Here is a 71,421-nt window from a genome sequence, read left to right as displayed (position 1 = left end):
AGTGGGCGGGGGGTTGGGGTGACTGGGTGACCAGCACTGAGGGGGGCACTTGATGGGATGAGCACTAGGTGATATGCTATATGTTGGCAAATTGAACTCCAATAAAAATATATATAATTTAAAAATTAAAAAAAAAACAAAAGGAAAAATAGGAATCTCTAAGTTTCAGGAAGAAATACTGAACAAACAAAATTGGTAAATATAGAGATAAACTCTTATAAACCATTATAGTAATATCTAGTTTGGGGAATGGTTTTCAAAGAATTGTGAAGTCTCAACCCCTAGATGGGAGATGAAGTAAGAGAAGTTAAAATATCGTAAGAAATTTTAATCCTTTAGGTAAAATAATGTTGATTATCTCTAGATTTCAAGCATAAATACCGAAAGGGAATATCAAAAGAATAGAAATGGAGTGTGTAAAGAGCTTTTAAAGCTTAATAAGTCCAAAAGAAAGGCAAAAACAGAACAGTAATCAGGCCGAAATTAAAAATCAATTAAATGAGATGCAATCCAAACTGGAGGTCCTAACAATGAGGGTGAACGAGGTAGAAGAAAGAGTGAGTGACATAGAAGACAAGTTGATGGCAAGGAAGGAAGCTGAAGAAAAAAGAGAAAAACAATTAAAAGATCATGAGGAAAGGTTAAGGGAAATAAATGACAGCCTCAGAAGGAAAAATCTACGTTTAATTGGGGTTCCAGAGGACACCAAAAGGGACAGAGGACCAAAAAGTGTATTTGAACAAATCATAGCTGAGAACTTCCCTAACTTGGGAAGGGAAACAGGCATTCAGATCCAGGAGATAGAGAGGTCCCCCCCTAAAATCAATAAAAACCATTCAATACCCCAACATTTAATAGTGAAACTTGCAAATTCCAAAGATAAAGAGAAGATCCTTAAAGCAGCAAGAGACAAGAGATCCCTAACCTTTATGGGGAGAAGTATTAGGTTAACAGCAGACCTCTCCACAGAGACCTGGCAGCCAGAAAGGGGGCTGGCAGCATATATTCAGGGTCCTAAATGAGAAGAACATGCAGCCAAGAATACTTTATTCAGAAAGACTGTCATTCAGAATAGAAGGAGAGATAAAGAGCTTCCAAGATAGGTAGAAACTGAAAGAATATGTGACCACCAAACAGACTCTGCAAGAAATATTAAGGGGGACTCTGTAAAAGAAAGAGGAAGTCCAAGGAAACAGCCCACAAAAACAGGGACTGAATAGGCATCATGATGACACTAAACTCATATCTTTCAATAGTAACTCTGAATGTGAATGGGCTTAATGATCCCATCAAAAGACACAGGGTTTCAGACTGGATAAAAAAGCAAGACCCATCTATTTTCTGTCTACAAGAGACTCATTTTAGCCCTAAGGACTCCTAAAGCCTGAAAATAAAAGGTTGGAGAACCATTTACCATTCAAATGGTCCTCAAAATAAAGCAGGGTAGCCGTCCTCATATCAGATAAATTAAAGTTTATCCCAAAGACTGTAATAAGAGACGAAGAGGGACACTATACCATGCTTAAAGGATCTATCCAACAAGAGGACTAACATCATTTATACCCCTAATGTGGGAGCTGCCAAGTATATCAATCAATTAATAACCAAAGTTAAGACACATTTAGATAATAATACACTAATACTGGGAGACTTCAACATGGTGCTTTCTGTAAATGACAGATCTTCTAAGCACAACATCTCCAAAGAAACAAGAGCTTTAACTGATACACTGGACCAGATGGATTTCACAGATATTTACAGAACTTTACATCCAAACGCAACTGAATACACATTCTTCTCAAATACACATGGAACTTTCTCCAGAATAGACCACATACTGGGTCACAAATCAGGTCTTAACCTATACCAAAAGATTGGGTTGTCCCCTGCATATTTTCAGACCATAATGCTTTGAAACTAAAACTAAATCACAAGAAGACATTTGGAAGAAATTCAAACACATGGAGGTTAAAGACCATCCTGCTAAAAGATGAAAGGGTCAACCAGGAAATTAGAGAAGAATTAAAAAGATTCATGGAAACTAATGAAAAGTAAGATACAACTGTTCAAAATCTTTGGGATACAGGAAAGGCACTCCTAAGAGGAAAATACATCGCAATACAAGCATCCCTCAAAAAATTGGAAAAGATTCAAATACACAAGCTAACCTCACACCTAAAGGAACTGGAGAAAGAACAACAAATAAAACCTACACCAAGCAGAAGAAGAAAGATAATAAAGATCCGAGCAGAACTCAATGAAACAGAGACCAGAACTGTAGAACACATCAACTGAAACAGGAATTGGTTCTTTGAAAGAATTAATAAGATAGATAAACCATTAGCCAGCCTTATTAAAAACAAAAGAGAAAAGACTCAAATTAATAAAATCACGAATAAAAAAGGAGAGATCACCATCAATATCAAGGAAATACAAACAATTTTAAAAACATATTATGAGCAGCTATATGCCATTAAATTAGGCAATCTAGAAGAAATGGACGCATTTCTGGAAAACCACAAACTACCAAAACTGGAACAGGAAGAAATAGAAACCCTGAACAGGTCAATAACCAGGGAGGAAATTGATGCAGTCATCAAAAACCTCCCAAGACACAAAAGTCCAGGGCCAGATGGCTTCCCTGGGGAATTCTATCAATCTTTTAAAGAAGAAACAATACCTATTCTACAAAAGCTGTTCTGAAAGATAGAGATGGAATACTTCCAAACTCGTTCTATGAGGTCAGCACCACCTTATTTCCAAAACCAGACAAAGATCCCACCAAAAAGGAGAATTATAGACCAATGTCCCTGATGAACACAGATTCAAAAATTCTCAACAAGATACTAGCCAATAGGATCCAACAATACATTAAGAAGATTATTCACCATGACCAAGTGGGATTTATCCCCAGTACGCAAGGCTGGTTCAACATTCATAAAGCAATCAGTGTGATAGATCATATCAATAAGAGAAAAAACAAGAACCATATGATCCTCTCAATAGATGCAGAGAAAGCATTTGACAAAATACAGCAGCCATTCCTGATCAAAACTCTTCAGAGTGTAGGTGTAGGGATAGAGGGGACATTCCTCAGCATCTTAAAAGCCATCTATGAAAAGCCCACAGCAAATATCATTCTCAATGGGGAAACACTGGGAGCCTTTCCCCTAAAATCAGGAACATGACAGGGATGTCCACTCTCACCACTGCTATTCAACATAGTACTAGAAGTCCTAGCCTCAGCAATCAGACAACAAAAAGAAATAAAAGGCATTCAAATTGGCAAAGAAGAAGCCAAACTCTCCCTTTTTGCAGATGACATGATACTGTACATAGAAAACCCAAAAGACTCCACCCCAAGATTGCTAGAACTCATACAGCAATTTGCGAGTGTGGCAGGATACAAAATCAATGGCATCTCTATACACTAACAATGAGACTGAAGAAAGAGAAATTAAGGAGTTAATCCCATTTACAGTTGCACCCAAAAGCGTAAGATACCTAGGAATAAACCTAACCAAAGAGGTAAAGGATCTATACCCTAAAAACTACAGAACACTTCTGAAAGAAATTGAGGAAGACACAAAGACAGGGAAAAATATTCCATGCTCATGGACTGGAAGAATTAATATTGTGAAAATGCCAATGCTACCCAGGGCAATTTACACATTCAATGCAATCCCTATCAAAATACCATGGACTTTCTTCAGAGAGTTGGAACAAATCATCTTAAGATTTGTGTGGAATCAGAAAAGACCCCAAATAGCCAGGGAAATATTAAAAAAAGAAAACCAGAGCCAGGGAGCATCATAATGCCAGATTTCAGGTTGTACTACAAAGCTGTGGTCATCAAGACAGTGTGGTACTGGCACAAAACAGACACATAGATCAATGCAACAGAATAGAGAATCCAGAAATGGGCCCTCAACTCTATGGTCAATTAATATTCGACAAAGCAGGAAAGACTATCCACTGGGAAAAGGACAGTCTCTTCAATAAATGGTGCTGAGAAAACTGGACAGCCACATGCAGAAGAATGAAACTACACCATTCTCTTACACCAAACGCAAAGATAAACTCAAAATGGATGAAAGATCTAAATGTGAGACAAGAATCCATCAAAATCCTAGAGGAGAACACAGGCAACACCCTTTTTGAACTTGGCCACAGCAACTTCTTGCAAGATAGATCTATGAAGGCAAGGGACACAAAAGCAAAAATCAACTATTGGGATTTAATCAAGATAAAAAGACTTCCGCACAGCAAAGGATACAATCAACAAAACTAAAAGACAACCTACAGAATGGGAGAAGATATTTGCAAATGACCTATCAGATAAAGGGCTAGTATCCAAGATCTATAAAGAAGTTATTAAACTCAACAGCAAAGAAACAAACAATCCAATCATGAAATGGGCAAGAGACATGAAGAGAAATCTCACAGAGCAAGACATACACGTGGCCAACCAGCACATGAGAAAATGCTCCCCATCACTTGCCATCAGGGAAATACAAATCAAAACCACAATGAGATACCACCTCACACCAGTGAGAATGGTACAAATTAACAAGACGGGAAACCACAAATGTTGGAGAGGATGCGGAGAAAAGGCAACCCTCCTGCACTGTTGGTGGGAATGTGAAATGGTGCAGCCACTCTGGAAAACTGTGTGGAGGTTCCTCAAAGAGTTAAAAATAGACCTGCCCTACGACCCAGCAATGCACTGTTGGGGATTAATTAAAGATACAGATGCAGTGAAACGCAGGGACACCTGCACCCCAATGTTTCTAGCAGCAATGTCCACAGTAGCCAAACTGTGGAAGGAGCCTCAGTGTCCATCGAAACATGAACGAATAAAGGAGATGTGGTCTATGTATAAAATGGAATATTCCTCAGCCATTAGAAACGACAAATAACCACCATTTGCTTTGACGTGGATGGAACTGGAGGGTATTAAGCTGAGTGAAATAAGTCAATCGGAGAAGGACAAACATTATATGGTCTCATTCATTTGGGGAATATAAAAATAGTGAAAGGGAAAAAAGAGGAAAGGAGAGAAAATGAGTGGAAATATCAGTGAGGGTGACAAAACATGAGACTCCTAACTCTGGGAAATGAACAAGGGGTAGTGGAAAGGGAGGTGGGTGGGGGTTTGGGGTGACTGGGTGACGGGCACTGAGGGGGGCACTTGAGGGGCTGAGCACTGGGGTGATATTCTATATGTTGGCAAATTGAATTCCAATTTTAAAAAAAAAGCTCAGTAAGTCTAAGAGAAAGGGAAAAACAGAACACCAGGATAAATATAAATTATAATATATTAATATTTAAATGTTATATCAAATATATAAACATAACAATAAATATTAAAATTGTCACAATTTCTTAACCCAGATTTTTAATAAAAGACTTACCTAAATCCTATACACACAACAGTAATAATGTACCACGGAACTGTACATTTAAAAATGCTTAAAATGGTAAATTTCACATTATGAGTGATTACAAAAAGTATTTTTAATTATAAAGCTTTCAAAGAAATAGGACAATGCAATCCACAATGAGGAAAAAAAGACATACAATTAAAGCCAACTAAAAACTGACACAAATGAAAGATATGGTGGGCAAGGACACTAAAAATCATTATAATATTACTATTATCTCTATATTCTAAAGGTTCATTCAACATATGGAAAGCATTAGCTAGGCCCAAATCAGATTTCTTTTTTTTTCTTTTTTTAATTCAGAGACAGAGAGAGAGAGAGAGAGAGAGAGAGAGAGAGAGGCAGAGACACAGGCAGAGGGAGAAGCAGGCTCCATGCAGGTAGCCCCACGCAGGACTCGATCCCCGGTCTCCAGGATCACATCCTGGGCTGAAGGCAGGCGCTAAACCGCTGCGCCACCGGGGCTGCCCCCAAATCAGATTTCTAAAGATGAAAACTACAATATGTGAGGTGAAAAATAGACTGAATAAAATTAATAGCAGATCACACATTGCAAAAGAAAAAATATTGACTAGATAATAAAAGTTATGCAAAAATAAATAGAAAAAGTTACATTAATATGAATAGAGTATCGGTGAGCTCTGGGCCAATTTCAAGAAGCCTGATTACATATATATATATATTTGGAGAAGCCAGATTACATATATAAATTTGAAATAATCAAAGGCCAGAAGAGAGAAAAAGAGACAAAAAAAATTTTGGAGGTAATAATAACAAAACAAAGATGCTTTTATATATTCTGAAATAAAGCGTAACCATGAATAGATGCATATTACAAGGGATATCTTTGAAACTACCAGAAGTTGGGACGCCTGAGTGGCTCAGCAGTTGAGCATCTGCCTTCTGCTCAGGGCATGATCCCGGAGTCCCAGGATCAAGTCCCCCATCCGGCTCCCTGCATGGAGCCTGCTTCTCCCTCTGCCTATGTCTCTGCCTCTCTCTCTCTCTCTCTCTCTCTCTGTGTGTGTGTGTGTGTGTCTCTCTCATGAATAAATAAAATCTTAAGAAAAAGAAAGAAAGAAGAAAGAAGAAAGAAAGAAAGAAAGAAAGAAAGAAAGAAAGAAAGAAAGAAAGGAAGGAAGGAAGGAAGGAAGGAAGGAAGGAAGGAAGGAAGGAAGGAGGGAAGGAGGGAAGGAGGGAAGGAGGGAAGGAAAGAAGGAAACTGCCGGTAGTAAAAGAAAGAGAAAAAGAAAAAAGAAAAAAAAAGAGGAAAAAGATTAGCCAATCTAGCAAAGCAGAATAAAAGAAAAAGGTAAAACAGGGCACAGAGAGTAAACACAGAAAACAAAACAGATAAATTAAGATTGTAAAAATATGACCAAATAAGTAAGTAACCACACAATAAATCCACAATAAATGTGGATGGTTTCAATTCTCTTATTAAAAGTTAATTCTGGGCAGCCCGGGTGCCACCTTCAGCCCGGGGCCTGATCCTGGAGACCCTAGATCAAGTCCCCTGTCGGGCTCCTTGCATGGAGCCTGCTTCTCCCTCTGCCTGTGTCTCTGCCTGTGTGTGTGTGTGTGTGTGTCTCATGAAAACATAAATAAAATCTTTTTTAAAAAAAAGTTAATTCTCAGAGTTCGTAAAAATCAGCTCTATCTTATTTACTAACGATCTGGAGTTTCTTTATACAATGTATACCTAAAATAAAGTGTCACAGAGAAGTTGAAGAGAGACCGATGATGACATACCAGGCAAATACTAACCAGTGAAAGGATGCACTGGGCAGCCAAGGAGGTAAGGGGTTCAGCTTTCCCATCAGTAGAGAATTTACCATCCAAATGCAAGGAGTGCAATCAGCTCATGGTCTCCAGTTGTTAAGGCCTTCAGGATCCATTTCAGCTTTGGAGTTGAGGCCATACTCTTTCCAGCTAATGACTAAGCATGAAGGGGTATTACAGTTTTGCCACTTCTGCTCATGAAAAATTCTTCTCGGAAGCCATCTTCACTCCAGGGTTTCTCACTGATTTGGCCAAGAGTTAGTTCTATATCCTGATCTGAGGCCCTTGTGTCCTGCTTCCTCCCCTTTCCTTTCACAGGTTTCTTTCAGATCAGTGTCACGGTCTGAAGGCTTCCCTGCCCTATTCTACTTTCTGCCCCTTCAATCTTTTACATGTATAACCCCTCTTTCCCAATTAACCTTTACTGCTCCTAACTCATCTCAGCCTCTTCTTCCTGGAGGAACAAACTGACATACCTGTTTTTGTTTCTAGATTTTTCTGATTCAGCAGACCTAAAGCGGATTTGAGCAATCTATATAATTTTGTATTTACCCATATGAATCTCATGTTCAGCCACATTTAGCAGCCCTATAATGGAACCTTTGTTTCCTGTACATCATAGTTTAGCATTTATAAACTATCTTGATGTGTTTATTTACATGGCTGTTTTGACATATATCATCAAGTTAAGATGTAAATACAATTTTGCTTTTTTTGTTTCTCAGTAAAATTAAACAGATTCCTTTTAACCCAGTTAACTGTGAGCCTCATCCTATCCAGGGATGCATGAAGAATTAAGAAAAGGTCAAGGACAGCATTTGACATCTATTATGTGCACTGCTTAGTAATATTTATATGGGGAAACTTCATGGACTGTTTTTGGGGCATAGCCAAATGGTGTCAAAATGCTTTGGTCAAAATCATGTGACAAATGTCATTCAGTTAGTTTTACCTCCAAAAGAAACCAAGAATCTTTTTAAGAATAAAGCCTACTGTAGCCAAAACATCTGGAGGGAAGATGACAGTGATGTAAGAGCTGTCTTAAATGCTTCACATGGCATAATTGAAGAATGAATGGATTTTGGTTTTTTGTTTTGTTTTGTTTTGTTTTTGACATTTCACCAAAGAAGACATTTTACTTACTTATACGGTAATGAAATACAGGAAAAGATACTTAATATTATTAGTCATTAGGGAAAGGCAAATTAAAGCCATAATGAATATCAGTTCATGTCCAGTAGAATGACTATAACAAAAAAGACAATACAAACACTCGTGAGGATACAGAGAAACTGGAATATTCATACATTGCAAGTCGGTGTATAAAATGGTAGAGCCACTTTGGAAAATAACTTGGCAGTTTTAGAGTTAAACACAAACTTACTATATAACCTTGCAATTTCACTCTGAAGAATCTACCCAAGAGAAGTGAAATGTCCATGCACATGAATGTTCAAAGAGATGCACATGAAAGTTCACAGCATCATTATTCTTAATAGCCAGAAATTGGTACAATGCATATTTCAATCATCTGGTGAATGGACAAACAAAATGTGGTATATCAATATGATGAAACGTTATTCAGCCATTAAAAAGAATGGAATATTGATATGCTTGTGTTAGTTAATTTTAGGGATGCCCAGGGAGCTGGTAAAACATTATTTCTGGATGTGTCAGTGAGAGAATGAATGGATTTTGATTTAATTTTCTCCATGATGAAAATTTTTAATGTTTTTCCTGCTCTGAAGAAGCAGACTAATTTTTTTTCATAAATTTTCATAAATAAAATACATTTTTCATAATACTAAAAACAATTAGTACACACATTCTTGATACTGTATTCCACAGAAAAATTGGGGGAAGGTCATGTCATCCCTTCACTATTCTCTTACCAGGTAGATCATATTTTATGAAGCCCAAGTTCTTCATAATGCATACTTATCTGTTTATAAAGTCAGTGATCATCTGTTATTTGCTAAATACATCACAAAAATGTACATCATAAAAATACACAATTTCAATTTATCACATCTGCAAAACTATTAGATATTAGATATCAGTATCTCTATAGAGATATAATGAGTTCAGAAAGCTAATTCCTCACACGTGTTTCCTCTCTCTTATTACCACTCTTTCTCGTAAACATAACAGAAAATCATAAATCTGGTTTTATTAAATAGTGCAATTCTTCTTATAATCTTACATCACATTAGTTAATTGGTTGATTAAAAACAAGAAGTGACAAATTGCAGAAAATAAAATAACAGTATACAGAAAGGCACATTCAAACACAGTTAATGGGGATCAAAATTGATACAATTTGAAATATTAGTCAAAATTAAAATGCACAAGCCTTTTGACCAGGTGATTCCATTCACAGAAATCTTTTTATAAATACACTGAAATAACAAGATATATCCACAAGAAACATTATATGTGGGATTGTTTGTAATAGCAAACAAATTATCTAAATGTCTATAAATATGGTTAACTAATTATTATATAACCATACAATGGAAATTTCTGTAATTATTAATGAAAAAAACATAATTTAGCATTTGTGCTTGTGTTGATATAGACCCTCGAAGACTTATCATATTACTGGCTTTATGTAAGTACAGGACACTATCATGGTATGTTCCCATTTGTGTCTTGACAAGCATATGGGTATATATAAATAGACTTAAAAATGCACACACATACCTTGGGTGGATAGATACATGTATATAAAATTTTCTGGAAGAATACATAAAAAATGTTGATGACTGTTCCTTCTGCAGAGTTCTTTCTTGAGGAAACTCATTTTTCATTATCTACTATACCGAACAATTTGAATATTTTATCATGAGCATTTGCTTTCTTTGTACTAATATCAATTTTTCAATATGTAGCTAATAGCAGCTAACATTCTAAGTTTTTAAATGCATAAGGGTATGAGTTCCAGCTCTTTATTTTTTTTTAAGATTTTATTTATTCATGAGGGACAACAGAGAGGCAGAGACATAAGCAGATAGAGAAGCAAGCTCTCTGAAGGAAGCCTAATGCAAGACTTGATCCCAGGACTGCAGGATCAGGAGCTGATCCAAAGGCAGACGCTCAACCATTGAGACACCCAGGGACTCTGAGTTCAAACCCTTTAAAATGTCTTTGTCTTCTCAGAATCTTTTAGAAGCTAATTTCAAAACAGTTTTCCATGCTAGAACTCTAAGAGAATCAAAATAGTAGCTGTGCTGTATCTTCATTCATTTGTCCTGCTGTTAGATTCCAGTAACTTATGAATTATGGAGACATAGTCCATCAACTTCATTTTGAAACTCTGGAGATCTCTTCACATTGCTCACAGTATCATAGAGTTGATTGTTCTTCTCTGTGCTGGTGTAGGGCTGTATTTCATCCTAAGAAAGAACTCAAAGTCAAAATCAATTCAAAAAGCCAGAAGTCATCAGCTATCTGTCTTGCTCTAGCAGGTACCCACAGGTTTAGTATCTACCAAGAGTGCTTATATTTGTATATGTGCTTAAATGGACATAACAGAAAGACTTTTTTCTATTATTTTGTAAAAAAAAAAATGTATTGCTTATTTAAGTCTCAGTGTGAGATGGTAAAGTTTGCTTGATAGTAGAAACAGAAAAGAATAAAGTAATAGGAGAGATTTTTCAAAGGAGAGGGTCAAAGACTTCATAAGCTACTGGTTATAAGAGATTATGAAGCAAGAGAAGATTTAAGTTCAAGTAAGAGGAGAATAATGATGGTATGGAGAAAGGGAAGTCAAAAATTGGAGATGGTTTCATAGGGGAGGAAAGACCAGTTCAGTTTCTCCAAACATTACAGCCCAAATTTGGCAAATATTATGTGTTTGTAGGATACAGTTCCTGAAATGAAAATATTGTTCAGAATATAAATAGTCCATAGTAAATAATTGACAAAATAAGTATACCTATTGGCATTATGAAATTAGAATTTTTACTTTTTAACTAAAAACTAATATTAATCCAAATTGTAATTACATGGTTATATTTTGACTTTGTGGCTTAAAGATGGTAAAACTTCTTTTTAATGTCTTACCTTCTCAACAACTGAAGTGGCTTTTTTTTAATTAGCATTTTTTTGCAAAAATAAATATAAGCTGGAGTGAACGTAGAAAACATTATCATTTAATTAAAAATGGGAAAACAAAACCACTACTGACAAGTGTGGTTTATTTTTGATAGAAGCCAAAATAAATCAGAAATCACTACCAGAAATAAGACTGCTACTTATAGTTAATATACCCAAACAAGTTAATTCTGGTTTGGAGGAAAGTAGAATTATGCAGCAGAATCCTGATATATGAAATAAATATGGCAATCTTTTTTGGTACACACAATGAATTATTGTAATTCTTTTCTCTAATACAGAAAAACATACACTTTCTCTCCCAAGATCTTGTCCTAAATGCCCTATATCCCTATGCTCGCATGCCCAAGTAACCAAGCAAATGTCTCTTGTCATTTAGAGTATTTCAAAACTAAGACCTTAAGGACACCCTTCTTGATTACGGGAGAATTGGTGTTAACATATTAATTTTACCCCATCATTCCATATATCTGACCCCTTCTAGCCCAATAAAACTGAAGAAGAAAAAGCATCAGTTAATACCTGCAGCCACAGATTTTGAACAGCAAAACGGAACCTATGATGATGAATAAAATCAAAGTAGAGAGGATGATATATACAGTATTCCAATTTAGTAGTGATTTGTGACCTGTAAATATAGACACAAAAATATATGCTTTAATTGTGGCACATCCAGACGATGGAACATTATTTAGCACTAAAAAGAAATGAGCTATCAAGCCATAAAAAGACATGGAGGAAATTTAAATGCATATTACTCAGTGAAAGAAACCAATTTAACAATGCTACATCCTGTATGATTCCAAGTATATGACATTCTGGAAAAGGCAAAACTATGGAGACAATGAAAAGATCAGGGGTTGGTTACTGGAGGCTAAGGTGGAGGGAGGGAGGAGTAGCTGGAGCAGAGAGGACCTTTAGGACAGTGAAACCACTCTCTATGAAACTACCATGGTGGATATGTGCCACTTCTACACTTGCTAAAACGCATAGGCTAAACACCTAGAGTGGACCCTAATTAAGCTATGTTTTATGAGTGATAATGTTGTGTTAATGTAGGCTCACCAGTTCTCATAAATGTATCAGGGTGTTAGAGATGGACAGAGAGGGGAGACTGTGCATGTGTTGGGGCAGGGGTTATATGAAAACTCTGTAATTTCTACTCAATTTTGCTGAGAACCTAAAACTGCTCTAAAAACTACAGTCTATTTAAAATATATAACTACAAAATAAAATACTTTTCAACAATGTCTCAGAGTTCATGAAATTCTGTGATTTTATTTTAAACAGTTCTGACTCATTAACAGTTCAAATAATTAATAAAATAAAATGTTCTTCACAGTTCTGATGCTAGCAAGACATCATCCTCAATCTAGATTTTTATGGCTTTAAGGATCCATGAATGGTGAATTCATATAGAGGGATGTGAAGACTAGATTTCTCAGTTGCAGTAATAGCAAGGTGTTTCCCGTCTCCAGCATTCAGAAATAAATGGGGAGTAATTGGAAAAGGAGGAAAAGAAGGTAATTGGAAAAACTGCCTAATCCTTTATCTTTTTAGTTTTTATTTATTTATTCGAGAGAGACACACAGAGAGAGGCAGAGACACAGGCAGAGGGAGAAGCAGGCTCCCTGAGGGGAGCCCGATGCGGGACTTGATCCCAGGACCCCGGGATCACAACCTGAGCCAAAGGCAGACACTCAACCAGTGGCCATCCAGGTGCCCCAAAACAACCTAATCCTGAAGTCACCTTTCTTCTGGACCTCAGAACTGACATAAATGCATGGCAGCAACTTCCAACAATTTTTATTAACTCTGGCAGCAAGATGAAGCTCAGTGTGACAAGAGAAGTCAACAAAGGGATTACCCAGTCCCAGAGGCAATCCCTTTATGACTTCGCTCTTGCTGTACCCTGAATGGGGCTGAGGGCAGCAGAGTGAGGTGAGTGGAGGCTAAACAGGTTGACGTCCTGCCCCTCCACCTTCTTTCAATGGTTTGTTTTCAAACATTGCATTTCACTGCCTTTTGTTTGAAAAAGAAAAAAAAATGTTATAGTTAAAATCAACAGCCTTGTTTCGAAACCCTCTCTTGCAAAAGAACGCATCCTCTTTCATTGGTACTGTAGCCACAGAGGCTGAGGATCCATCTGCAAGGTGACAGGAAAGAAACCTGATGACTGGCTGGCAGTGGATGAGACAGTCCTTTCAATTCTGAGAATTCATAAACATGACATCATATCGCAATAGCAGGGGTCGATTGCCTGCATACACAGGGCACAATTATTCTCCTCAGTAAATACTCCTAAAATCTCTTTTAAAGTCACTTTAACAATGGATATTGGAACATGGTGGTTTTAAGATAATGGGCTTTTCTCTTCCCTCTTCTTAAACTTACTAAATTATCAGGAGGAAAAATTTATAAATATAGACTGTTTAAGTGAACATGGATGAAGATGAGATGAATAATGTCACTTTGTTTTCAGGTGAAAAATGTACAGAAGAAGATAAATAATTTAGGGTGGAATAATTAAGAATCTTAGTGTCCATAGAATACCAAGAAGATTCTAGAATAGGAAAGGCTAAATCTAATTAAAGGGGGCAAGTGTGTGGGGGGTGAGGTGTGAGCTAAAATTTGGAAGCTTCTTTGAAGGTCTGTACTGAGAAGAGACAGGCTGCCAAGTCCACTCCCTCCCTGTGCAGCCAGGCCACCATACCTCCCTCAAACAGCAGAAAACAGGAAGTTTGGCCCCAGAAAAGATGACCTGAAGAGATTCAGAGTCAAGGATCCAGACATAGTGGAAGGTGGAGAGGGAGTACCAGGCTGAAGAGAGGTATTAAAGAAAAATCTGAGTTCTACAGTCTCTCTCTCTCTCTCTTACTTTTTCTCCAAGGAACCCTAATACACCCATCTTGGGAGATTGAAGCAGAAGCAAGGAAAGATAGAATGATTCTCCTCACCTGGCTCACATCTCTAACTCCTTAGTCCCTGAGACCAACATGCATCTTTCCCTTGGATTCTATACAGTTTCTAACAATCAAAACAATCCTAATCTACTTCAAATTCAGGTTCTGTAAACTTCTATATTGAACTAATTTTTGGAAAACAACAATTTTTTTTGAAGAGTTTTCCATTTTTATGTGGGGTACTACAGTTCCCTACAACTGCTGTATTGTCTACTTCTTCTTCAGTTCTGGTAATATCGGATCTATACATTTAGGTGCTCCAAAGTTGGATGCATAAATATTTACAATTGTTATATCCTCTTGATGATATGGCTTCCCTATCTAACCAAATTAAGAGTGAGTTTCTTAGTTTTGCCTGCTTTAACAAAAATACCATAGACAGACTTAAATATCAAACATTTTTTCTCACAGTTTCCACAGCTGTACAGTCTGGGAAGTCTAAGATCAAAGCCACAAGCAGAGGGGATCCCTGGGTGGCGCAGCGGTTTAGCGCCTGCCTTTGGCCCAGGGCGCGATCCTGGAGACCCGGGATCGAATCCCACGTCGGGCTCCCGGTGCATGGAGCCTGCTTCTGTCTCTGCCTCTCCTCTCTCTCTCTCTCTCTCTCTCTCTCTCTCTGTGACTATCATAAATAAATAAAAATTTAAAAAAAAAAAGCACAAGCAGATATTGTGTCTGGTGAACTTTCTGGCTTGTAGACAGCTGCCTTCTCACTGTATTCTGATTTGGGAGGGCTAGATGGAGAGAGAGAGAGAAAGAGAGAGAGAGAGAATGAGAGGGAGCGAGGGAGAAAGCTCTCTTGGGTTTCTTCATATAAGGGTACTAATCCAAGAGCTTCACCCTCATTTCAAAATTCCCTTCCATGGCCTCTATCAAATACCATCACAGTGGAGATTAAGTTCTAACATTGGAGGGCACATTCAGTCTATAGCAGTGAGTAAAAACTTAGGTTAGTTGCTGTACCGGAAAATGATAATCCTTCACTCAAAGTAGTTCTCAAACTCAAAGCACGTAATTATGACTTCACATTACAGAATTACAAAATACAGGAGAAGAAAATGCAACCACGGAATGAGATGATGCACTTTTTATTGGTTGCCTTCTCTTATTCCTAAAGAGAAGAATAAGATTCAGAACTTCAGAGTTTGGAAATTTAAATGTAGAGTATAAGACATGTGTGGAAAATGTTAAAGAAATAAAAGCATAATTTAAAAAAAGAAGAAGAAATATATGGTTTCAACACCTGCTTCTTCCCCCTCCAAAAAAAGCTATGTACATTAGAAGTACACAACAAGTCACATTACTCATTGATTCTCTACTTACCTAACCTGGAAAATGATAGATAATAACACAAATGTGGGAGCCTGGATGGCTCAGCAGTTGAGCGCCTGCCTTCATGCCCAGAGCGTGATCCTGGGGTTCCAGGATCGAGCCCCAGGATCAAGTCCCACATCAGGCTCCCTGCATGGAGCCTGCTTCTCTCTCTGCCTATGTCTCTGTCTTTCTCTCCCTATGTCTCTCATGAATAAATAAATAAAATATTTTTTAAAAAAGATAATAACACAAGTGTACATGAAAGGAGAAAGGCAATAGAATTGCAGAAAGTCCTTTATAACATCTTCTTCCAATATAAGGTAGTTTTATCTTCTTTAAAAATCTGTTGTTTATTGTAGTCGCCTTCATGAATTATCTGAGCTACATCATCTGGATAAGTTGCTGCAGTTTCTACATCAGCACTTGCTGCCTCACCTTATACTTTTATGTTATAGAGATGGCTTCTTTCCTTAAACCTCATTAATCAACCTCTTCTAGCTTCCAACTTTTCTTCTGCAGTTTCCTTATCTCTCTCAGTCTCTGTGGAATTGGAAAAATAAGGCCTTGCTCTGGATTAGTCTTTGGTTTAAAGAAATGTTGTAGCCGGTTTGATCTTCTGTCCAGACCACTCAAGCTTTCTCCATAAAGGAAATAAGGCTGTTTCACTTTCTTTTCATTATTGTGTTCATTAGAATAACACCTTTAATTTCCTTCAATCTTTTTCCTTCACATTTACAGCTTGGTCACTGCTTGGCACAAGAGGACTAGCTGTTGATCAATCTCAGCTTTCAATATGCCTTCCTCCGTAAGCTTAATCCTTTCTCACTTCTATTTTAAAGTGAGAAATATGTTACTCCTCCTTTTACTTGAACATTTAGAGGTCACCGTGAGATTATTAATTATCCTATTTCAATATTGTTGTGTCTAGGGAAGAAAGAGGCCTGAGGACAAGGAGAGAGACATGGGGGAATGGCCAGTTGGCGGGAGAACTAGAACACACACACATACATGCCACTTGGGCATGATTAGTGACACCACAAAACAATTACAATAGTCATATCAAAGATCATTGACCACAGATCAACACAACAAATAAAAAGTAGTAACAAAGTTTCAAATTTGCAATAATTACCAAAATGAGACACAGAGAGACAAAGTGTGTAAATGCTGTTGGAAAAATGGTGCTATCAGCACCTTACTCCATACAGGGTTTGCCACAAACCTTCGGTTTGTAAAAACCACAATATCTGCAAAGTGCAATAAAGTGAAACACAATAAAACGAGATATGCCCGTATATCTAATAAGAGTTTCAAAATACATGAGGCAAAATTGACAGGTTTAAATAAAAAACACTGTAACAGAAATGAGGAATGTCTTTGGTGAGCTTGTTAATATTAGATGGGATATGACTGAGCAAAGAAGCCCTAAACTAGAGAATATACCAGTGGAAGATTGAAAAGCAAAGAGAATACTTAAAAATAAAAAGAACATGATATCCAAGGACTGTGGGACTACTATAAAAATATGTAAAACACATGTAATGGAAAAATCAGAAGAAGAAGAAAGAGAAAAAGGAACAGAAGAATTATCTGAAATAATGACTGAGAATTTCACCACAAGTTACTATCAGATACCAAATCAAAGTTCTTGGAAGCTTGGAGACCACCAAATACTCAAAATGCCAAACAACACCAACAAAAACCCCAAAACATAAAACAAACCAAAATAGTATAAAATGTTCTGGTGTGACCTTAAAATCATTGAGTTTGAATAATTTTTTATTTATATACTCTTATGTTCTCTGGTTCACATTTTATGATACAAATTTTACCCATTAATTTTTTGCCTCTATTTTAAAATTTTAAAACACTAAGTAGAAATTTAAGGTTTCCTTCTTAATCCGCGTGCTAGAAATATTAGAAATATCAAAGGTGAAATATCAAAAGAGAAATATTAGAAATATCAAACAGCAAATAAGAAATCATGGAGACAATAAAATTACAAACCAAAAAACTGGAGGAAACACTACATTTTGTCTAGTCACACAATTTCAGTTTCACTCCATTCCAGGGCCCCCAGTATTATGCTGCACTAAGCTAGACAACTAGTCAGTGCACCACTGACATAAGATAAATAAAAGGTTTGCTGAACAATATACAATGTACCACTGCTACTAGGACAAATTAGGTTTCTCTTTAGACATGGGAGTGTAGCGATGTATGTTTTGGCAGAGACTAAAGAGTAATTAAGATTTTGGACTTAGCAAACAGTGAGGGGCAGGGTTTTGTATCAGAAACTCATGGGCTATTTATGGCCATTATAGGTAGTCCAGAGATCCCAGGAGGTATGAGAAGAGGTGCTGAAGCTTGTACAGTGAACGAGTCTCTGTTAGCGCTAGTGGGACGGCCTATTGATTTTAATTGGGTAGGTTGTAGAGCTTTTTGGGGATGGGAGTTCATCTGTAGATAGCAGCATCAGGGAGATTAGTAAAATTAAATGAGAAATATGTTGCCTCCAGAATCCTAAAGGGATTAAAAGATGTTGGACTTGTATGTCCTAATGAGTATGTTCAACAAAACTCCTTGGATGGGAATATTATTAATGTAATGTCATCCTTGCATTTATGGGGGAAAGTGGAAACACTTATTATAATCCTGCCTGCAAAGCATGTATGTGGTGGCAGGGCTCCTGAGGTGTCCATGAGTACCCCAGTCCCTAGGTGTCTGGGGTTGGTCCTGGGGCCATTTCTGCAGGTGCATGGTGGACCAGGGTGGGAGTCCTAATAAGGAAGTGATTGAGAGATGGGCCTAATCAAGTGCTTAAGAAAGGGTACTGACTGGCCACAAAAGTAAATAAAAATGGCATTAAAAACTCTGTTGGAGCACCTGGGTGGCTCAGTGGTTGAGCATCTGCCTTCAGCTCGGGTCATGATCCTGGCATCCTGGGATCTAGTCACACATAGGCTCCCCACAGGGACCCTGCTTCTCCCTCTGCCTATGTCTCTGCCTCTCTCTGTGTGTCTTTCATGAATAAATAAATATAATCTTAAAAAAAAAAAAGGAAAAACTTGGTCAAATAAATCTCAAAAAGAAACAACCATGCTGACACCATGATTTTGGACTTCTAGACTTCAGAACTGACACTTATTTCTGTTAATTCAGCCACTTTGTTTGTGGTACTTTGTTAAGGCAGCCTTAGAAAACTAATACATTTCCAAACCAGTAGTGCCATTTTTTCCCTACCATTGCAGAGAGCTAGTTACACAAAACATCACCACTTCTACCAAGACAATTTGCCACATCTTGTATCTCAACTGAGTTCAACCACAATTCAAGTGGTCCACAGCCCTTGTGTTTAACAACTAACATATTGGACACCATCATTCTAGGGCATTATTTGTTTTTTATGGTCATTACGATGCTCTAAAATTTTCTTATAAATTATTTCTTAAAGGAACAAATATACTTAGTCCTTTCTCAGAATGTGAATATATTGCTAAAAAGTTATTCTTAACTATTCTTCAACATACAATTTTAAATGGTAGAGATACAGTTTATAATACAGTCACCAAAATCAAAATTTACATAAATTTTTAATTCCTCTAGAATTATTTACTCAAACTTTGTAGAACTTAAATGAGTTGATACATGACTTTGGAAACAATATAGAAAGAAGAAGGAGGAGGAGGAGGAGGAGGAGAAAAAGAAGAAAGGAAAAAAGAAAATTCCATTCTCTTTAAGTTTCCTTAAAGTTTCTCTCTCTCTCTTTTTTCTTTTTCTCTTCCATGCTACAGGTAACTAAAAAGCATTGATCAATCACTTTTACAACCAATTCTCTTAGTCCATTAGGGCTATTGTAGGAAAATACCACAAAATTAGTACCAGGAGGGATTTCGTGAGGCTTCTCTCTTTCTGGCTAACAGAGAGCTGTCTTCTCATTATGGTTTCAGATGGCTTTCTTCTGTGTATGTGGTTGAGCAAGCAATACCTCTGGTATCTTTTCTTCTTCCTGTAGGAATAACAGTTAATTAGATTAGGGTCCCATTCTTATGACCTCATTAAAGGCCCTAGTTCTTAATACAGTCACATTGGGGATAGGACTTCAACATATCTATTGACATAACACAAATTTGTGAAAAAAAAATCTCTCAAAAAAAAAAAAGCAATAAAGGAAATTTCTTCATTTGGTAAAGAGCATCTATAAAAACCTACAGCTCACATTATAAATAATTGTGGAAGACTGAATGTTTTCCCCCTCAACGAGTAAGTGAGGCAAGGATACCTACTCTCACAACTCTTACTCAATACAGTGTTGAAAGTTCTAGCCAGTGCAATAAGGTAAGAAAACTAAATATAAGGAATACAGATGAGAAAGAAAAAAAGAAAACTGAAGATGGCATGAGAGAACTATTTTGTATCTTGATCAATGTCAGTATCCTTGTTGTTATTTTACTGTAGTTTTTGCAAAATGTTACTATTAGATAAAACTGATTAAAGGTACACAGGATCTCTAGGTTGTTTCTTAACAAATTCTTGTGAATCTGCAACCATCGCAAAATAAAAAATTTAATTTAAAAATTAAATTTTTAAAAATATTTTATTTATTTATTCATGAGCAACAGAGAGAGAGAGGCAGAGACATAGGCAGAGGGAGAAGCAGGCTCCCTGTGGGGATCCCAATGCAGGACTCCACCTGAGGACCCCAGGATCACAACCTGAGCCAAAGACAGATGCTTAACTACTGAGCCACCCAGGTGTACCTAAAGATTAAAATTAAAAGAAAATTTCATTTCCTTATTTGTAGATGTGCCTAAACATAACTGAAGTGCACTCTTTTTATTGTGTCAAATATGCACAACAAATTTCACCATTTTACCCTATTTAAAGTGTACAATTCAGTGGCATTTGGTACATTCACAATGTAAAGAAACCGTCATCACTGCCAAGTTCCAGAGGATATTCATCATCCCAAAAGGAAACTCTGTAGTCATAAGCACTCATCCCACAGCCACTGGAAATCACTAATCTTTCTGTCTCCATGCATTTGCCTATTCTAGATATTTTAGATAAATGGAAAGATAATGTACTTGGCAATTTGTGTCTGGCTTCTTTCATGTAACATAATGTTTTCAAGGTTTATCCATGTTGTGGTATGTATCAGTACTCGTTTTGAGTAATAAATTTTGTTTTGTATTTTGGATACTTGAATCTTAACAGATATATCATTTGCAATTATTTTTTCACATTCTATAAGTTGTTTTCCATTCTTGATACACAAAACTGTGTACCCAAAAGTTGTTAATTTTGACAAACTCTAATTTCTCTATATGTTATCTTTGGATGGTTGTGCTCTTGATGCCAATCTAGAAATCATTGCCAAATCTAAAAGTAGTGAAGATGTTTGCCTTCTAAGAGTTTGATTATTTTACCAATCACACTTAGGACTTAGATCTATTTGGGGTTAGTTTTTGAATATGATGTCAGCTGATGATCTATTTTTTCACTTCTTGGAGAGACTATTCTTACTCCCACTGAATGATCTTGATACTTCCACTGAAAATTAATGGGCCATAAAAGTGTGGTTTTATTTTTGGACTCCAAGTCCCTTTCCATTCATTGGTCTTCATGTCTGTGTCTTGGTCAGTACCAACCTGTTTGGTTATTATTGCTTTGTAGGAAGTTTTAAAATTGGAAATATTAGTTCTCAAACTTTATACTTATTTTTCAATATTGTTTTGATTATTTGAGTCTTCAAATTCCACATGAATTTGAGGATTTCCCATTTTTGCCCCTAAAAAGGCCATTGGGATTTTGACAGGAATTGCATTGAATATGTATATCTCTGTGAAGAGTATTGTCATTTTATCAATACTATCTTTAATCCATGAATATATCTTTCCATTTATTGATATCTTTTTTATAGTCTTTAAGCAATGTTTTATATTTTTTAATGTATGTCTTGTAACTATTTGGCTACATGGAACAGTTTTCTTAATTTCCTTGTCAGATTGTTCATTGCTAATGTATAGAAATACAACACATTGCTGCATGCTGACTTTAATTTTGTATCCTGTAACTTTGCTGAATTTATTAGTCCTAATTATGTTGGGTTTGTGGGGTTGGTAGTATGCTTAGAGTTTTCTATAAAAAAAGATGATGTCATATGTGAATACATAGTTCTGGGTCTTCTTCTGCAATTTGGATACCTTTCATTTCTTTTCCTTATGTATTTTCCCTGGCTAGAACTTCTGGTACAATGTTGAATAGAAGTAGCAAAAGTGGGTATTTTTGTCTTATTCATAATCTTAAGGGGAAAGCTTACAGGTTTTCAGTAGTGAATATGATGGTTATTGATTTTTTATTTCCTCTCTCTTAGAACTTATTTTGCTACACCTTATGAGTTTTGGTATATTGTATTTCCTTTTTCACTTACTTCAAGATATTTTTTTTTATTTCCCTCTTGATTTCTTCTTTTAACCATTAGTGGTTCTGGAGTTTGCTGTTTAATTGCCAGATATTTGTGAGTTTTCCAAATTTCCTCTTGTTATCAATTTCTTGTTTCATACCATGGTATTTGGAAAAGCTTTTTGTTATAATAAAACTTCTAAATTTGATAAGACTTGTTTTTGCTTTAACTTTGTGATCCATCCTGGGCACATTCTGTACACTCAGAAAGAATATGTACTCTGCTTCTGCTAGATGAAATGTTCTGAATGTCTGTAAGGTCCATTTAGTCTACATTATACTTCAGGTATAATGTTTCCTTTAATTTCCTAAGTGGGGTATTGAAGTCTCTTATAATTATCATATTGCTGTATTTCAGATCTGTTACTATTGGCTTAATATATTTAGATTTTCCAATACTGGGGACATTATATTTATAAATGTTATATTCTCTTGAGGAACTGACCCCATTATCATGATATAATGACCATCTTTGTCTCTTGTTAAATTTTAACTTAAAATCTATTTTGTTTGATATTAGCATGGTTACCCCTGCTGTCCTTTGTTTTCTATTTGTGTGAAATGCCTTTTCCCATCCCATCACATCCAACCTGTGTGCATCCTGAAAGCTGAAGTAAGTCTCATAGGCAGCACTGTGTTGGATTTTGTTTTTTATTCATTCAGCCACTCTTTGTCTTTAGATTGGAGAACTTGATCCATTTACATTTAAAGTAATTATGGAAAAGTCAGGACTTAATACTGTACTTTCATTGCTGGCTGTTTTGTAGATCCTTTGTACCATTCTTCTTTTCTTGCAGTATTGCTTTGTGATTTAATGACTTTCTGTATTGGTATGCTTTGATTCCTGTCTCTTTATGTTTCATGGATCTGCTAGAGGTTTCCCCTTTGTAGTTATCATGAGGATTATATAAAACACCTTATAGTAGTCTATTTTAAACTGATAACAACATAACTTCATTTACATAAAAACTCTACCCTTTTACTGCTTCCCAAACATTTTATGTTTTTTTTGTTTTGTTTTTAATTTTTATTTATTTATGATAGTCACACAGAGAGAGAGAGAGAGGCAGAGACACAGGCAGAGGGAGAAGCAGGCTCCATGCACCGGGAGCCCGACATGGGATTCGATCCAGAGTCTCCCGGATCGCGCCCTGGGCCAAAGGCAGGCGCCAAACCGCTGCGCCACCCAGGGGTCCCCGTTTTATGTTTTTGATGTAAAAACTTACATATTTTTATATTGCATATCCACTTACCTATTGTTATGTAACATACAGTTATTTTTAATACTTTTTTTCTGTTCATCTCTGTATTACAATTAAGTGATTTATATACCAGCATTACAGTGTTAGAATAGTCTGAATTTGACTATATACTAATCATTGCCAATGTGTTTTATACTTTTACATATCTTCATATTACCAATAACTGATTGCTAAAAAATTAGACCTAATTTAGAAAATAGATCTAGGGATCCCTGGGTGGCGCAGCGGTTTGGCGCCTGCCTTTGGCCTAGGGCGTGATCCTGGAGACCCGGGATCGAGTCCCACGGCGGGCTCCCGGTGCATGGAGCCTGCTTCTCCCTCTGCCTGGGTCTCTGCCTCTGTGTGTGTGTGTGTGACTATCATGAATAAATAAATAAAATCTTTAAAAAAAAAAGAAAATAGATCTAATGTAGGATCTTATTTTAGTTCTATTTAGGACTCCTATTTCTGGAAATATTGATCATGTGTACTCTGAAAAAAATCTACAGTAAAAATACCATAAATGAGTGCTGAAGTATGAATAAATTTTTAATGCTTAACAGAGCTTAAAGTAATAAAAGACAAATTCTGGAATCAAAAGTGAAACGCAGCAAATATGAACTGGAAAGATTTATTTAACCCAAAAACTATCAAGAGTGGTATTAGGAATCTACATGCTAGATTTTTTTTTTTAAGATTTTATTTATTTGCTCACAGCAGACACACAGAGAGAGGCAGAGACACAGGCAGAAGGAGAATCAGGCTCCATGCAGGGAGTCCGACATGGGACTCGATCCCAGGCCTCCAGGATCACACCCTGGGCTGAAGGCAGAGCTAACATGCTGCCTTCAGACTGCCCAACATGCTAGATTTTTTTAAAAATAAATTTTTATTTACTTATGATAGTCAGAGAGAGAGAGAGGCAGAGACACAGCCAGAGGGAGAAGCAGGCTCCACGCACCGGGAGCCGGACGTGGGATTCCATCCCAGGTCTCCAGGATTGTGCCCTGGGCCAAAGGCAGGCGCCAAACCACTGCGCCACCCAGGGATCCCAAACACACTAGATTTTTAAGGGCCATGTAGGGAATAGAAAAACATTGTACCCAGACAAAGCAGAAAGTAAAAATGGAGATTCCCTTTCCCCAAATAAAGTCAAGATAAATTTTAAATAGTTATTATTTAAAAAGAAAGAAGAAATTACTTCTCATACTCTTACCTCTTATTTTTATAAGAACAATGAAAAAAAATTCTACCATGAATGTGTTACCACACTGCCCTCACATAGGTCTAGTTGCTACATTTATATTGCTTGTGTTATCTAAGAAACTCTTATCTCAGAAATTAAAATATAGTGTCCCCATCTTAGTAACAATCTCAGGAACAGCAAATCCACTTTGGAAGAAACCTCTGCCCCAAGAGTCCAGATTCCACATGATGCCCACAGATATCAATTACTTAAATATAAGTTCACAATCCAAAGTTACAATAACAAAAAGAACACAGAGTCAAATATCCATAGAAGAAAATGACAAATTAAAAAAAAAGTAAACAGACCTATGAAAAGATGTATTATAACATTCAAATAAATTAAAGAATACACAGTTAATGTATACAGAATAGTTATTTTAACATGTTTATAAAAATTAAAAATGATATCCAAGCCAAAGAAGAGATTTAAAGAAACTGAATAGAACCTACAGAATGAAATTTAATATTGTTAAAAGTTAAAATACCATAAACAGATCAAATAGACTAAACACAAGTGAGTAAAATTTGCAATCTCTAAGTGAAATCTGAAAAAAATCACAGAAAATACTACACAGAGAGACAAAGATGTAGAAAATATGAAACATATGTTGAGTCATAGAAGTTAGAAAAGACTTCATTAGATTTCCAGGAGAAGAAAATAGATAAAAATGATGAAATGTTAAAAGAGGTAATAACTAATACCTTTCTAGTATTGAATTAAAAAAAAAAAAAAACAGGGGGCACCATGGGTGGCTCAGTCACTTAAACAGCTGCCTTCTGTTCAGGTCATGATCCCAGGTTCCTGGGATGGAGCCCAGCATCAGTCTCCTTGCTCGGCAGGGAGTCTGTTTCTTCCTTTCCTCCCTCTTGCTCTCTCTGTGCTCTCTCTTGCTCTCTCTTTTTCTCAAATAAATAAAATCTTTTAAAAAAGAAAAACCCAGAATCCTCAAATTCAGGATACATTGCAAATTCTGAACCAGAGTAATAAAAAGAAATCCATTTTTAGATGCACAAGAGTGAAACTACAAAACTGATGACAGATGAACTTAAAAGCAATCAGGAAGAAAAGACAGATTACTTACTTGCCAGGGAATAACACTTGCACTGGCAGTAGAATTCTTAACAACAATGATGAAGGCCAAAATAAATGGAATATTTTCAAAGTGCTGAAGGAAAATAACTGTTTAGAATTACTTATCTAGAAAAATGTATTTTTCGCAAATGAGGAGAAAATAAAGACCTTTCCCTAGACAAACACAAACAGAGCTTATTACCAATAAATACAGACCCTCACTATATAAGCTCTTGAATAAAACTTGAAAATAAGGAATGGAAGAAGAAAGTAATCTCTAAAAGGAAAGTCTGTTTCCAGAAGAAATACTGAACCAAAAAAAAATTGGTAAAAATAGGGATAAAGTCTTATGAAGCATTATAGTAATACTTAGTTTTGGAGAATGGTTGTTTAAAAATTGTAAAATTTCAAAATTAGCGTAACTCTCAGCTGGAAGATTAAGCAATTGGAGTAAAACTGTCCTAGGCTGCTTTAATTCCTTAGGTAAATAATATTTATTAAATCTAGATTTGAAGCATATATATATATATATATATATATATATATATATATATATATAATCTTGAAAGAATAGAAATGGGGTGTGCAATTTCTAGTACAATAAAAATAGAACTTTTAAAGCATTGTAATGTCTAAGACAAAGGGGGGAGAAGACAAGCACAGAAAAATCAGGAAAAATATAAAGTATAATATACTAATATTTAAATATATCAAATATAAGCATAACAATAAATGTTAAAATAATCATAATTTTGAACCCAGTTATTGATATATAATAAAAGACCCACCTAAATCTTATACATAACAACAGTGAGAATGTTAATACCACTGAATTACACACTTAAAAATGGTTAAAATTATCCATTTTATGTTATATATGTTAATAATTTTTTAATTATGAGGCAAAGAAGCAGGAAAATACAATTCACAATGAGGAAAAAGGACATTCAGTTAAAACCAATACAAACTGACAGAGGAAAGATACAGCCGACAGAGCACTAAAAGTTATTACAATATTACTGTTGTTGATGTGTACAAAAGTTAATCGAGACACAGAAGGCATTACCTAAGACCCAAATCAAATTTCTAAAGATGTACATTATTAAGTACAAAGTGAAAAATATACTGAATAGAATTAACTGCAGATTGCATGTTGCAAGAAAATAATTATTGACTTTGATAATAGAAAATATGCAAAAAAGAAGCACAGAGAAAAGAGAATATTAACATTAAGAGAGTTTATGTTGGCAAATTGAACTCCAATAAAATATATACAAAATAAATAAATAAATGAGAGTATCCATGAGCTATGGGTCAATTTCAAGAGACTTGATCACATATATAAATTTGGAGTAACCAAAAGACAGAGAGAGAAAAAGAGACAGAAAAAAATTTTTGAGGAAATAATAACAAAATAAATCTTTGTAGTTTGATAAAAAGTACAAACCTACAGATGCAAGAAGTTTAAAGAATCCCAGCCACAAAAAAATATGAAGAAAACTATACCAAAGCACAATGTAATCAAATTGCTCAAGACAGTGGTAATAAAAATCTTAAAAGTAACCAGAGAAAAAAGACACACTGGAAGAATATTAAGAATGATCATAGATTTCTCATAGGAATCAACACAAGTGAAGAGAAAATGGAGCAACATTTTTAGTATACTAAAAGTAAAAAAATCCATCATCTAGAATGCCATATGCAGAAAATATAACTTTAAAAAAGGGAGGCAAAATAGACTAGGGGAGGGATAGAAAAACTGAATAAATTTACCATTTTATGAAATGTTCAAGAGAATCCCCAGGTAGAAGGAAAATCATACCAGATAGAAATATGGATCTATACAAAGGAATGAAGATACAGGATGTGGTAACCAGAGAACAAATATATAAGATTCTCTTCAGTATTTAAACATCTTTAAAAGATAACCATTTAATAAAATACTTATATCTTTTTAACATTAAATATTTAAAAATAAAATATTTAAATATAGAATTAGGATAAAAAAGTATTTTTAAACTGTTTAAATCACAAACTGAGGTTAGTTACATTAGGTTAGGTTTGTTTACTGTGTAACATAGCATTAATACCATGGGAAGTTACAGCATGATACAATAACACAAATGCCAGGAGAGAAGAAAGGAAGTATACTACTGCAAGATATTTATACTATATGTGAGACACTATAATACTATTTGAATATAGAATATAATCAGTTGAAGGTATATACTATACATCTTATAACAATCGTAAAAATAACATCAACAAAATAGTTATAGCTACTAAGGATGTAACATAGTATCATAAAAATTACTGAATTTCTAAAAGTAAGAGAGAAAAAAGGGAAAAATTACAAGAAATAAAAAATGAAGAAAAGTAGAAAACAAATAGAAAATTCATAGATTTCAACCTAAGCATATCAAATGCAAATGGTCTAAATCTGCCAGTTAAAAACAAAGATGGTCATGGGGCACCTGGGTGCTTCAGTTGGTTAAGTGGCTGACTCTTTATTTCAGCTCAGGTCATGATCACAGGGTCCTAGGATGGAGCCTCCACTGTGAGCCACACATCAGATTCCACACTGAGTGGGTAGTCTCCTTGAGGATTCTCTCTCTACCTCTCTCGCTGCCCCTCCCCCTGCTCATGTGTGCTCTCTCTCCAAAGACAAAAAATAAATCTTCAAAACACCCAAACATGGTCAGATTGGATTTTTTAAAAGCATATATTGCATATAAGAAACATACTTTAAATGTAAAACCCGGGGATCCCTGGGTGGCTCAGTGGTTTTGCGCCTGCCTTTGGCCTAGGGTGCGATCCTGGAGTCCCACTTCGGGTTCCCGGCATGGAGCCTGCTTCTTCGTCCTCCTGTGTCTCTGCCTCTCTCTCTCTCTCTATGTCTATCATAAATAAATAAATAAATAAATAAATAAATAACCAAATAGTTTAACAGGAACACAATGGGAAAAATACATGATATGAACACTAATTGAAAGAAATCTGGAGGGAGGTAAGTGGGAGGATAATGTAACTGAGTGACAGGCACTAAGGAGGGCACTTGATGGGATGAGCACTAGGTGTTATATTGTATGTTGACAAATTTAATTTAAATAAAATATGTTTAAAACAAAAAGAAATCTGGAAAGACTATATGAATATCAGACATGGTAAATTTTAGAGAAGAATTATTGTCAGAGATAAAGAACTTTATTTCATAATGATAAAGAAGTGAATTCATAAAGAATATATAACATTCCTAAAGGTTGTGCCCTTTATATAAGCTTCAAAATTTGTGAAGCAAAAACTGATAGAACTACAAGGAAAAAGGGACAAATTGACAATCATAATCAGAGATTTTACATAAAAGATCTGAACAACACTCTCAACCAACTCCACCTCGTTGATATTTATAGAATACTAAAGAACAACAGAATATTAATTTTCAAGTACACATGGAACATTTACCAACTTGGTCCTCCATCAGAGTCACATATCATGTGTCAATAAATTTAAAAGATCTCAACTCATACAAAATATGTTCTCTTACCACAAAGGAGTGAAATTAGAAATCAGAGGAGTGGAGGCAAGATGGTGGAGGAGTAGGGTCCTCAACTATTTTGGTCCCACCAACTTACCTAGATAACTTTCAAAACATTCTGAACACCTACGAATTCGACCTGAGATGTAAAGAGAGAACAGCTGGAATGCTACAGAGAGAAAAGTTTTCACTTCTAACAAGGTAGGAAGGCAAAAAAAAAAAAAAAAAATTAAAAAAAAAAATCAAGTCGGGGAGAGGAACCTTGACAAGCCCGGGCGAAAGCCTCCAGGGCAGGAAAGCCCAGCCTTGGGCAAAGGGAAACTTTAAAAATCCACACCTGAGTTTTTCCTGACGGAAAAGTGCTTAGTAGGGAAATAGGGCAGAATCAGAGGAAGGGCAGTGAAACATCAAGATTCCTGGAATCACCATAAAAAGAGGGGCACCCAGGAGAAAGCTCACCGCAAGCCAGGGTCCAACCTCAGTAAAGGGGTGACGCGTGCAGCCCTCCGGGGCATTTGGGAGAAGCCAGCCAGTTCTGGGTCCAGCTCCAGAGTTCCCTTTACCCTAGAGCCCCACAATGGATGGATGCGGCTGTCATGTGTTCCCTTTGGAAAAGGAGAGCCCCGGGAGCGTGGGTCCAGTGGCACAGGCCCCTGGACCCAAGGGCACCAAAGAAGACAAAGCTGGGGATCCTCCATTCCCCCCTGGGAACAAGCAGAAGCAGGGAGGGCAAAGGACAGTGAGGACTCTCCTACTGCTGGGCACCCCACAAACTCAACAGATCAGTGCACCCAAGCCTGTGCCCAGGAGCATCTAGGCCAGTGTAGACTGGCAGACTACAGTCAGTTATTCGCAGGGAGCTGACTCCAGAGCTAGAAATCTGGCCATGGGTATTTTTTTCTCTTCTTTTTACTTTGCACCTGGGAGAGGCAGGACCACTAGGGAACAAAACCTGGCAAGGGATGGGGCATCTCCACCCAAGCACAGACACCTGAGAATCAGGTGCAACAGACCCCTCCCCCACAACAATTGCCGGAAGAACAAGGGAAAAGCAAGTTTACTGAACAAGCAGCACTGGAAACCTCCAGGACTGAGGGAAAATAGTATATAGAACTAGAGGGTCTTTTTTTCTTTTTTCTTTTTATTTCATTATGACTTGTTTTTATATCAGGTTAAAATTTTCCAATATTTTTTTCTCTTTTCCCACCTTAACTACAATATTTTACCAAATCTTTATTTTTAAGCTTCTTCCTTTTTGACTTTCATATTTCTACAATTACACGTCTTGTATATATTTTTCACTTTTGGTTTCCCTTCAATGTATTCAATTTAATTTTGGTACATATACAAGATATGGGTTTTTGATTTTTCTTTTTTCTGTCTCGTTTTGTTTTACAATGGTGGAAGTTAGTACCTTCTAAAATACGACCAGCATACAACCAGAACCAAGTAGAACATTGTGTTGGTTCATTCTGTGAGACTATTCTCTCTTCCTTCCCATTATGCCCCCACTTTTATCACGTTTATGTTTTTTTGGTAAACATTGGGTCTTTATATAAGTTTTGCTGATTTATATAAATTTGGAATTGAGCATCTTCTAACATACAGAACAAAATACACTCAGAACTAAGAGGCTCGGGATCCCTGGGTGGCTCAGCAGTTTAGAAACTGCCTTCGGCTCAGGGCATGATCCTGGAATCCCAGGATTGAGTCCCACATCAGACTCCCTACATGGAGCCTGCTTCTCCCTATGCCTATGTCCCTTCCCCCCCCCCCCCCGTGTGTGTGTGTGTGTGTGTGTGTGTGTGTCATCAATAAATAAATAAAATCTTAAAAAAAAAAAGAAGAGCTAAGAGACTCACCCTTTAGGTCCCCTCATGGAGATTATATTCTCTCTCCACCACTACTTCCTCACCACCACCATCCTTCCCCCCACCTTTTTCTTTCTTTTTTCTTTTCCTTCTTCTTTGTTTTTGGTTTTTTATTTTTACTATTTTGTTTTAAAATTTGTTTTTCACTTTAATGGTCCTCTTGTTTTATTTTGTTCTGTTCTTTTTCTTTTATTTTCTGGTCTCTGACTTCTTTGGAATCATCTAGGGTGTATTTTACTTAGGTTGTGGTTGATATTTTTGACTCAGTCCACTCATACAGACACCTTGCACTGGACAAAATAACTAGAAGGAAGAACTCACCACAAAAGAAGGAACCAGAAGCAATACTCTTTGCCACAGAGTTACTAAATGTGGATTTAAATACAGTATCAGAAATTCAATTCATAAGTACAATTATAAAGTTACTGGTGGCTCTGGAAAAAAGGGATAAAGGACTCTAGAGACTCTTACTGAATAATTGATATCTAATCAGGCTGAAATTAAAAATACTTTAACTGAGATGCAATCCAAACTGGATGCTCTAACTGCTAGGGTTAATGAGGTCGAAGAAAGAGTAGAAGATATAGAAGACACGTTGATGGAAAGGAAGGAAGCTGAGGAAAAAAGAGAAAAACAAGAGCCCACAAGGAAAGGCTTAGGGAAATAAATGATAGCTTGAGAAGAAAGAATATATGTCTAATTGAGATTCCAGAAGAGGCTAAGAGAGAGAGAGGACCACAAAGTATATTTGAACAAATCACAGCTGAAAACTTCCCTAATCTGGGAAGGAAACAGGTATTCAGATCCAAGAGATAGAGAGGACCCCCTGAAAATCAATAAAAACCATTCAGCACCTCAACATTTAATAGTGAAACTTGCAAATTTCAAAGATAAAGAGAAATTTCTTTTTTTAAAGATTTTATCTATTTATTCATGAGAGAGAAAGAGAGGCTGAGACACAGGCAGAGGGAGAAGCAGGCTCCAAGCAGGGAGCCTGACATGGGACTTGATCCCGGGTCTCCAGGATCACACTCCCGGCTGAAGGCAGCGCTAAACCACTAAGCACCTGGGCTGCCCAAAGAGAAAATTCTTAAAGCAGCTCGAGACAAGAGATTCTTAACTTATATGGGGAGAAATATCAGATTAACAGCAGACCTCTCTACAGAGACCTGGAAGGTCAGAAAGGGCTGGCAGGATATATTCAGGGTACTAAATGAGAAAAACACGCGGCCAGGAATACTTTATCCAGAAACGCTGTCATTCAGAATAGAAGGAGAGATAAAGAGCTTCCAGGATAGACAGAAACTGAAAAAATATGTGACCACAATACCAGCTCTGCAAGGTATTACAGGGACCCTGTAAAAGAAAGAGGAAGCCCAAAGAAATAATCCACAAAAACAGGACTGTATAGGTAATACGATGACACTAAATTCACATCTTTCAAAAGTTACTCTGAATGTGAATGGGCTAAATGACCCCATCAAAGACCCAGGATATCAGACTGGATAAAAAAGCAAGACCCATCTATATGCTGTCTACAAGAGACTCATTTTAGACCTAAGGACACTTCTAGCCTGAAAATGAAGGGGTGGAGAACCATTTACCATTCAAATGATCCTCAAAAGAAAGCTGGGGTGGCAATCCTCAAATCAGATAAATTAGAGATTATACCAAAGACTGTAATAAGAGATGAAGAGGGACACTATATCATACTTAATGAATCTATCCAACAAGAAAACCTATTAATTATGAATAGTTATGCCCCTAATGTGGGAGCTGCCAAGTATTATCAATCAATAACTAAAGTAAAGAGATACTTAGATAATAATACACTAATACTGGGAGACTTCAATGTGGCACTTTCTGCAAATGACAGATATTCTAAGCAGAACATCACCAAAGAAACAAGGGCCTTCAGTGATGCACTGGACCAAATAAATTTCTGGAATGTTACAGAACATTCCATCCAAATGCAACATACTTCTCCAGTGCACATGGAACTTTCTCCAGAATACACCGCATACTGAGTCACAAATCAGGTCCCAACTGATACCAAAAGATTGGGATTGTCCCCTGCATATTTTCAGACCACAATGCTTTGAAACTAGAACGCAATCACAAGAAGAAATTTGGAAGAAACTCAAACGCATGGAGGTTAAAGAGCATCCTACTAAAAGATGAATGGATCAACCAGGAAATTAGAGAAGAATTAAAAAGATTCATGGAAACTAATGAAAATGAAAATATAACTGTTCAAACTCTTTGGGATGCAGCAAGTGGTCCTATGAGGGAAATACATCGCAATACAAGCCTCCCTCAAAACATTGGAAAATATTCAAATATACAAGCTAACTTTGGACCTAAAGGAATTGGCCTCATTGTTATATGTCCTGAGGCTCTAATGCAGGAAGCCTTGTCTCTGAAGCTTATTAGCTATGTTATTAGCATAGCTTTCAAGACGACATGAGGGCAATCTATATAGTTTTTTATTTCCCCACATGATTCACCTGTTCAACCACATTTAGCACCCCTGTAGTGGAAGATTTTAGTATACTTGTTTCCTGTACATCATAATTTAGCATTTATAAACTATCTTGAAGTATTTAAAGTGTCATTTACCAGGTTATTTTGACATATATTATTAAGTTAAGATGTAAACACAATTTTGCTTTTTTTTGTCTTTCAGTAATATTTAGATTTTTTGAACCAAATTAACACACTCAGAGGTGGATGAAGAATTTAGAAAATGTCAAGGACAGTGTCTGATATCTATTATATGCACTGCTTAGTAACATTTATATGGGGAAACCGAATGGACTGTTTTGAGGGCATAGTCAACTGGTGTAAAAATGCTTTGGTCAAAGTCACTTGCTAAATGTCATTCAATTAGTTTTACCCCCAAAAGAAACCAAAAATCTTTTTAACAATAAAGCCTAGTGTAGCCAAAACACCTGGAAGGAAGATGACAGTGATGTAAGAGCTGTCTTAAATGTTTCACATGGCATAGTTGAAAAATGAATGGATTTTGATTTAATTTCCACCATGATGAAAAATTTAATGTTTTTCCTGGATGGAGAAGCAGACTGATTTTTTTCACAAGTTTTCATAAATAAAATACATTTTTCATAATATTAAAAATAATTTGTATACACATTCTTAATAGTGTATTCCACAGAAAAAATTAAAGGAAAGGGTCATGTCATCCCTTGGGCATTCTCTTAGCACACAGATCATACTTTTTGGATACTGAAGTCCTTCATATTATATTCTTCATAGTATATAAGTTCTTATATAGTCAATGAACATATTTCTTAAATACCTCACAATAAAATGTACATCATAAAAATACACAATTTCAATTTATCAAATCTGAAAAAACTTTTAGGCGTTAGCTAATGATGAGTTCAGAAAGTAATCCCACACATGTGTTCCTTCTCTCTTATTCCTGCTCTTTCTCATAAACATGAAAGAAAAACATAAATCGAGTTTTGCCAAATAGTGTAATTTTTATTATAGCCTTAAACCATATTTGTTAACTTGTTGGTTAAAAACAAGAAGTGGGAATCTTGCAGATATTAAAATAATAGTATATGGAAAGGCACATTCAAACACAGTTGACAGAATGAAAATTGGTTCAATCTGACATATCCATCAATAAAAAAATGCACAAACCCTTTTGACCTGAAGTTCCACTCAGGGAAGTTATTCTATAAATATACTTAAACAAATACAAAGAGACATATCCACAAGTAACATTCTATATGGTATTGTTTATAATACCAAAACAAACAAACAAAAAAACTTAAAACAACCTAAATTTTTATCACTAGGGCTATGGTTAATTAAATTATGATATAGCCATATAATGGAATTTTACAACCATTAAAAAGAATGAGGTAGCTCTGCTTGTATTGATATAAAAGGTCTCCAAGACCTATTATATTATTAGCTTTCTATAACTACAGAGGAGCATCATGATATATTCCCATCTTTGTCTTAACAAGGAGATAGGTATGATATGTAAATAGACATAAATGTACACACATACCTTGGGTGTACAAATATATATGTACATAAAATTTTCTGGATGAATACATAAAAGATGCTGATTGTTCCTTCTGCAGATTTCCTTCTTGAGGAAACTCAATTTTCATTATCTACCATACTGAACAATTTGAGCTTTATCATGAGCATTTACTTTCTTTGTATCAATATCAGTTCTTCAGAGAAACAGCTAATATCAGCTAACATTCCAAAAATTTCAATTGTATAAGGATATGAATTCAAACCTTTAAATGTCTTCTCAGAATCTTTGAAAAGCTAATCTCAAAATAGGTTTTCCTTGCCAGAACTCTAAGAAAAGCATAATAGTAGCTGTGCTATATCTTAATTCATTTGTCCTGCTGCTAGATTCCAGTAACTTATGAAGTATGGAGACACACAGCCCTCAACTTCACTTCGTAACACCTGAGACCTCATCCCTTGCTCACAGTATCGTAGAGTGGATTGTTCTTTTCTGTGTAGCTGGCATAGGGCTGCATTTCATCCTAAGAAAGAATTCAAAGTCAAAATCAATTTTAAAAAGCCATGAATCATCAACTACCTATGTTGATCTAACAGATGCCCACAGATTTAGTATCTACCAAGAGTGCTTTTATTTGTGTCTCTGTGCTTACATGGATATAATAGAAAAAAGAAAGACTTTTTTCTATTATTTTGTCAAAAAATGTATTGCTTATCTAAGTCTCAGTGTGAGATTACAAAGTTTGCTTGATAGTAGGAATGGAGAAGAATAAAGTAACAGAAGAGGTATTTCAAAGGAGAGGATCAAAGACTTCATAAGCTACTGGTTATGAGATTATCGAGCAGGAGAAGATTTAGCTCAGGTAGAAGGGAAATGATGGTATGGAGAAACGGAAAGGAAAGAATTGGAGATGGTTTCATGGGGGAGTAAAGATCAATTCAGTTTCTCTAAGCATTACATTCCAAATTTGGCAAACATTATGTGTTTTTTAGGAAACAATTCTTGAAATGAAAATATTGTTCAGAATGTGTATAAATAGTACATGGTAGGTAATTAACAAACTAAGTACACTTGACTGTTAGCATATTGAAATTCGATTTTTTGCTTTTAACTAAAATACTAATATTGATGCAATGTATGATTATACGGCTATATTCGATTTTGTGGCTTAAAAGATTGCAAACTTTTTAATGTTATCTTACCTCCTCAACAACTGTAGTGGTTTCTGTTCTTCCTAATTTGCATTTTCTGCAAAAATAAAAATAAGCTGAAGTGAATGCAGAAAATATCATTATTTAATTAAAAATGGGAAAACAAAACAGTATACTACTGACAAGTGTGGTTTATTTTTGATAGAAGCCATTAATAAAATAGAATGGAATTATCAGAAATAAGAATGCTGCCTGTAGTTAATACACCTAAATGAGATAATTCTTTATTTGGTAAAAGGAGTGGAATTATGCAACAGAAGCCTGATTTTGGAATATATGTGACACATCTTTTTGGTACAAAATGAATTATTGTAATTCTTTTCTCTAATACAGAAAAATATACACTGTCTCTCCCAAGATCTTGTCCTAAATGGCCTATATCCCTATGCTCGCACGCCCAAGTAACCAAGTAAATGTCTCTTGTCATTTAGAGTATTTCAAAGCTAACACCTTTAGGACACACTTCTTGATTACGGGAGAGTTGGTGTTAACATATTAATTTTACCCCATCATTCCATATATCTGACCCCTTCTAGCCCAATAAAACCGAAGAAGAAAAAGCATCAGTTAATACCTGCAGCCCCAGATTTTGAACAGCAAAATGGAACCTATGATGATGAATAAAATCAAAGTAGAGAGGATGATATATACAATATTCCAATTTAGTGGTGATTTGTGACCTGTAAATATAGACACAAAAATATATGCTTTAATTGTGGCACATCCAGACGATGGAACATTATTTAGCACTAAAAAGAAATGAGCTATCAAGCCATAAAAAGACATGGAGGAAATTTAAATGCATATTATTCAGTGAAAGAAACCAATTTAACAATGCTACATCCTGTATGATTCCAAGTATATGACATTCTGGAAAAGGCAAAATTATGGAGACAATGAAAAGATCAGGGGTTGGTTACTGGAGGCTAAGGTGGAGGGAGGGAGGAGTAGCTGGAGCAGAGAGGACCTTTAGGACAGTGAAACTACTCTCTATGAAACTACCATGGTGGATATGTGCCACTTCTACACTTGCTAAAACGCATAGGCTAAACACCTAGAGTGGACCCTAATTAAGCTATGTTTTATGAGTGATAATGTTGTGTTAATGTAGGCTCACCAGTTCTCATAAATGTATCAGGGTGTTGGAGATGGACAGAGAGGGGAGACTGTGCATGTGTTGGGGCAGGGGTTATATGAAAACTCTGTAATTTCTACTCAATTTTGCTGAGAACCTAAAACTGCTCTAAAAACTACAGTCTATTTAAAATATGTAATATAACTAAAAAGTAAAATATTGGAGATATCTATCTATCTAAAACAGTTTGTTTTTAAACATTGCATTTCTCTTTTATTTGAAAAAGAAAAAAAAATTTACAGCCAAAAGCAATAGCATTGTTTTGAACCCCTCTCCTTAAAAGAATACATACTCTTTCATTGGAAGTATAGCTACAGAAGCTGAGGATCCCTCCTGCAAGGTGACAGGGAGGAGATCTAATGACTAACTGGCAGTGGATGAGACAGTCCTTTCGATTCTGAGAGTTCATAAACGTAACATCACATCACAATAGCAGGGGTAAGATTGCACGCATACACAGGGCACAATTATTCTCCTCAGTAAATACTGCTAAAATGTTTTTTAAAATCAATTTAACAATGGATATTGGAAAATGTTTCAAGACGTGGGTTTTCTCTCCTTTCTTCTTAAACCTTAATTATCTGTAGGAAAATTTTTTAAGTAGAACTTTTAAATATAGAAAATGAACATGGATGAAGATGAGGAGATGAATAATTTCGACTTTTTTTTTAGGTGAAAAATGTACAGAAGACAAATAATTTAGGGTGGAATAAGTAAGAATCTTAATATCCATAGAACACCAAGAAGACACTGGAATAGGAAGGGCTAAGTCTAATAAAAAGGGGCAAGTGTGTGGAGGGTGAGGTGTGAGCTAAAAGTTGAAAGCTTCTTTGAAGGTCTGTACTGAGAAGAGACAGGCTGCCAAGTCCACTCCCACCCTGTGCAGCCAGGCCACCATACCTCCCTCAAACAGCAGAAATAAGAAGTTTGGCCCCAGAAAAGATGACCTGAAGAGATTCAGAGTCAAGGATCCAGACATAGTGGAAGGTGGAGACGGAGTACCAGGCTGAAGAGAGGAGATATCAAAGAAAAATCTGAGTTCTACAGTCTCTCTCTCTCTCTCTCTCTCTCTCTCTCTCACACACACACACACACACACACACATGTTCCACTCTTTTCCCTGTTCCCATCACACCAATAGTCAGGGTTATCCCTCTAAGACAATAGACTGGAGAATAATCTTCTGCAGAACCTAAACAGTCCAGAGAAAAGAACTTCAGATAACCAAAGAATCCATATTTAAATTTTTTTTTCATTTACCTCCTTTTGGCCTATTGAAGCTAACTAGTTGATAGCATCACCCACAGATAACATAGCTCCAGATCAGGTAATTTTTGAAATCTCACTTTGAAATGAATGGATAGCCAAGGATTACCAGAGAGTAAAGGAAAGCCTCATACATAAAACACAGAGATTAAAACTAGCAAAAGTCTGGAATACAGAAGGAACTCAGATTAAACAGACATGGAATCAAGCAGAGCACTGTGGAAAGAGTGTCTAGGACACTCTGGTTGTGCCAATTGTGCTGGTTGTGTCACAGGTTAGTGACTAGCTAGGCCAGGTTAGAACAAGAGTATGTAAAACTTCATACACGATATCTTTAAGAAAAAAAAATAGAACTGATGGATTACCCAAAAAATTTGATCATGTGGACAGTAGTATTAAGATGGGTTTTCTAATCTTCTCAGTGAGCTTAGTGATAATTAACATTAAGTACATATATATTTAGGAAAATAAAAAGTAAAGGTTAAATCAATGATTGAGATTATTATAGTATACCTAAGAAATTCTAGGCAGAACCTGGGGAAGAAAATCCCACCAAACTAAAAAATTGTGAAGAAACTTAATGAGTGACACGATCCTTCTTATAAACAAACATTTATTTAAAAATACAATTTATCCTTCTCCTAAAACCATAAGCATTAACTAAAAAGTAAACTACTCAAGCCAACTGACTACTTGTATACAGTGGACATTAATATTAAATTATTTTTATTTTAATTAATTAAATAAACTTCATTCTAAAATATGGCTTCTTAAAAACAATTTTCTGTGTTCTTCTTCTGGACATAACTCTTAATGATGGAGGAGAAGGACATAAAAAAGAGGATGGGGACATCATCCTTGAGTGAAACGCTCCACATCCTCCATTTTCGTTCTATAACTTCTCTGAAAAAAATGAAGATATCACGCAAAACCTCGAATCACTAACCTGGATTCATCTCAATGGACAGACTCTTGTTGCCAGTCACATGGGAGACAAAGCAGGACACCTCAGACACCTGGTGGTCCTCCCAGTGGCATGTACTCTGCACGGTCACTGTGTCATTGCCCAGTTGTTCTTCCACAGTGTGACAATCTCCCGTTGGGGTCCAGGAGATCTGTGCAGCTGGCTTCCCTGCAACTGCCCAGCACACGGTAGTTCCATTCTCGCCTAGAGACAGGGTCACCTTAGGGGACACTGCAGAGATGCAGGGGGAAATGTTTCAGGCTCAACACATGCGATATGGACTAGAGAGAGACCTTTGGTTCAGTCTCAGATCTGGTTCTCTGGCATACCACAGTACGCGAGGCTCCTTACCTAACACTTGGAGGTGATGCCCATGACAGAAATTCCCATCAGGTGTGACCACTTCACACTTGTAATATCCTTCATGAGTGATGGCCACGGGATTAATCCGAAGGGCAAAGTTCTGATCAGGTCTGGAGTCCCAGGATATTCTCTCGTCTGTACAAGTTTTTTCCCTGGTCTTGTTGCTATCTGTCCTGTAGGCTCTGATGCAGGAAGTGTTGTCTCTGAAGATTACTGACCATGTTACTACCAGAACATTCGAGGTGGCATTAGGGCAATGGAGCACAGCCCTTGTATCCACAAATACAGACAGAGAAGTGTTGGCTGGACACACACACAAAGAGAAGGAGAAAACAGAAGCGTGGTGAACAGCTTCATGTGCACATTTTCCACAACATATTACACATGACTTTCCTGGTGATCTTATTCCAAAAATGTTAGACTTAGGTAAAAAATAAAAATGCACATAATGTATAGAATACATTATGCTAATCCGGAGATGAACCCATTTCTCTCCTACATTTGTGTTATTAGATAAAGTATATTTACTATATGTGCAAGAAATATTTAAAGGGCTTAAAATTAATTCAGAAGTTTGGTATAAAACAAAAAGGAAACAATATAAATTAAAGGACAAAGTCATCCAAATCTAATCTTTTGGTCTTCTCGAAATAGAAAGTGGAAAATTGCTGATGTGGTTTTCTCCTCCTACGTTTTGATTTGAAAGAATAGATCAGTAATATCAGAACAAAATGCCTATCCCTAACGTTGCCATTTCAGATAAACATAAATAAAAAAGGGTGAGATGGCATTCAGGTTGAGCAAGCTGAACTTTCTTAAGTTATTGTTTATTTGGAGAATCCCAAAGACAAAATCAGCAGATCATCCTTCCTTCCTTCCAACTGAGTCACACGCACACTGCCAAACAGTCCCACTGGGAACTCTGCTTACAGATTTCATTCCTGTATGTTCTACCAAATTATGAGAATTAAATGAAGAAGTTCACTGCTTTTGTCTATCTTTAAAGTAAAACTTCAGCCCTGCAGCCTACAAGTATTCTCCAGTATAGAAACTCCAGCTCTCCCATAAACACACATAATGCATCCATGACTGGGGGGGGGGGTGGGGGCGTGGGGATACATTAGGAGCATCAGATATCACATACCTGCTGTACCCAGGTGAGTGGCAGGAAGCTCATCATTTTAACGTGAGTGGAACCTGCTGTGGCGGGGCAAAGTTCTTATGTGGATGAAGTGTTTGTGCTAAACTCTGCATTTGAGATCTCTCCTCTCCTCTTTTGGTATCTTGTGTTTGCCTCTTGTGTTACGGACTCAAGCCCTTGCATTTCAAAGCCAAATCAAGATCCCATAACTACAGGAAGCAGGGGGGGTTTGTTTAGAGTACATCTGAGGGGCAGTTAAATTCATGCTCCTTCCACCATGCACAGGGCTCCACACCCCATGCTCAGGGAACCTGCAACTTGGCCAAGGCTTAGAAGTGAGCAGCAACACCATGGCTTGGAGAGGAGCTAGAGGTGGGTGTGGGCAAGCATACATGTGCCCAGGGGCAGGATGCTGAAGATGAAACCAGAAAGAGAAAGGGTGGTGAGCAGCATGTTTATGACTTCCCCCATGAAGTTTAGCACAGTGCCTGATAGAGCTCCATAATCTTCATAGGGAATTGAACTGCTTTAGGAGAGGAGGGTCAGGGTCATGCATGGTCCCTCACCCCGTTGCATTCAGATCACCATGCTCTTCAACTGGCTCAAAATTGTCCCCCTGACCAGACTGTCAACTAGTTTCTAAGGATGTTGAACACTTCCTCCCTTTAGTACTGGCCTCTAGAAAAAAAATTAAAAAGCATATTACCTTCCACAGGAGGTGTGATGCTTTTCTGCTTTCTTTCCACAGGTGACGTATTTGTTGAAGCTAGAAAATATTCAGAAGAAAGTAAAAGAAATCAATTTTTGGTGCCTAAATGGAGTGCAAGGTACTATGTATCCACAAAACTTATAGACACCATGATAGAAAATGAGTTAAATATAAATAAATTTAACAAAAAGTTTTGCAAGGCAGAAATTAGAAGTTTTTCCATCAGTAAGTGGAAATACATGTTAACACTTGAAAATTACATAGAAACTCTTAGTCAGCGATGCCATTTATGGGACACCATGTTTTTTACTTGACAGCAATTTCCTACAAGGTAACCTGACTCCGCCACTTCCCTAGTCACAGTGGATTGGTCCATCATTGGTGGCTCACTTGAGCTGAGCTGAGTATAGTACTTTTCCAGTATAGTACTTTCTGCATTACTCCAGAAGGCTCCTAACATCTTCTCTGTCTCAAACCTCTCTTCTTCTCAGTTCATACCTTACCTTGCAGCTGTGTACATGATTCTGTAACACAGGGGTGATCCCCTCCACTCGGACACCCTTCAGAAATCTCTCACCACCTGAAGACAAACTTACATGTCTTTGTATTGGCTTTTCAAATTGACCCCAAGATTAAAGTTGCTTGAGTCAGTGGTGGGTACCTCACCCAGCTGCCAAATCAGAGTACTTTCTCAAGTATTTTGGAACCATATTGAGAAGATTAGCCCCCCCAACAACCCCCTCTCATTTTTCCTACCGTGATGGCTAATTCTGTGTGTCAACTTAAAGTTGGCTAGGCCATGGCACCTGAGTATTTAGTTAAACATTATTCTAGATGCATCTGTGAAAGTATTTTTTAGATGAGATTTACATTTAAATCAGTAGACTTTGAGTAAAACAAATTACCCTCTAGAATGTGGGTGGGCCTTATCCAATCACTTGAAGACCTCAATAGAAAAAGATTGACCTTCTCGAAAAGGGAATTCTCCCAAAATACTGCCTTCAGATTCAGACTGCAACTCTTCCTGGGTCTCCGAGCTACTGGCACACTGTGCATATTTTCGATTCACCAAGCCTCCACCATCATGTGAGCCCATTCTTTAAAATAAATATTTCTCTAGTTACACAGAAAGTAGATAGGTAGGTAGGTAGGTAGGTAGGTAGGTAGGTAGATAGACCGATAGATCTCTTGTTGTTCTGTTTCTTTTAGGAAGCCTAACTAATCTATCTTCTGAAGAATGTCACAGAAACAAAGAAGAAAAAGGACATTATTCACCTAGTTCAAGTTTCTAAATCTGTATAGCGCCTGAGATCCACATGTATTCCTTCCCTTGCATTCTGTAGAGTTACAGACAATCAAAATAGTTCTAATCTACTTCAAACTTGATTTCTGAGAAATTCCCATTTAAGTACTGTTTTTTAAAAACAACAATGAAAAACTAATGCTTCTCTGATTTAAGAACCTAACAAAGTTCTTCCTCTGGGTTTATAAGATCACTATTTAATAAGCATTTTATGAGCCTTCTTCTTATAAAAATATACCTCTTGCTCTCATTCTAATTATGTACCCAATTCTACCACATTAAAAAATAAAGAAATTCACTAAAGTTCTTAGAAATAAGCGGTGTTCAGGCCTCTAAAATAATTAGGCTTTTTTAGGCAACTAAGTTTTACTGACGTGGTCTGGAAGGAAGGCAAAGAATGATGTGATAACGATTAAATTTAGCTTCTATTGGACTCAAGAATCTACTCCAGAAACATAAGAAGTCAGAATTGCCCTCAGAGGGCTTACTGAAATCAAGCTATAACTTAGATATTCTAGAATTTAAACCTCCATTATAAGCAATATAACAGCCTTTCTAGACCTCTCCCAGCTTCTCAGAAGTCTAAGGTCTGACAGTTTCTTCCTTTGTTCACCAGCAAACAAGACTGAGGGTTTATAATGAGAGAAAATTTAGGATGTGGGTAGTTTTGATGATGGTATTGTAGTTTCCATTTGGAGGGTCAAAAGGAAGTTTCTAAGTTGTATTAGGAATAAGGGGTATGACTGTGGAAGGAGCCTTGGTGTCCATCGAAAGATGAATGGATAAAGAAGATATGGTTTATGTATACAATGGAATATTCCTCAGCCATTAGAAATGACAAATACCCACCATTTGCTTCAACATGGATGGAACTGGAGGGTATTATGCTGAGTGAAATAAGTCAATCGGCGAAGGACAAACATTATATGTTCTCATTCATTTGGGGAATATAAATAATAGTGAAAGGGAATATAAGGGAAGGGAGAAGAAATGTGTGGGAAATATCAGAAAGGGAGACAGAACATAAAGACTCCTAACTCTGGGAAACGAACTAGGGGTGGTGGAAGGGGAGGAGTGTGGGGGGTGGGGATGAATGGGTGACGGGCACTGAGGGGGGCACTTGATGGGATGAGCACTGGGTGTTATTCTGTGTGTTGGCAAATTGAACACCAATAAAAAATAAATTTATTATAAAAAAACTAAAAAAAAAAGGAATAAGGGGTATAAGTAAGGTGGGCTGGGGATTACTGGAAAAGAACAATCAAAATCTGCAAACTTTTTCCATAAACGACCAAAGAATAAACATTTAAGGTTTGCAGTCCATATGGTTTCCACTGAAAGTATTCAATCCTGCCATTGTAGCAAGATGGCAGCCATATATAATACAAAAATAAATGGGCATAGCTTTTTTCCAATAAAACTTTAATTATAAAAATGAGCTGGCTGGATTTTGCCCATGGGCCATAGTTTACTGACTCTTAATTTGAAGGTATAGTACTGTTTGTTCAAATTTCTTGCATTTACCACAATGAGAAATAAAAATAATAAACATCTATTCAGAATTTTACTTGGTACCTGCTTAGTTTGCCTTTTAAAAATAAACTAAATCTCCACTGACCACTCCAAGTTCTCCCTCAAGTGAAATAAATGTCCTATTCTATTTTTACCATAAATAGTAATTCTTTCCTTCCTTTCTGTCCCTCCTTCTTTCCTTTCTTCCCTCATTCTTTCCTTCTTTTCCTTACTTTACATGAAGTGTGGCAAGTATTAAGGGCACCTAAAAGGACTGGCTAAGAATAAGAAGTAAGAAATAGGAATAAGAAAACTGCAATAAGTCCTGCCCCCTTCCTAGCTAAGAGAGATGTCTGGGACCAAGAGAGGGCCACCGTGATAGACAAAGGTTAGTCTAGTACATGATGGTTTTCTATTGTGGTCATTTTGGCCTCTGCAGCCCTAAAAACTGCTTCTATTTTAAAGATACAGACTGTTGTCAATGGAAAGTTCAAGAAACTCAGTCTTGACCAATAGCTCTAAAGAGTTTCTTCTAGCCTTTGGATTTTACTCAATATGCCCTGTAGATATTGTTACTTTTAGTGACAAAGCAAATGAACTTTGCTCTGAACTTCTAAGCTGTTACCATCTCAGTGGATTCTTTTTTAACCATCTTGTCTGGGAATATTGGCAATTTAATTCTTATCACATATAACTAATTCCATATCTGGATAGTACAGGATTCTGTTAGAAGAACCTGGTCTGGCATTAACTGATGTCTTCACAACTGATTTGAATGAAGTTTTCAAGCATCTTTCTCAATGATCTCCCAGAAGGCTGGAGTGTGGAAGAGACTTCTGCCTATTAAAGGTATTTCAGTGAGTAGAGATGCATAGAAAAATCTGCCTCTAGAACCAGATATCAAATTTTCCTATAATCGAGCAAAAGAGGCCTCCTTCCAAAGAATGCCCTGAGAGGGAATATCAGTAAATTATCCCTGAGACTTCTCATGCTGGAGATAAAACCACAAGTTGGAATGTACTCTTAAGTGTACAAAATGATTTTTTATTTTCACAAATATTCCTGTAATTATTTTTATGATATTGGAAATGCTTCTTAATGCTTCTAGTTACCATAGAATGCCAATTTCATATCAGGTGTCTTCATTGAAAATAGAAAGTGTTCTTATTCAATCTTGCTTGAAGCTTCATGTACATCAAAGTAGTAAAACAAAGGCATCAACTTTGATCAACGGTCCTGTGATTTCTTTCTTTAATTTCTTTAAATGAAAGATTTAGGGACACCTGGGTGGCTCAGAGGTTGAGCGTCTGCCTTCTGTCCTGCGATCAAGTCCCACTTCAGGCTCCCTTCACGGAGCCTGCTTCTCTCTCTGCCTGTGTTTCTGTCTCTGTCTCTGTCTCTCATGAATAAATAAATAAAATCTTTAAAAAAAAATAAATGAAAGCTTTAAATTTTCTTTAAAGTTCAGAAAGTTTTACATTGTTAACATCAGAAGTCAAATTTAACACTTTCACAATGTATGTGTATATATATAGAGAGAGAGAGAGAGACAGACAGACAGACAGAGACAAATGTGAATTGTTTTTTAAAATATATTTGTAGGGGTGCCTGGGTGGCTCAGCGTTAAGCATCTGCCTTCTGCTCAGGGCGTGATCCTGCAGTGCCCAGATCAAGTCCCATGTGGGGCTCCCTGCATGGAGCCTGCTTCTCCCTCTGCCTGTGTCTCTGCCCCTCTGTGTGTGTGTGTGTATCTCATGAATAAATAAATAAAATCTTTAAAATAAAATACATTTATAGTATAAAAGTAGCTTAATTTCTCTTTGTATTAGTCACCTGGGGCTGCCTTAACATGTAATGACCTACGTGGTCACATGAAACAACAGAAATTTATTCCCTTATATTTCTGGAAGCCAGGAGTCTGAAAGCAAGGTGTTATCAGGGCTTGTTCCTACCAACAGCTCTAGGGAAGAATCCTTCCTTGATCCTTCCACCTTTTAGTGGCAGCCAGCAATCCTTGGTGTTCCTTGGCTTGTAGATGTATCATTTCAATCTCTACCTCCATCTTCGTATTGCCTCTCCCTGTGTCCTCTCCTTTTCTCTTCCCTTCTCAGGACTCTTGTCATTGGATTTAGGACCCACTCCATCAAGGATGATCTCATCTCAAGGGCTTTAAGTTAATTACATCTTCAAAGACCCTTTTTTATAAATGCAGCCACATTCACAAGCTTCAGTTGAACATTTCTTTAGGGAGAGGACACCATTCAACCCACCATTCTGGGGGGAGCACCAGTGATGCATTGTTTCCAACCTTTTTATTTATAGTTTATACAGCTACTTTACTTATTTTATCCAGTAGTTGACCTGGAATCTAATTTTTCTATATAGTGAATAGTTGAGTGCAGTTAGAAAGTATACTTATAAGTCCAGAAATGCATTTTAGAATCACTGGAATTATTTTTCAATGAAGTGAGGTATATAATAAAAATAAAAACTTAAAATATAAAGAAAAATCTAACTACAATGGCAACTTTGGTAGACAGTAGGGCTGGGTGGGGAACAGAGTCAATAAATTACAAATATCTGCTAAGACCTATTTTTTTAAACCTATGTTCCAAAAATTGAATGAAAAATTTAACTTATGTTTCAAAAATTGAATGAGAAAAATTTTGACACACCATTGGTTTGCTTAGTGATCACATTCTTCAAAAAGGCACTAAATAAGCACAGAGTAATTTTAGAATGAAAAATTTATGAACACTTTTAATAAAATAAATAATATTTTATTTAGACTACTTCAGACAATATAGTCTATAAATACATGTAAGACTATTCAAGATCTTAAACATAAAAAGTATACCATCATCAAGCATGCTTCTAGTCGAATCAATACGTGATGACCATTACCCAAGCTGTAGTTGTCCTTACCCGTTTGGTACTGTGTTAAGTTGTTTGGTGTACCAGGACTTTCTCCTCCTGTACCTATGCACTCTGAAAAGACATATGAGATGATCAAAAGAATACACAGTAGTATTTCTGACTCCTAGTTAAACCAGACTTTTTTCACATTCTTCAGGCCATTTTTGGATTGCGGTTGACAATAAAAACATAAATTATGACAGACAAGAATTCTCAGGCCAATTTTCCCAGTATGAACTTTTGACTTGAACACCCTATCTGTTTGGCATACCTCTACTTTAGATCCAAAGTGTCTATCACCACCCTCCTGTTTTTACATTCAAGTCATTTCTTTTTTTAAAATATTTTATTTATTTATTCATGAGAGACACAGAGAGAGGAAGAGACATAGGGAGAGGGAGAGGTGGGCCCCTTGCCCGGAGCCCAATATGGAACTCCATCCCAGGACCCAGGGATCATGCCCTGAGCTGAAGTCAGACGCTCAACCACTGAGCCACCCAGGCATCCCCATTCAAGTTATTTCTTATGTGCATTTAATCTACCTCCAACTGTGAAAGAAAGCATTTTTCTATTCATTACAGGCTTTTCAGGACCATTCAGTAGATAAAGTTTAGTAGTGATGTGTTCATTGGGTGCTGGTTTGAAGCAAAAAAGGATTTTCCTAAGCTGTGTTGAAATCATACCATATAAATAACTGTCTATTACATTCAAATTTTGTAAGGCAAGCTCTAAGTGGGAATTGCTAATAAACATTTTTTTTTGAGCAATACACCTGGCAAAGTATTCACTGAGCATAGAGACATCATAATAAACAATGCCCTCTTCTCTCCAAGAATTTAAGGTCTAGGCAAAGAAGGTCTATGTATACAATTACAAGGTAAAGTTTTCAGAGTGATGATAGAAGCAAACACAACGCCCAGAAGTTAAAAAGCAGAAGTGTTTAATTATAAAAGAGCAAGTGTAAAAGATTAGGGAGAATTCTCTACAACAGATGATACTTGACCTGGATCTCAGTAGATGAGTTTTTTCAGGGAGACAGAAGGAAATCTTTATGCACACAGAAAGAAAGTCATTTAGAAGAAGATAGAAAAGCTACATGGGATTTTCAAAGAATTACAAATAGTTTACTGTTGCTATTAAGTGAGAAAAACTGGATGTATGATTAGAGTTGAATCTGGATATTGGCAGGTTCACCGTAGAAGGCACAAACTCCTAGAAAGTGTTCACAAGGAGATGATACACTTCTAGTGCATCTAGAGTGGTTGTACCTGACTGGCAAAGAGAAACATTTTAGGATAAGATTTCATGCACAGTGTTTTTCTGGAGAAATTTTGAATCTGTTCCTCTTCTTAACTTCCATTTTCTTTAATAAAACATTATTTTTTAAATAATAATTTTTAAAAGATTTTTTTTATATATATTTGAGAGAGAGAGAACACAAACAGAAGAAAAAGGCAGGGAGTCCCATACAGGGCTGGATCCAAGGAGCCCAGGATCATGAGCTGAAGGTAGACACTTAACCAACGGAGCCATCCAGGCACCCCTTAAAATAATTTTTGAGCACTTTCACTAGGAGCAAATTTTGGGTAACTAGCATATGTTATTTATTTCAGTCTCCCCATCCTGACAGGTAAATTTTTATCCTCTTTTTACAGATTAAGAAATGTAGACTCATAGTAATGAAGCAATTTGGCCAAAACCACCCAGCTTGTAAGCTGCTCTAATTCCCCAACTATTCTTGTGCAAGTAGGTCTTACTACAGTGAAAAGAAACCAAGATTTGGATCCTAAGAAATGCAGTACAATAGTTACACTACCCAAATTAATCTAAATTAAGAGAGTTGAAGAAGCAAGTCCAAGCCACATTTTTTGAGGAAACAGAAACAAAGGTCTGAAAAAGTATATCAAATGGCAAGTCATTAGAATTGGATTATAATGGCATATGGACACAAGCATTATGAATTCTGAATCTGAATGGGAACAGTTAAGCTAAGGAGAAGGATTGTAGACGATTGCCAAAATTTGTGGGCCAAACTTATCACTAGATTGTAAGCTCTATGAAATCAGGGATTTTCATATGTTTTTCCTCCCACAGCCCCAATGCTTAGAAGAGTGGTTTGCCCAGCATCCTGGCATGTAGCTGACTCAAACTAGGTTAAAAACACAATCTTACAGCAAACTGTTCTAAAGACATGGACAGTTAGTTTACATAGGAAGCACAAAAGTCTCTTAGTCATATAGGAAGATGTTCATACATCATTCATGGTCAAAGAAATGCAAATTAAACTATGCAGAAATACCGTTTCTCACCCATTAGACAGCCAATGGCCAAATATGTGACAATGTACTTTGGAGCTGTGGACAGATAGGCATGGTGATATAATGCTGGTGGGAATGTAGAATGTTACAACTTCAACAGAGGGAAATTTGGCAATATATAGCAAAATTACATATGCATTTCTTTTTTCACCCAGCAATACCAATTCTCATAATCTATCCTAAAGATACACAAGCAACAGTATGAAAAGAATATATGCACAGGCTTTTCATTACATTGTGATAACAAGACTTTTAGAAATAACCCAAAGGCCGCTCGTAGGGGATTAGTTTTCTAAACTATTGTACATCCACAAAATAAAAGATTTTATTTATATATTTGAGATATATTATATATATATAATGAAACTCTTAAAAAGAATAAGGGATAGCTCTATAAACTGTTATGGAGTAATCTCCATGGTATATTGTTAAGTGGAAAAAGCAGGATACATAAAATTGTATATAGTACACTACTGTTCATCTAAGCTACGATGGGAGGGATACGTATGGGTGTGTGTGTGTGTGTGTGTGTGTGTGTGTGTGTTCTTTCTTTCCTTACTTATAATTTCAAAACTAAATGGACAAAATAAGAACAAAAATAGAAACGGTCTCTGATTTTATAGATTTGACTTTGGAACCATGTAATCATTTTACACAATTATAAAGCATAATCAAATTACTTGTAAAAACTAAAATTATTAAGCAAAGTGAAACAAATGAACCTAACTAACTGCATGTAGAATTGGTTACATAACCACATATAGAGCAGCTATTCCAACTGACTTTCAAAGCACAGCAATTTGACTATATGCTGCTAGTGTAATATACTTAATGGCATAAATAATTGCAAAAAAAATCTTTATTTTCAATAATCAAATTGCTAATGGTAGTGGAAACTACACTGGAAAACTTCTGGCAATTCTTTTAAAAGTCAAACATGTGCCCACCATTACCTGACCATTCCAACCCTAGGTATTTACTTAAGAGAAATGAAAACATATGTCCACACAAACACTTGTGCATAAATGTTCATAGCAGCTTCATTCACAATAACAAAAAGCTGGACACAACCTAAATACCAATCAACAGATAAATGGATAGATTTTCCCTATAAAGGAATATGACTCAGCAACAAAAGGAACCACAGCAACATTGATGATTCTTAAACTCATTGTTGAGTGAAACAAGCAGACACAAAGAGTATACACTATACCTTACACAAAGGAGTCCTACGAATGTGAAATGTTAACTAATCTGTGATGCCAAACAAATGAGGACGAAGGCAAAGATGGGCTGCAAACATACATGGAGGAATGTTTGGCAAATGATGAAAATGTTCTGTATCTTGTTTGTGAGGATTCACAGGATATGTCAAAACTCATCAAACTGTACCTTTTAAATGGGTACAGTTAATTATACATAATTGTCCCTCAATAGAAGTAAATATAGTATCAGAAACATTAGATTTTAACACACATAACATTAGAACATGCATCCACACAAACACAAAACAAAATACAAATGGAAAAACCCTTGATGCTGAAAATAAGGTTTTAAAAAAAAACCTTTTCCATCTAAGTTAAAAGCATCAGTAGAAGTAAGATTGTTTTGTGATTTTAGTACAAATGAAACTTCTTACTCACTTTGAGCACTAGAAGTTTCCTTTCCCAGTCGTCATTGTCATAAGCCTGAACAAGTGTCTATCACCCACACAACAGACATTGTATGGGCATGACTGTGCAAAGCTATACTCCAAAGGCTTCCTCCAGTTCGAGGCGGGGGGGGGGGGGGGGGGAAGGGGGTGCTCTCAGAAAGAGCACATGGCTTTTTTGTGAGGTTAAACAGTTTTTATCTATTCTAAAATCCTGTGGTCTGCTGTCCTGATTAAAAAAGTGAGAGATAGGCATTGTTGATATTTCACCACTCCCAAAAAACCCTTGACTGAATAACTGATAGTAACCTAATTAGAATGTGGATCATGCCATATTCCAATAGTTACTATAGTCGCTAAGATTCATGTATTATTTCCAATGTATGGGGATGGGAAATGAAAAAGTTAAAGAGTTCTCACCCTCTCATTCATTTGCAGATTTTTTTAGGAGAAGGCAAGCAAAGCAGTAAGGAGGTTAATAAAATGAATTTTAAGCTAATAATGCTTAATTATAGGCAAAACTGGAGCCTAAAGTACTTGGCTATGCTCTAATAAGATTCCCATATATCTGCAAAAGAGAATCATATAGTATAGTTCTATTTTTGCATTTCTTTTGACATTTCTGGATAGAACTTGGGGCCTCTAAGCTAGTACTAACTAACTAGAAGTCATTCCTATTGCTTATTATGGTCTTTCCATCTTCATTTGTCATCTTTATTGTTTTTCAACATTGAATGAATTTACTACTTTAAAAAAACAGAATATAGAATATATTGAAATATATTTCAATACATTGAAATCTATGGAAAAATTGTGATATTTTACATAAGGAAAACCAAATAATATGATTATTTCATTCTACATTTTATATTTCGGTCTTTCAAACTTCAAAACTCTACAAATTATTTTAACAAATATAGTGCTGGACCATCTTGGATTAAGCAATGGCTGCAAAATATGAGAGATATGAGTTTTACTTATTACTCTGCTTCTTTTTTGAATCATTTTAGGTAATCAAGTGAATTCATATGCTCTAGGTTTCCCCTCTGCAAAATGCAGACTATCGTTCTTAATTAATGAGTAAGGAATAACTCATGAAAGGTATTCAAAATACATTGCAGACTGAGGTATTAAATCCAGTTATAAGGAAGTACACCTTACCTAAAGATTCAAGGTTTTATTTAAAATAAATGCAACTTTGAGACTGAGATCTTAATCACACAAAGACCTGGAAACTCAAATTACATTGTTAGAACAATCTTTATTTAACTACACTAAGCACGTAAGTTTTTCTAATCAACAGTACAGTAAAGCCAATACAATACAGAAACCTTTACTTTGAATCTTCTGGCTCTAGAAAGCTTAAAATACCAAACTTAACATTTTAGTTAGTGAGTGTTTGTTTTGCATTTTATAAAACTGCATATTGTGGGTATAGGTTAGACCTGCAAGTATTATTTCCTAACAGTTACGAATGCATTCAAGCAAGAAGTTGTTGAATTAAATTGCGTCCTTTTCTACTGATATTGAGAATGAATTGCCACCCAAACAGGCTAACTATATTTCTTCCTCTAATGCAGTAGTTTTCACATTGTGATCTGGGAATTATGAAAGTCCATGGTAGCCAAACAAAAAAATCCATGAACTTTGTAACTTTTGAAAATTTGAAGCACAAATTATACTTTTATTTCCGATATGTAATTAAAAAGCAGTGTCGCCCTGTAGGAATAATTGGAAAGTATCAACAATTCTCCTCTAAATTCTGTTAGCAAATAGAAATGCTTGAAATAAAAGACTCGTGTGAATCTTTTCTCTACCAAAGCTGCCCAAAGACTAATGCATTAATTTTATGATAAATTTTTGAAATAAAGGAAATGTTTTCTGCCTTCTAAGATTATGATCAGATTATGATCTAGTAGTTTTCATTCAAATGGCAGCTGAGTGATCCCCTATCAGTTATATTAGAACTTTTGGACTGATGGAGGGCAACTGGAGGCTATATAAATATTCATTGATTCAATTGCAGTAGCTAAGCACTCAATAAATGCCTATTCATCATGGAATTTCAATTTACTGAGAACAATGAACACTAATCAAATAATTATGTGAAATTACAATAACAGCAAATGAAAAGTGTGAAAAATGTACCCTGAACAACATATCCTAGTCTTGAGGTAGTGGAGAGCCCCTAAGGTGGTTCCCAGTATTGTCTCTTCCTTATATTCATGTCTGTAAAATTCCCTCCTCTTGACTGTGGGTGGGATTCATTTATTCACTTACTGAGCAAAATATAGCAAAATGATGGATGTCAGTGCTAAGAGTCAGTTATAAAAAGACTGTGGTTTCTGTCCCAATGTTCTCTCTCTCTCTCTTTCTCTTTCTCTCTCTCTCTCTCTCTCTCCTTCCCTCCCTCCCTCATCACTGTGAGAAAATAAATATTTGTTTTGGGGGTAATTTATCATATAACAATAGGTAATTAATACAAGGTCCAATAGACAAAAGCCAATAAGAAGAAGGAGAGACAAAGACAGAGAGAGAAGAATTTTCTAAATAAAAGTACCATTATGTGCAGATGACATGTACCTGAAGAGATTATAGAAAACTAGGATCTGAAGACCAGGGCTGGGGTGCCTGCATGGTGCAATTCATTAAGTATCAGACTCTTGGTTTCAGCTTTGGTCATGATCTCAGGGTCGTGGGATCATCAGGCTCTGCACTCAGCAAGGAGTCTGCTTAGGTTTCTCTCTCCCTCTCCCTCTGCTTCTCCCACCCCCCTCTCTCTTCTCAAAGAAAGAAAGAAAGAAAGAAAGAAAGAAAGAAAGAAAACAAACCAGGGCCAAAAAAAAAAAAAGAATATCATCTTTTGTTATGTTAGTGTTACATAATGATTTCAGAACTTCTTTCCTGAGACAAATGTATCTTCTTACGGAAGCAGAACAGAAAGGAAAAAAAGTTTTTGCCATTCTAGCCATATGAAATATAACATGTTTTTAAAATGAAAACTCTCTCCTTCGTATGTATTATAGCTTAACATTTCTATTATGAATTCTTGCTTCCAAAAAAGAAAGAAACTAAAATACAAAATAGGAGATTTCTTATCTTAAATCATATTTGTCTAGAATGAGTGGTCTGTGACCACAGTCTAAATCTCCTCCATACCCACTGTCTCCTCAACACCAGCAGTCTTGTGGCTCCTACACCCTTCCAGCACACAGTTTTGAAGGTCACCAGCTCCTTGAGAGCCAAACTTTTGGCCTTTATTCAGTACTAGTGCTCTTGGATTATTTGGAAGATGTGGATGCTATTAATCACTTTCCTTTCTTTGTAAAACCCTTTTGTCAGCCTCTACCACTATCTTTGTGCTTTGCCTCTGATGTCTTTCTCCTTAGGCACATTAATGAGGACATTCCAAGTCTCAAGTGCCCATCTTTCTCTCTGCATCTTTTCTCATTATTCTCCATACAATTGATTTCTCCTTGTTTTTTTGTTGTTGTTTTTGTTTTATTTTTTTTAACAACTGAAGCCATAGCTTAGTTCCCTCTGCCTTTCATACAAACTGTTTGACCTGCCTGCAATGTTAGTCCCTCACCTCTCCCTGGCCGCTCTTTTCTGCTCTTCATCTCAAACATCACTTCCAAAGGAAGTCTTCCTTGACCCTCACAGAACACACTAGATTTAGCAATTACACATTTCTCTGTCACTCTCTATTTCTTCTTTCACATTATTTAATTATGTGCAATTATTTATTTAATGCTGGCTTCTCCTCTGAGATTCTAAGCTTTGTGAGAGTGTGATTTATGTCTGTCTTTTCCAAGTATCCCCAGCATGAAGCACAATCTCTAACACGTGACAGGTATGCCCTTACTTATTAACTGACAGATTTTCCCAGACATAATTTGGCACATCTTTTTTACACTATATTTTTGATATTATGGATGAGTTTCGAGATCAGTTCATTTACTAAAAAGTTGAGTGATAGCCTTAGTAATTCCTTGAACAATGCTGAGCTTTATTTGCCCATGTATAAAATGAAAGGATTTAATTTGAAGGTTTCTAAAGTCTCTCCTATCTGAAAACTCTATATTTCTCGAAAGTGTCATACATTTCCTTCATTTCACAAATGAGAAAATTATCGTCTAAAGAGGGTAAGCAATTTCTTAAAGATGACACAGCTAGTGGTTAAATTTTCATCTCATGACAAACCTTTAAACCTAACACAGAATTATATAAGGATCTAGAAATTCAGGGAAAGGAGACTGAGATTTTATTGAGAAAATTAAAAGCATCAAAATATTCAATGCATGGATGAAATCTGGAAGCAAAAGGGCATTAATAATATAATACATCCAATTTCAACTTGTGTACCTATCTTTCCCCATCTATCCAAATTTATCATCCAAGATCCATTTTCTCCATTAAGACTTCAAAAACTCCAATCTACTGTAATAATAAACAATCTCGTCTTTGGATTTTACTAGATTCATAGGTAATTTCAAGACTGGCCAATTCAATTACTTCATCTTAGCTTGATCTCCCTATTTTAATTGCTAATAATTAAAATACCCTCACACCCTCCATAAATAATCCAGTGTTATATAATCTGAAATTAAGACAGACTTCTTTCTTTTGGCATTTGTTTTTAATTTTCCTTCCTCCATCCTTTTCAGCTAGCCACAGTTTTGATTTTTTTTTAATCTCCTCTTCTTGTTACTGCCTGCCCCCTAGTGGAAGATAACAACAAACGATCAAAATCAGCCCAAAGAAAAGTGGAGGAACCCTTTTAAATTATCAGAATTTTAATCCTGATAATCTTAATCAGTGACTTTTATAAAAGGTAGAACCAAATTGATTAAGATAGTAATTTTGCTATCCATTAATACAAGAAAAAGATCTAGAATAAAATAGGCTAAAGTAAGGAGAGTGTGAGGAAAGAGGACCAGACACAGAGGTGGAGAAACTTGCTGGACAGTGGACTGCTTCGGTTGTTTTAATTTTTCCCCTCAGGTATTTTCTTAACAAACCTTGTCTACCAATTACTAAATTGCTTGAATTTATAGGCAAATAAGTCAACAGAAAAGTAAATAGATTTTTTTAAATGCTGTGCTTTTCATTAAAGTCATTAGTGTTTTATGTGCCTTTGTGAATTCATCTTGTACAATAAAATGTGTTATTTCTGTTTGGCAGTATTAAAAACAAAGCAGTATTAGTAATAAACACATAAATTCATGCCCCAAGTAGTTTGCTTCTCATTATTCTGAATTATTTCACGAGAAATTTATCATGCAAATCTCTGCATGTAATATAATTTGCTTTTTTGTATCTTGATGCTAAGCATTTCAAAAACTTTATAATTATACAAGCACGGCTTTCAGAGATTTGATTTAGGTAATATATTCTAGCTGTATTCAGAAATAGTCTTAAAATTCAAACCTTTAGACCATTACAATTTAAAATTATCAAGTACTTTTTTATCTTGATTTTTTTTCCTTTACTCAAAAGTCATAGTGCAACTTGACATGAATCAATAGCTCTTTGCCTAGCTGGCTTCCCTGCCAAGTTGGGTCCTTGCTTTCCACAATTAGGTCTCAACTACAGAAAGATTTAGATCACTTGATTTTTTTTTAAGTGAGTAAGTAATCCGTTAGCTTACAACCAAGCATAGGCAGCATAATTTTTTTTTTCAGTGGTGTTATAAATAGTGGTGCTTTTTAGTGAAAAGCATAGCCCTATTCAAATGTCCACTGATGGTCACAGACCTAGCTGGATGTGGCTCTGCCATAGATGCGTGGTGTTGAACAAATCAATTCACCTCTCTAGGCCTCAGTTTCTACTTTTTAAAAATGAAAAATTGTCTTCCATGCCTACTTCACTGATTTGCTTTGCAGATCAAAGGATATAAAGCATGTGAAAATTCTGCATGGAAAGGTAATACCGTATGGTTGTTTTATTTGTGCTCACCAGTAAGACTTTTTTGCTGGAAAGTAGGCAATACTTTAAAAGTCTTTTCTTTTTTCAATGATCAAATTATAAAATTTAATGCCAACTACGCTGTTCCCTTGCAGTTGCTCCCATTTACTAAAAGCGAAACTTGAAAACTCTCTCCCACATCAACTCCTACAAACCCTCTGTAGTGAAACCAGGACACCCCCACCATAGCCCCCAGGGCCCTACAACTCCTACAAGAACCTAGATGTTGCAGTGTCCTCTCATCCAGAAAGTGTCTTTTACAGCCTACACATCTTAAAGATAAATACAGACATACCTCACAGATACACCACTCAACTTCGAGCGCATCCTATTTTAAAAGCACCTGGTCATACAATGTGATTAAAAGGAATAAACTTTCCTAATTTATATGGTTAACAATATAGACTTAAGTGGGGTGGAATTATTATTTAAAATTTTTTTTTTAAGAGAGAAGAGGGTAGAGAGAACCCAGATGGCTTGGATTACCACTAGAAAATATTTGATATATTCTGCTTGGCTCAGAAAAGTGGGGGGTGAGGGGAGAGCGGGGGAAATAAGGAAGTGGGCAGTGAAACAAACTATAGAGATGCCTTTAGTACCGTAGGATAAAAAGTAAAATAAGTAAGACAAAGAGCTAAGTGAGGAGAATAGAATAACATGATCTGAGAGCAGCCCCCTCCCCCATCTCTGTGATAGCATTAGCTGGCCTCCCTCCCCAAGAAAGGTAAAGAAAGCTCAGCAGAAGCTAAGCCATGTTTGCCACCGGTCATTCTCCTGTCACTCTCCCACAAAGATTTCAGACTTACCAAACACACAGAAGATGGTCAAACCTAGTAGAAGCCATAGCTCAAAAGTCCTCCCCGCACAGGGCATTTCTGATCTCTCGTATTGTGCCCTCTACTGAATACTCTGCCTCCACACAGGTATGAAAGGAGCTGTGGACATGGTGGGGCTCTCCTCTGGTCAGCGGCTCTGTGCGGGATCCTCTTAGCCCATCAGCAGCAGGGACACTTCTCCTTCCAGCCTCTTCCCTCCACTCTGTGTGCTAGGCTGATTAGTAAGTTGGAACAGAAGACACTCTTCTTTGGAACTTGACACAGCAATAGATTTCCTGTATGAAGCACCGAACCAGAAACAGAGGAAGCAGATTGATTGAGCCCTCTTTCAGCTCATTGGTCCCTCTCTCACTTCTGCTGCACACAGATCAACCTTACAGTAAAGCACTGAATGTGCCCAAGATAAACAGACTCGTCTAAACTTGGATTACAGAGCACAACAGGATATTTATCTGTCCTTGGCCCATCCCCTTACATTTCCCAATCACTGTAACTTTTGAAAGCTTCTCTGAGTTGAAGAAGAGTATAGCCGCAGTAATAAAGTTTGGAATAAAATATCCTCCCTTGAAAATTCTTGCGTGAAATTACTGTCCATAAGGTCCACAACTCTAGAAGAATCATAATTGTATTCGTTTCCTACTGGCACTATAACAAATTACCACAAACCCAATGGCTTAAAAACACAAAAATTTGTCTTAGAGGTCAGAAGTCCAAAATTGACCTTACAGGGCTAAAAGCCAGGTGTCAGCAGAGCTGTGTTTTTTTCTGGACACATGGAGAGAACCCATGCATTGCCTTTTCCAGCTTCTGGGTGCCACCAGCATTCCTTGGCCTGTGGTTACATCAATCCCACCTCTGTTCTGTTGTCACGTCTCCTTGGATCGTAAACCCTCCTGCTTCCTTCTTATAAAGACCCTTGTGAGGGGTGCCTGGGTGGCTCAGTCAGTTAAGCATCTAACTTCATCTCAGCTCAAGTCTCAGGGTCATGAGTTGAAGGCCCATGCTGACATGGAACCTACTTTAAAAAAAAAAAAAAAAAAGGCCTTTGTGAGTACATTGGACTGCTCAGATAATCCAGGATAATCTCCACATCTCAAAATTCTTAATCACATCTGCAAAGTCCCTTTTCTCATGTAAGTTTAACTACTTACAAGTTTCAGAGGTTAGGACATGGACATCTTGAGGGGGGCATTAAATTTAGTATTTATTTCCATTTATTTTCACCTTTAAAGAGCCAGACTGATCATTTGAGCCAAATTACAAATAAACACCAATCTTTAGCTATTACACATCTGGAATTCAGACTTACCAAAAAACCCTCAGCCTTCCTGTGGCTACCTCATATGCACTTAGATTATGTTTGGGAGAAAAGAAATCCTTTATTTGCTACACCAAGACTAAAACTCTTCAGGAAGGGGAAGAAATATTGCAAACAGGAAAAAGATTAAACAACAAGCATTTTTTTTCTTTTAGGCTAGCAGTTTCATCTTCCTTCTTGCCAAACATTAAACTATATATATATATATATATATATATATATATATATATATATATCCTCCCTTCCTCTTCTCAAGCTTTCTTTCTAGTGAGCCAATTTGATTGAGACAGTAGAATCAGGCACTTGAGGGCTTGGAGTACACAAAGAGATGTGCTATGTAAAGATGGTGGACTATAGCAACAGGAACTTCCCCATTGTTTAATATTTCACTCTATGTCAGAAAAATCAGTGACGAAATGTCATTTAAAATAAAGCATTCCTGGGGCGCCTGGATGGCTCAGTCAGTTGAGCGGCTGCCTTTGGCTCAGGTCATGACCTGGGGGTCCTGGCATTGAGCCCCACATCAGACTGCCTGTTCAGCAGGGAGTCTGCTTCTCCAGCTCCCCCTGCCCCTCCCCACCATTCATTCTCTCTCTCTCAAATAAAATATTTTTTAAACTAATTAATTAGTTAGTTAGTTAAATAAAGCATTCTGGTTTCCACTATGTAGAGGCCAAGGTTAAAGAGGTCAAGATCTTGCGTTTTGATAGAGGAGAGACCCAGGGTTGAGGCCCTAGTCTGATGATTCTAGGTAAGCTTCTTACTCAAGTCTGTAGCCTGTCCTTTCCACTTAGTATTCTATTGACATGAGCATTTTTTCACAATCATTTCATATCATCAAAAAAAATTTGGTGATAATCTATTTTATTGCCTGTTCAATTCCACAGCCCAAACTAAAGCACAGAAGGGACTTACTGACCTGCCTAAGATCTCAAAGTGACCTGGTGACATAGATGGGTGTAAAAACTCAAGTTTCATGTTTGCTAGCCTGGTGTTCTCTCCACTCAGTTCCTTTGGTTTGAGTGTCAGGCCAACAACTTTCAAAGACACACTCTCACATTCTCATCTCAGTCAGACTACAAATACAATTACCAGTTTAAGAGTCAAAAGAATGGTTTCAAAACACATAGAATTCTCAAAGTAGATTTGGGAGGATGAGCCTTTCTTCCCCATTCCTTTACCTCTTCCATCCAAAAGTTAGGGGAGTGGACCTCTAACCTCCCAACTCTAGCCCTTAGCTCTTATAGAGAACAAGTGCTTGGAGAAACAATAAAGGGACCAGGAGTTTGCTAGCCAAAGAAATGCCATGAAATTAAATATAATAAGAGAAAAATGTGCTTGTCTAGTAAATGTACCTCTTTGAACAATCTAAAGGCCCCAGATTCTCCTTAGTTGTGTCCCTTGGCACAGGAGCCCAAAAGCAGAGCAGAAGAGAAAGACAGGATCAAGAGAAAGGTTTGGCTCAAACCAGAAACCCAAACATTTACTCCCTCAGTCTTCCAATTTCTCTTCAATACTGCCACTTAAGAATCAGTGCACATGAGGGCTATCAAAATAAAAAGCTTGGCATAACTGAAGGAATAATCAACGAAACTAAAAGGTAACCTACTGAACGAGAGATATTTGCAAATGACATATCCAACAAAGGGTTAGTATCCAAAATACATAAAGAAATGATAAATTCAACACCAGAAAAACAAATAATCCAATTTAAAAATAGGCAGAAGACATGAACAGATACTTCTCCAAAGAAGACATACACATGGCCAACAGACAAGAAAGATACCCAACATCACGCATCATCAGGGAAATGCAAATCAAAACTACAATTAAAAAAAAAAAACTACAAGGAGACATCACCTCTTGCCTGTCAGAATGGCTAAAATCAACAACACAAAAAATAAGTGTTGGCGAGGCTATGGAGAAATAGGAATCCTCCTGCACTGTTGGTGGGAATGGCAACTGTTGTAGCCACTACGGAAAACAATATGGTAGTTCCTCAAAAAGTTAAAAATAGAACTCCCTATATTGCAGTAATCACAGTACTGGGTGTTTGCCAAAAAAAATTTTAAAAACATTAATTCAAAGGGATACATACACCCCTATGTTTATAGTAGCATTATTTACAATAGCCAAGACATTGCAAAGCAGCCCAAGTGTCCATATACATGAAATGGAATATCACTCAGCCATAAAAAAAGAATGAAATTTTGTCATTTGCAACAACATGGTTGGAGCTGTAGAGTATAATGCTAAGCAAAATAGAGAAAGACAAATACCATATGTCTCACTCATATGTGGAATTTAAGAAACAAAACAAATGAGCAAAGGGGGAAAAAAGAGAGAGAGAGAGAAAGACAAGTCAAAAACCAGACTCTTACCTATAAAAAACAAACTGATGGTTACCAGAGGGGAGATGTGTGGGGATGACGGGCAAAACTGGTGACAGGAATTAAAGAGTGCACTTATCATGATGAGCACTGAGTAATGTATAGAATTGTTGAGTCATTATATTATACACATGAAACTAATATAACACTGTATGTTAACTATATTGGAATTAAAATAATTTAAAAAAAAGAATCAGTGCACATGGGAGACAAAGAAAACAATATTATGCTGATTAATGTTGTGGTAGCTGAAATGAAAAGACTCAGAAAGCTTTACTAAGTTAGAGCTGCTTTAAGATATAATGCCCCCAAATTTGGACTGTTGATTTACTCAAAAACTGATTTATCTGCCTATAAGTGCTTTTGAAGTAAACTTCCTCTGGCCAGATGATTCCAGAATCAGATTCATATGTAGTCACAATTGAAGCCAGTTAAGAAGATGTTGTTCGCTTGTCCATTACATAGAAGCTTTGCATGGATCTTGAATACTTACTGCAGTCTCTAATGGCCTTTTACCCTTGACTCTTTGTTCTCCACTGCCTATCCTTTCACCTCCTGGATTTGAGTCCTGACTGCCTAGAGCTCAAGTAACTGCTTGCTTCTCCCTATCACATGAGAGTTAATCATTATTTTTTATATAAAGTCACAAATTATGCAAAAAGAAAAATTTGCAAATGTTTGAAAATAAAATATATGCAATCTCAGCAAGTCAAACCAGAGCAGAGAAATTAGTCACCACACTATATTTTTCTAAATATTAATTCTAGGCCTCCCTCACCACATCCATAGTAAATAGCATATGTCAAACCCTCAGCTTAACATCTAGCCCCTCGTTCTAAACACTTTATAAATATGGCCTCATTTACTACTTAAATTTTAACTCTCTTTCTTGTCTCCAATACCTCTCCTACACTCCTTATCTCTATTAAATCTATTCATCTATTCACTCACTATTTTGCCCATTTGGGCACTCCTACAGCTTCATAGTCATCTGTTTTGGAGAAAGAGATAGAGAGAGAGAGAGAGAAGAGTGGGGAACTTAGGGAAGAGAGGAGGGAAAAGAAGCAATAAAGTAATAAAAGAAAGAAAAAAAAACTGCTCTGTCCCTAATTCTCTAGTTGCAGAATTACTAATTTAGGATTACTCTTTGCTGCCCCCTGGAGATAATTTGGTGAAACTAAAACTAATGTTTTCATAAATTTATTTCATAAATTCAATAATAGCAAGCACTTTGAGATTTTGGTAATGTTTTGATGTGATTTTGATTGCATACCTCACATTGCACATTTATTTACATTTTTTGGAAGCTAGCTAAACATAACAATTGACTACTTGATGGATAGTATAGATATGACCTAAAGAAATATTATTGAAAAGAATAGTAATCATCTGAGACACCAGGATGGCTTAATAAAAACAGTGGTAGAAAGAGGTGGATGGCTTGTTGAATGGATTGGTGAATGGACGGTTGGATGATGGATGGATGGATGGATGGATGGATGGAAAATAGATTCCATGCCTCATTCCTGGGAAATTTGAGATAAAATTGTTATAGGTTGAATATCCTACAAAGCAAAATCTAAAATGGAGTTTAGTGTAAAAGATGTTTATTAAGGAATAACCTTGAATTCATCACTTGTAAAAATGAAGGAACAGGAACTAGAGTGGACAGAACCAGAAATAAAACAATAAGGTAGGCCCACAAGTTCAGCTAACTCCATTGGGAGCTCTGGAGCTTGAATGCCCTTCAGAGTTGTTCTCTGTTATGCTAAAATGACCATATTTTATACTTCTGCATCTATCAGTCATTAGATATAACTCTAAGAAGGAGCAAGACATTGGGTGAGGCAATCCATGCAGGATCTGACTTTAACTGACAACACTATCAACACTGGAACAAAAAATCCTTCACCGAAGGAATCAAGTGGTACCTCACAATGCCTGCCATGTGGATAAATGTTGGAGAATAATTGATCCAATTCTGGTCTCAAGTAGAGTGGTATGCCAATCAAATAATTGTCTTTCATTCCCAAAAAAACAAATTACTAAATAAAAACCTTGAAAAGGTAACTGAGGTGCCTGAGTGGCTCAAGGGATAAGTGTGGGACTCTTGATTTCAGCTTGGGTCATGATCTCAGGGCCACTAGATCAAGGCCCATGTCAGGCAACATGCTGAGCATGGAGCTTGCTTAAGATTCTCTCTTTCCCTCTCCTTCTACTGCTGCCAATCATCTTGCTCACAGCTCCAATTCTCTCTTTCTCTCTCTCTCTCAAAAAAAAAAAAAAAAAAAGTAACCTTGTGGGAACTCTGCATTAGGATGCAGGTGAAAAGGGAATCCCCACCCCATGCCAGGACCCCCCTCTCCTGGGGCCTACTCACACTATACCTTCTTCCCACAGCCCCACATCCCACCTCCCCCAAGAGGAACTAGACATGGGGGATGGGAACATGGGGAATGGGGAGGGGAGCTGGCCAGAGGAGAAGCCCCCTTTCCCATGGCATTAGAAAAGAGAGAGATAGCTGGGGGTCCCCCTCCTATTACCTCTTTCTGCAAACTCCTGACCAAGTTGTTGAAACTCTTCGTTCCCCCTTGTGCACCCCTTAGCAAATCTTCTGAGATGATTTTTGGCCACTTAGGGACTAGATGGCAATTCTCACAGTGGGGGATGGGGGTGGACTTTAGAGGCAGTTATGTTATTTTCATCTATGAATGACAAAGGAGAAGTCCAGAAAAACACACACATGAACGGAAAAGAATGAAAAGCTAACTCATAAACCATGGCTAAAAGCTGATGTTCAGGAAAGTTATACTAAAAAGAGAATCAAAAGGGACAGGAGGGACACCTGGGTGGCTCAGCGGTTGAGCGTCTGCCTTTGGCTCAGGGCGTGATCCTGTGTCCCGGGATCGAGTCCCACATCAGGCTCCCTGCATGGAGCCTGCTTCTCCCTCTGCCTGTGTCTCTGCCTCTCTCTCTCTCATTCTGTGACTATCATAAATAAAATTTTAAAAAAAATTTAAAAAAATAAAATAAAATAAAAAGAAATATTCCAGAATTAGCCAAATGGGATCTGAAACTTCAAAGTTTCAGATAGTATTAAATTAATAATAAATGACTTCTGTGCAACTTCCTAGTAAAAAAATATGAAACATGAAAAGCTGATATCTGTCTGCAATTTCATTTAATTTACAATAGACCATTTTCAGGAGGATGACAAATATTCTTTTGAACTGTCTTTGTTTAATATATCAGTGATTTAAAATTCTTGTTTCCAAATTACATATTTGACCATGCTATCTTTTATACAACAATGTAACATTTTCAATGAATAACTGAAAAATAGTCTGAGTTGGCTGAACTTTAAAGAGTTAAATTTGGAAGTTTAAAAATGTTAGAATGTTTTTCCTAGTTTTAAAATAGCTGTTAAGATTATGGCTTGAAGTTGAACTTCCCCAATTCGCACTTCAGTTTTGCTACTTAGTTTTTGGTTACTATATTGTTTTTTTGTGTTCTAGAGTGTTTATTTTGTTCTTTTTTTCAAAACTACTGTCATTTTTATAATTTCTAGTTCTCTACCAAAAGTTTTAATTTTGTTTTTTTAATCTTTGAATATTAAAAGGATATTTTATAGTCTCTGTCTAATAATTCCAATATTTAGAGTGCCTGTGGGTAAATGTTCTCTATCAGGTTTTTTTTTTGTTGTTGCTTCCTTCTGTAAAGTTAATTTCTTCTGGTCCCAGATATTATGTTTTGCTTTTCAAATCATAGAAATAATTTGAGGACTTTTAATGATTTTATCTTTCTCCAGAGACAATGTTCATTTAGGTCCACCAGGAATCTGTGAAGTTAGCAATCTGGGATCATCTTAATCCACTGTTAGGACAAATTTTGTAAATCACCAGGTGCCTCAAAGCTAGATTGCAGTCTACGTGAGGGATGGTTTTATTTTCTCCCCTTTCTTCCCTCTGATCCCTGCCCCCAAAAGGCTGTCAAAACATCCCTTAATTTTTCAGTCAGGTCATCTAGATTAATAAATATCCTAAAGTAAAAGCAGTTCCAAATTTCAGCTTCACTAATCCATGTATTTTTTTCTCAATCTTGGCCAGGTAATTTTTTGTTACCTTGCAAGTTCCCTGATAAATTCCTGCAGAATTACAATAACAATTATTATTATTTCTCACTTTTCTACTTCTTTCATTGGGAAGGTTGATGTAAATTTCTGTCTGCCATTTCCAGATATAGAAGTCTCATCTGGGACCCCTGGGTAGCTCAGCCGTTGAGCATCTGCCTTTGGCTCAGGGCATGATCCTGGGGCCGGAATCATCTCTCATGAATAAATAAATAAAATCTTAAAAAAAAGAAGAAGAAGAAGTCTTATCCTTTGATTCTTTACTAATTTTTTGTTTTGTTTTGTTTTTGTTGCACAATCCCTCAGCAAGTCTCTCAGACTCCTCCTTTTAATATTTCCTGAACTTGACCAATTCACCAGTGTCCGCTGTATTGGATTAGAAAAGAAAAGGATAAAATTATGAATCCAAAAGCATGGTTTATAAAAATAAATCACTATGTCACTTAACTTTGGATGGCAGCAAAAAGATAAAAAGACAACAGAAGCTGAAGAACCCTGTGTTTGGCAGCTGCTCCATTTCATACAACTTCCTTCGGTTTGTTCTATTCAAATCTTTGTTTATTTTGGTCACCTGTCACATTGATCATGTTAATAGAATATAAAAGCTCAGGTATTCCATATAACAAATTAAAACATTTTTTAAGTCAAAAGTCCTACAGTAAGATATCTTTCCTTGAGTACTTTATGTGGCATTAACATCTATCTAAATTATTTTTCCATTGACTGTTTTCCTACTAGTGACCTTTCTTTCTTATATGCTTCATTTCTTCTTATTAAATTATTCTGATTTAATATACTGCCAATTGCTTTGGAGTGGTTTAATATGATTTGAAAGTGTGTCTAGGGGAATTTTCTAAAGAATACTGTTAAAATTATCTCACCTTGGGGGAAAAAATGGTTACAAGACTTGAAAATGTTTAGATGTTAAATGCTCCATGCTGAGAAAAGATAGATAAGATCTTTTTTTTGTTTTTGATTTAGTGTTTCTATATTTTACTTGGCTGAACATGATAAAGCAATCAAACCCATGAGAAACTTCTAACAAATTTGTCTTAAGAATAAGTAAACCAATTATGACTAAGCCCCTACTAGTTATAAGAACCCTGGAGAGAATGAACCAGGGATGAGCTTGCATCATAAGTTGATCTATAAAACCTAATTCTTCAAAACGAGAACCCCAGAAACAACAGCCATGGAAACACCAGTAGTCATCCCTCCATCTTCAAAAGTCAGTCACTTTCGTAATATCTATCTTGAGACACCTCCATCCAGAGGGACAGCACCCTGACTTTTGGTAGATACTTTGGGGAATATGTGATGTGAAGAGTAGGCTGCTTTTATCTTTGTCCATTGTACATGTATTAAATAATTTCTGTTTTAAGATAATGCATTTTATGACCACTTAAATCTGGTTTGCCAATATGAAATGATCAGGAAAAGAGGGAAATAAACTATTGTGATTTCGAAGAGTTAAGTTTTCCTGGGTGTTCCATGAAAGGGAGATGTATGCAAAATGACCTCCAAAGACTGAAGGAGTCTTAAGTCTGAAAAAAATAAGCTGACAAGTCCAGTGTGACAAGAAATGTTTTTTTTTTTTTAAGAGAGCTTAAAGACAGAATTGTGTCTCAGATGCCACAGGACAAGTACAGCTCAGTAACCCCATCTCCCTAAAGACCTGCTTTGATAGCCCTAGAGGCTGGGCACCTGCTGGGGGGCCACCCAGGAGAGTGTTGATGTGAGTCATGGTCATATGCCACAGCAGATCAAAGACACTATGCCTGGAGGGTGTACCTAAGGGTGTGACTGAACAAAAGGAAAGAATGTGGGGGTGGGAGACCTGTACCCAAGAAGGCTTCAAGTCATAGAGCAGTCATCATCACAGAATTGTGCAAGTTGGCGTTAGAAATATGTCATTGAGTATTTAATATTTGTCTTAGTCCAGTTTTTTGTTTTGTTTTTTGTTGTCGTTGTTGTTTTGTTTTGTTTTTTGGCCTTAGGCCAGTTTGGAAGCAAATAGCAACTCCTTGTCCCCTGGGATATTAGTATTAATGAAGAAGACTCAATCCACAGATTGGAACTAATATGGGGGAAGTGACATGCTGAAATATTTCTTAAACATCTTTTTTTATTAATGCCTTACTTATATTCTTTTATACCACTGTTTTCTTCTTCCAAAATATATTCCCTTGTAGTACAAATATTACATAATTCCTCCAAGGTCTCCAATTTCTACTTGCCTCCCTATTTCGTGCTGCATTTTTGGTTGAGAGTAATGTCTTCACAAAGGACATCCATGTCCTATGCCCTAGAATATGTGAATATGTTACTCTACATGGCAAAAAGGATTTTGCAAATGTGACTGAACTAAGGAGCTTGAAATGGGGAGATTATTTTGCCTTATTTGAGTGAGTCCAATATAAGCATAAGTTTTTCATAAATAAGGAGAAAAGGGAGAACAGAGTCAGAGTCAAAGAGAGGGATAGAAGATGCTATATGCTGGCTTTGAGGATGGAGGAAGGTATCATGAGCCAAGGATTTCAGGCTGCTGCTAGAAACTGGTAAAGACAAGGAAGAAGAATCTCCTCTAGAGCTTCCAGAAGGAACACAACCTTGCCAACACCTTGATTTTAGCCCAGAAATTAAAGCCATTTCTGATTTCTGACCTCCAGAACTGTAAGACAATAAATTTGTGTTGTTATAAGTCACTAACTTACTTTATTACAGTAGCAATAGGAAATTAATACATCATTTAATCACTGTGGTACTGGTATAACTTTCCACAGTATGTATAAAGGCCTGCTATGATTCTATTTTATAATTCTACCTCCTTTATCAGGCCCATTCCTAATATTTGTGGAGCCAGGTGAGAGTGCAGGTACAGGCCAAATATTTTAAAGTTATAAATCAAGATAACAAATTGTTAAAAAAAATATGTTCTGTCTTCCTATCTTAACAAATATACCTTGAAACAAATTTTTTAATGTAACCTGTGATTTGTATAAGAAAAAATGTTGGCAAGATATCAAAGATGGCTGAATTTAATTACTATTATGTAGTCTAAGTGTTCTCTTAATGGTCCTTCTATGTTTGGATGAGATATAAGCCTTTATGTAATTATGTCATAAATCCTTTTCTTGTTTCTACACAATTTAGTTTCCCCACTCATATGAATTGATCACTCATATGCTTTGCCTAGCTTCTTATCTATTTGGGGTTAGCTATATACATATTTTTTATAATGTACTAAAGTTATTTTATTCTAGATATTAATCCCCTTAGCTGACTCATGCTTCCAATAAATAGTTTAGAAGAAGAGAAAAGGCTACCTATTTTTATCTTAAACTTTGACTCAAAGACAGAATATAGCATTATCTGATGGATTTGAAACTTGTATTTTGTTGTCTTGTTTTTTTTTTTACCAACATAAGAATCTTATCACTTTATTGGTTTAGATTATTTATATTTATTATGTTGCTGTGATATGAGGTCTTATTTCAGCCATCTTATTTTTAATTCTCTATTTACCATTCTATTTAAGGTTATCTACTTTTTTTTTCCTAATACTTCCATTAGAAAAATGCAATTTCCTTGTTTTATTTTAAAAGATCTACATCCTGGTTTCAGTCTTACAGTGGATTCTCCAACTTGATAAGTTTATATTCATGCTTATTTTTCACTATAAAGTGTTAAAGTTTATCAATACCTAAATCTTCTCTCCACCGTAAAACCAAGACAAACCTCCAAGCTTACTCTTTTGTCCCTAGGGTCTTACATACCCACACTTACCCCATGTTGGTAGCTTCCAGAGCAGTGCTACTGGAAAGATAGTTCATAAACCAGTGCTGGTCCACAAATGGATATCAGTTTGCAATTAAAAAAAAAAAAAAAAAAAAAGCTTTATGCCAGTGTGAATCACTCTATTACTAAGCTTTTAGTTTAGTTCAGCTGACTTTTTTTCTTAGCAAGATTTCCTCAATAAAAGAAGCAGTGTACTGATTTGATGTACATTCCCACACAAGCTCCTTATCTCATTGAGATGGATAACAAACTGTTCTTTGAATGGCCCTTTGAGTAGCACTGGTCTAGACCAGACTTTTGGTTCTAGATTTTAGAATATGTTTTTGTGTGTCACTGTTTGGTCAATAAAATTTACTAAGCTTGATTTTTATTTTATTTAATGCTTTAAAAATGCTACTTTACTCTTTTCTTGCATCCAGTGTTGCCACTCAGAAAATTTAGTCTGACTTTTATTGCTTAGTAGTTAACCTGCATTTATCCTCTAGAAACTTGTAGCATTTGTTTTTTTTGAATTTGGTGCTCTAAAATGTCAATTTAATATGTCTAGGTATAGAGTTTTATCATATGTCTTGATGATATATTGATATACATATAAGCCCTTTCAAACACATATCTTCCATTCTGGAAACTTCCAATAATTCTTTTTTTAAAGATCTCTTTTGGGATCCCTGGGTGGCGCAGCGGTTTGGCGCCTGCCTTTGGCCCGGGGCGTGATCCTGGAGACCCGGGATCGAGTCCCACATCGGGCTCCCGGTGCATGGAGCCTGCTTCTCCCTCTGCCTGTGTCTCTGCCTCTCTGTCTCTCTCTGTGTGACTATCATGAATAAATAAATAAAATAAAAAAATAATAATAATAAAAAAATAAATAAATAAAGATCTCTTTTATTATTTATTTATTTACTTACTTAATTGAGAGAGAGAGAGAGAGAGAGAGAACAAGCTGGGAGAGATAACAGGGGGGAGGGAGTGGGAAGGACAAAGAATCTCCAGCAGACTCTACTCTGAGTGCAAAGCCCAGTGCAGGACTCTATCTCATGACCCTGAGATCATGACCTGAGACAAAAATCAAGAGTCAGATGCTCAACTGACTGAGCCACTCAAGTACCCCAATAATTATTTTTCAAATACTAATATCCCTCCATTTATTTTACTGTGACTCCAATCATACTGATAGTAACATTTCCTCTCCTATACCCAACAGGTCTTAACTTTTTAATTTTTTTAATTTATTTTTAAAGATTTTATTTTTAAGTAATCTCTATACCCAGCATGGGACTCAAACTTACAACCCCAAGACCAAGAGTCACATGCTTCACCAACTGAGCCAGCTAAGTAGAACAACTTTTTAATTTTTTATCTCATTACCACCTCCTAATGCTTAGAACTTTACCCCTTTCTTAGAATATTCTCCAAACTGAT

At 36.4% G+C, this 71,421-nt stretch overlaps 1 protein-coding gene across 3 annotated transcripts; it reads right to left on the bottom strand.

The window, feature by feature from the left end:
- Positions 1-34,537: 34,537 nt before the first annotated feature.
- Positions 34,538-58,794, bottom strand: CD200R1 (CD200 receptor 1). Of its 3 annotated transcripts, none has more exons than XM_072811570.1 (8): positions 58,338-58,794; positions 47,605-47,667; positions 41,862-41,921; positions 40,003-40,317; positions 39,634-39,855; positions 36,861-36,966; positions 36,278-36,323; positions 34,538-35,598 (listed from the first exon to the last, which is right to left on the bottom strand). In XM_072811570.1, the coding sequence occupies exons 1-8, from the start codon at positions 58,402-58,404 to the stop codon at positions 35,527-35,529; spliced, it is 951 nt and encodes a 316-aa protein (XP_072667671.1). In that variant the 5' UTR covers positions 58,405-58,794; the 3' UTR covers positions 34,538-35,526. The 3 variants fall into 3 exon arrangements, with proteins under 3 accessions (XP_072667671.1, XP_072667670.1, XP_072667672.1); XM_072811569.1 differs by having other exon boundaries at positions 39,634-39,882; positions 58,338-58,793; XM_072811571.1 differs by lacking the exon at positions 47,605-47,667 and having other exon boundaries at positions 39,634-39,882.
- Positions 58,795-71,421: the final 12,627 nt, after the last annotated feature.

This window comes from Canis lupus, chromosome 35 (assembly GCF_048164855.1).
Source record: "Canis lupus baileyi chromosome 35, mCanLup2.hap1, whole genome shotgun sequence".
In the NCBI taxonomy this organism is placed as follows: Eukaryota; Metazoa; Chordata; class Mammalia; order Carnivora; family Canidae; genus Canis; species Canis lupus.
Note: the sequence above shows the minus strand (reverse complement) of the source record. Positions and strands in the feature narration are given on the sequence as shown.

Bases quoted from the DNA above. Each gene is read 5' to 3' on its own strand.
- CD200R1 (XM_072811569.1), bottom strand. From the start codon at position 58,404: ATGCCCTGTGCGGGGAGGACTTTTGAGCTATGGCTTCTACTAGGTTTG. The intron at 36,967-39,633 runs GTTAGTGATTCG...CTATATTTACAG, and splicing joins GTCCATTGAGATGAATCCAG to GTCACAAATCACCACTAAAT. The intron at 36,324-36,860 runs GTATTAACTGAT...TTATTTTTGCAG, and splicing joins TTCAAAATCTGGGGCTGCAG to AAAATGCAAATTAGGAAGAA.